Source organism: Chelmon rostratus, chromosome 12 (assembly GCF_017976325.1).
Source record: "Chelmon rostratus isolate fCheRos1 chromosome 12, fCheRos1.pri, whole genome shotgun sequence".
In the NCBI taxonomy this organism is placed as follows: domain Eukaryota; kingdom Metazoa; phylum Chordata; class Actinopteri; order Chaetodontiformes; family Chaetodontidae; genus Chelmon; species Chelmon rostratus.
The window spans coordinates 26,955,306-27,027,394 of record NC_055669.1 but is presented as its reverse complement, the minus strand read 5'-3'; the positions used below and the strand labels follow the sequence as shown (position 1 = coordinate 27,027,394).

Genomic DNA, 72,089 nt, shown 5'->3' with positions numbered 1-72,089 from the left:
CAGGTCTCTCTCCACAGGTACAGTCCTGTTTTAAGCATGCCATAGCTCAGCCACTCCTCAAGAAGTCTGATCTTGACCCAACTAGTCCACATGATTACAGGCCAATCTTGAAATTCTCCATCTTATCGAAGGTTTTATAAAAGGCTCCTTTTAATCAGATTCTGTCTTTGTTAAACCAACACAATATTCTTGAGAAATTCCGGTCAGGGTTCCATGAACGCCACAGCACAGAAGCAGCTCTCCTCAGAGTCATAAATGACCTCCTCTGTGCTGTGGATGCCAGTACATCTCAATTCTTCCAGATCTCAGTGCAGCTTCTGACACTGTCGACCACACGATTCTCCTTGATGACTTGACACCTCAGGTCGGCAGTTCTGGGTCCGCCCTTGATTGGTTCCATTCTTCCATTTCAAACAGAGGTGTCACTGTTTGCATTGGCAGCTCGTCCTCCACACCTGCAAAGAGTTCATGTGGGGTTCTGTAGGGTTCAGATCTAGGTCCACTTCTTCACTGTCTTAATATGCTCCCATGCAGAAGAATCATCCAAACTCATGACACAACACTCTTCAATGTGATGCAGATGATAGTCAGATCAACCAGCCCCTCAATCCCCAAAACCAGGGAAAATATTACAGACTGGTTGGTTCAGAATTTCCTCCAGTTAAATGAGGACTGCACAAAACCTCAATCACCTTTCTGCCTACATCAGACCAAATGTAAAGAACCTGATAGTTATATTTGATGTCAAGTAAGTTTGAACAGGCAGACAAATTCTGTTGTCAGGTCCAGTTTCATCCAACTCAGAACCATCTCCAGAATCAGGCATTTCCTGCCCCCGTTGGTTTCATTGTGAAGCACTTTGGTGCAAAAACCTGTTTGCTTTGTAAAGTGCGACATAAATGAAGAAAAAAAAATGAAACTTTAAACTTGTTGCTCTTGTTTTCAGCTGCAGGTTATTTCAGATGAAACTGTGGGTAACAATGAGACAAATTTTAAAATGGAGTCGAACTCGCTGTATGTGCAAACATACTTGGTCTATAAAGCTGATTCAGTTCAGCTCAGATCTTTATTGTCCCACAAGAACAAAGGATGTGACTGCTGCATTGTGGGAGTGTTTGCTGTATCATGGAACACTGATGCCTGAACACTCACGGTGGTAAACTGGTGCTAACCCTGCTAACGACGAGCTCTCAATAGAATATCCCATTTGGAGCCATCGACATGTCCAAGCAGGTTGTGAATAGGCTTCATATTGTACCTCATTATCTGCAGAAGCTCTGGACAGGCGGACCAACTGACAGTCTCTATAATATGACACTGACACCATATTAAACAACACAACAACTCATTGTTGAGTCCAACGACAGAGTGGAGGTTTTTCTGGTGAGTTACATTGAAACCAAGATGAAGTTACATAAAATCAGGAGGTGTAAATGTAACAATGATCACAGAAATATCAAAAGTTAGGACAGGATTCTTTGTTCAAATATTCACACACGACACAATACTCCACATCGTCCACTAGAGGGAGTCACACACTGTTCAACTTCAATGGGATGTGATGATGCAGTCTGGAACCACTGAAAGATGAAGAAATTAAACCACTGACAACTCATTCACTCACAATTACATTTAACAAGGTAACCATGGCAACATGTGACAAATTATTTTTTTCAAATCTTATTGACATGAAACATTTTCATCAGACCTGAAACAGGAAACATTGAGGAAGGATTTTAACTTTTAGATATAATAAAGCACAATGTTCTTTTGACCAAAATTCAGTTGTTCATGGAATTTATCTTTTGAAATGAAGATTAATTCACGTACTGACAGAATAACTGAAATAGAATATGAAAGAGGTGTCAGTTATCAGGAATCAATGGACAACACAGAGGACGGACGAGTCCATTAACGCCTGATGAAGGATTATCCTGCTTTGACCATGGTCACCTGCCCCTCAAAAATAAAACAAGAAGACCATTAATTTAGATTTTCATGAGTTCTCAAATCAAAATCTTCAGTTTTTCACAAGCCATAATTCCGTTTCCATGGTTTCCATTTCCATCTTTTTGATCCCATAATGTTCTTACACAATGGAAACAGAGATATTTGTAGTCCAATCAAGTATTCACCCATGTCCATGAACTGGTTGCATCTCAGACTCAGGCTTTGATTGATTTTGTTCTTTTCTGTATAAAAGAAGTTTCTCTGTAGTTTTCTCAGCCTGTGATGTTTTGTGGTGAACCACAGGGTTTAATCCTGGGTCCTCTCATGTTCAAATTACCCGTTTCTTTCATCATTGAAATTGTGTCAGTTGGTTTAATATATGTGAAATGTTGCTGTTCCAGACCTTCCTACAACTGACTGAGTCCAGAACTGAGATCATTTAAATTCAGTCAACCAGCTGAAATTAAATCTTGCTAAATTGTTTGCTAAATGTTTAGCGTACTGCTCATGATGTGGAAAAATATTTGACGCTGATCTTTTCTTTCATTATCAGCAGACTTCAGTTGTAGAGTGATGAAATAATGTTGTCTTCACTGTAGGAATAGAAAACAAGTCCATCTTTTCTTTGCCCTGAACCCTGAAAAAGTGATCCATCCTGTAAATCGATGCAGCTTCCTTTCTGTGACTCCTGTTATAAAGAAACCACACAAACAAAGAAAAACCTTCCCACCTCCAGCTGGTACAAAGTGCTGCCAGCAGTCTGTTAACCAGGAGGAAGAGTCACAGAGAGAAGTGAAAATACAGATCGAAGAGGAGACGGAGAGATTGAGGGAGGAGCTGAGCTGTTTCTCAACTATAGAAGAGAGAGAAACTTCCATATTCAGCAGAGTTCAACACACAGACCACAAACATTACCTTTATTCAACATGCTGTCACTGCATCACGGTGTGTTTTCTCTACTGTTTCTTTCCATTCTAACAGGTATGTTAGATCATGCAGCATGAAAAAGCTTCAGTCACATGTTTGTTGGATGTGATTCATTCAGTCACACTTTGACAACATGGTATAACAGAGTTATCTCTTTGTTTAGGTGTCAGCTGTGAAGACCTCAGTCCAGTCAACAATGAAGAGTCCAGTTTAGAAGACAGCACTGTTACTCTGTCCTACAAATACTCCAAACAAGCAACTGGAACTGATTATTTCTTCTGGTATCGACAATATCCAGGAAAACCACCAGAGTTCCTCATCTTTCACTGGGAACACAACGTGCAACAACTCCAGACTGACTGTGAAAGTGAGTGAGGATCAAACCCAAATGGATCTGCAGATCTCCTCTGCTGCAGTGACTGACTCTGCTCTGTACTACTGTGCTGTGAGGCCCACAGTGACAGCAAACCCACAGTCTCTGTACAAAAACACAAGCTGACACACTGACGAGCTGCTGGAAGCCTTTTTTCCACACTGTTCCACTCAACTTTTTACCTCCACTAGAGGGCCACATTATCAAGCAGGCGCTGCACTACTTCTGCACTGTGTTCAACCATCTGTCAATAATAACTGCTGCTGTGAAGAGAACCATTCTCACTCTGAATGCTGAACATCAGCTACTTTCTCCTCTTCATTTCAGCCTCGTTGTACACATGGAACATTGGCTGTGGATTATTCTTGCTGCTCTTTGCTTTGGTGAGAAATAAAACACATCATGTTTCCTTTGAAAACTCTTCAACATATTTCTGAGCTGCACATTCACACATTTTAATGTTCATTGTAGAAAAAGCAGAACAGATTGTTTCTGTCAGCACTTGTTACCTTGTAGAAATAACTGAAATGGTTCAATCTGATCATGGTCAGTGAACGTCACAACTATTCTACATGTCTGTGTGTCTGACTCTGACCAGGTAACTTTAATCAATCATCTTCATTGATTCATGTCTTCCTCTGCATGTTCTCTTCTTCCTCAGAGTGTAAAGGAGAAGACAGAGTGATCCAGCCAACAGCAGATGTCATTGCTACTGAAGGAGGCACAGTTACACTGGACTGTACATTTGAGACCAGTTCTACAACTCCCTATCTGTTCTGGTACAAACAGGATGGAAACAACAGCCCCAAATTCATACTGAGTCGCGTTAAACGGGATCAAGGGAACACAGCAGACGAGTCCAAGGAGAGATTTTCTTCCACACTGAATTCCACCTTAAAATCAGTTCCTCTGAAGATCCAGAAGCTTCAGCTGTCTGACTCTGCTGTGTACTACTGTGCTCTGCAGCCCACAGTGACAGGAAACAGCAAAACTCTGCACAAAAACCTCTGCAGCAAACACAACACAATACTCCACAACGTCCACTAGAGGGAGTCACACACTGTTCAACTTCAATGAGATGTGATGGTTGATGACATGATGAATAAAAGCCTAATGGCTTCACCTTTAATGCTGGAGACAGTCGTCCATCCGAAAGTCCCGTTCTCATCAACACCATAACTCCAGAACACCTTCAGGGATTTTCTTCACATTTGGCACAAACGTCCACTTGGACTCAAGGACGAACTTATTACAATTTGGTGGTGGAAGGTCAAAGGTCAAAGTCACCATGACCTCACAGAACATATTACTGCCCATTACATTACTACAAATGTCTCAGAGGATGAAATGATGAAGTGTTGATAGTTTATACCAAAAAGGTCAAAGGTCAACTTCACTGTGACATCATTATGTTCCACAAAAACACTTTTCTGGACATGACTCAACACCGTAACTCAGGAACAGAAGGGGAGATTGTGACCATATTTCACATTTGGTCAGATACTGAAATGGTGACACTAATCTTGGCTGTCCACCTTAAAACTGTGCTGATCGTACGAGGAACAGAGATCATATTTCTCTCTCTCTCTGCACTGGCTCCCAAAAAAATCCAGAATAGAATTTAAAATCAAAATTAAAAAAGCTTGAAATGGTCAAACACCATCTGATCTAAAAGAGCTCATGGCACCCTCCTACCCCACTACAACACCGTGTCCCAGAATGCAGGCTGACTTATGGTTCCAAAAGGGTTCAAAAACAGTATGAGAGCCAGAGCCTTCAGCTGTCAAGCTCCTCTCCTGTGGAACCATCTTCCAGTCTTGGTCCATTAGGCAGACACCCTCTCTGTGTTTTAGAGTTGGCTTAAAACTTTCCTCTTTGACAAAGGTTACAGTTAGGGCTGGCTCAGGCTTGCTTTGGACCAGCCTCTAGTTGTGCTGCTGTAGGCTTTGACTGCTGGGGGGCTTTCTATGATGCACTGAGCTCCTCTCTCCTCCTCTCTCTCTCTCAATCAGTCCACATTCATGACCCATCAATACATGTTTCAAACTTAGCTTCTTCCCTGGAGTCATTGTGCATTCTCATCTCACAGGTTAACATGGATCGTAGCTGCATGTGTGTTATGCATCATGCTTGAGCCGACTATCTTTGTCCTGCTTGACTGCAACTGTTATTATTATTACTCATTTTGCAAGTGTAATGACATATATATTATTGTTATTACGTAAATATAAATGTCTTTATATTATATTTATATATATATTATTTTATTTCATTATATTTTTATTATATTTTTAACTTGAAAACACAAACTTGTTTTTGAATCTGCGTGGTCTTTCGAGGTCAGTGTCATGTCTCGTCAAATCTGTTAAGAGTTTTTGTTCACTAGCGTCAGGTCTTGTCATACACTTCCTGTCTTATTGTGAAACCTAACTCTCCTCTCGTTTCAGGCCCTTGACTTCCCGGTGTGTTTCCCGCCTGTCTGATTGTCTACCCCGCCCTAATTGTCTCCACCTGTTCATTGTTACCTCGTGTATATATAGTCCGCGTCTCCCTTTGTCCTGTGCCAGATTGTCATGTGCTTTGTCCTGTACTCGCCTTGCTCCCTTGCGTCCTTGATCCTTGTCTGTGTAAGTCTAGTTATCGGTATTGCCTTGAGATCCTTTGTTTTTTACTTTGCATATAGTCTAGTTTTGTATCTTTGGTTTGCTACTTTGTATCCAGCCTTGAGATTAGTTCAGCCTTTCTCCATTTGTTGGTACTTTGTTATCGCATCAGCCTTTGAGCTTTGATAATTTGTTTTCTAGTTTGTCGAGTAATCCTTTGCGTTTTCTGTTGTACTTTGTGTCACCCTCAGTTTGCATTTCTACATTTACCCTGAGCGCTTTGTGTTAATAAATCTTTTATTTTTGAAACTCTGCTGAGCTGTCTGTGGTCTGCATTTTGAGTCCTCAAATCTTGTGCCTTCGGGCTTGTCAGTACAATCTGGCCTAGCCAGTTTAGAACAGCTCTTACAGCTCAGGGCAGCCTCCTCCACCAGCATGAGGATCAGCTGCGTAATATTCAGCAGGGAGTAAAGGATCTCACAGATAGACAGAGCGAGTTACAGAGATCAGCCATGGCACAAATTAATCTACTCACAGAACAATTCCACCGGATAAACATCCACCTCGCTAACGCTGCTTCACCTGCCGGAGAATCTCATGCTGAGCCGACCGCCATTCCGCCGGTCCGTGACCAGGTCTTGGCCGCTCCGCGCCTCGCTGCTCCGGAAAAATTCTCGGGAGACTCCGGTGGATGCAGATCTTTCCTGGTGCAATGTGATCTGCACTTCAAGCAGTATCCCGGTGCGTATCCGAATGAACAATCCAAAGTGGCATTCATGATCTCCCACCTGTCGGGGCGAGCTTCAGCCTGGGCCACGGCTGAATGGTCCAGAGAATCTATGATGTGCCAAGATGTTAAGACATTTTCCAACATGCTATCTAAAATCTTTGATCATGAGTCGCCAGCCCACGACGCCTCCCGGGCGCTGCTGCGCCTGAGGCAGGGTCAGCGAAGAGTTGTTGACTATGCCATAGACTTTCGCAGGCTAGCCGCCGACAGTGGGTGGAACAGCCCGGCATTAAACGATGCCTTCGTCCACGGCCTGTCCGACGCGCTGAAGGACCAGCTGGCTCCGCTGGACCTGCCCTCGGATCTGGAAGCCATCATATCGACGGCCGTCCGAATCGACTCTCGACTACGTGATCGGGAGAGGAATCGCCAGTGGGACAGCGCGTGCCGAGGAGACGGCTGGCGACAACCTCCGAGGGAGGAGAACCGCCGCTTCGGGCTGCAGTCAGCGCCTCCGCCGTTCACGCCCACACCGCCGCCTCCTGGAACAGAGGAGCCCATGCAGGTTGGGCATACCAGGTTGACGACGGAAGAGAGGAACCGCCGCCGTAGAGAAAACGCCTGCTTCTACTGCCGTGAGCAGGGCCACCTCTTAGCAACCTGCCAGGTAAAAGAGCAGGCTCACCAACTGAAGGGAGGTCGCTGGTGAGCCGTATGCCTGGACTGAATCCTCCTCGTGCTTTGACTAAGGTAACGTTGAAAATGAATCAGAAACTTTGTGACTTAGAGGCACTGATTGACTCTGGGGCTGACGATAATTTCTTGGACTGGCAATTAGCCCGGGATTTCCAGGTAGCCGTTAAAAAGTTATCGCAGCCCATAAATGCCAGCGCCTTGAACGGACGCTTCCTGTTTCAGATCACACACTGCACCGAGCCATGTGAGCTGACCATAGACAATGCACACCGAGAAACTGTCAGCTTCCACTTATTTGAATCAGCTCAACACTCTCTCATTCTGGGTTTGCCGTGGCTCCGCAAGAATAACCCCCACTTAGACTGGGAAACTGGGAAAGTCCTGGGGTGGGGAAGGGAATGCATGACAAACTCTCCATGCTTATCTGTCCACAGCACAGAAACCCAGAGCACTACAGCCCTCGACATCTCGACGGAGGAGAGTGAGCAGTATCCGGACTTGGCCCGGGTTCCGCGGTGTTACTGGGATCTCAAGGAGGTCTTTAACAAGAATAAAGCAACCTCGTTACCTCCTCACAGATCCTCAGTCTGCGCCATCGAGCTGCTCTCCGGAGCTCCCATCCCCAAGGGGAGACTCTATTCACCCTCGGTGCCTGAGCGTAAAGCGATGGATGATTACATCCAAGCCTCCCTTAGGTCCGGGATAATCCGACCCTCATCCTCCCCCGCGGGGGCAGGATTCTTTTTTGTTGGCAAAAAAGACGGGTCCCTCAGGCCATGCATAGACTATAGTCCGCTTAATGATATCACTGTCAAGAACCGCTACCCATTGCCATTAATGTCCACTGCTTTTGAGCTCCTTCAACAGGCCCAGTGGTTCACGAAGCTGGATCTTCGCAACGCCTATCACCTGATCCGCATCAGGGAAGGGGACGAATGGAAAACCGGGTTCAATACCCCCAGCGGACACTATGAATATTTGGTGATGCCTTTTGGACTAACAAATGCCCCAGCTGTGTTTCAAGGGTATGTGAATGACGTTTTGAGAGAATATCTGAATGACTTTGTTTTCGTATATTTGGATGATATCCTGATGTTCTCGCCGGACTTGGACTCTCATCAGCGTCATGTACGTTTAATACTCTCTCGCCTCCTTGAACACCATTTGTACGTAAAAGCTGAAAAATGTGAGTTTCACACTAACCAGGTCTCATTTTTAGGTTATGTGATAACTAAGAACCAGATAGAGATGGACCCCGAGAAAGTGAGCGCAGTGGCTAACTGGCCGGTTCCAACTAACCGCAAGAAATTACAACAGTTCTTGGGCTTTGCTAATTTCTATAGGAAATTCATCAGGAACTTTAGCTCTGTTGCCGCTCCTCTCCATGCTCTCACATCTTCAAAATCAGCATTTCAGTGGTCTTCCGGTGCTGAGACAGCCTTCCAGCGTCTGAAGACAGCCTTCATCTCCGCTCCTGTCCTCACGGTACCGGATCCGCAACGGCAGTTCGTGGTTGAGGTTGACGCATCCAACGAAGGGGTAGGAGCAGTTTTGTCTCAACGATCTGCTAAGGATAATAAGATTCACCCATGCGCTTATTTGTCACGCAAGCTAAACCAGGCAGAGAGAAAATATGATGTGGGCAACAGGGAACTTTTAGCAGTCAAGACCGCGCTTGAAGAGTGGCGGCACTGGCTGGAGGGAGCAGAACAGCCGTTCCTAGTGTGGACAGACCACAAAAATTTGGAATATATTAAAACTGCTAAAAGACTTAATGCCAGACAGGCCCGTTGGGCGCTGTTTTTCAGCCGGTTCCGGTTTACGTTGTCGTACAGGCCCGGGTCTCAGAATATCAAACCGGACGCCTTGTCACGACTGTATGAGCCGGAACCGGTCGCCAAGGAGCCCGAAACCATCCTACCACTGAACTGTGTGGTCGGAGGGGTCTCCTGGCAGATAGAAAAGGATGTGCAACAAGCTACTGAGGGTGATGAAACCCCGGCAGGCTGTCCCAGCGACCGGTTGTTTGTACCGGCTCGTCTGAGGTCACAGGTGATCCACTGGGCACACACATCCTTGCTTGCATGCCATCCGGGGGTAAAAAGGACAGGTTACGTGATCAGGCAAAGGTTCTGGTGGCCCACCATGAATAAAGACATTTTGGAATATGTGCAGGCTTGTGAAATCTGTTCCAGGAACAAGACTCTTCGTCAAAACCCGTCCGGACTCCTTCAACCCCTGCCTATCCCTCAGAGACCATGGACACACCTCGCTCTGGACTTTGTCACCGGACTGCCCACGTCGAGAGGTAACACAACTGTAATGATATGAACATGAGGGATGTTCTCAGTTAAGCTATTCCCTATGAGGTAGACAGATGGCGCATGCGCAGTAGGAAGCCTGAAGGTTGAGAGTTGAGTGAAATACACAGTTCCTCATGTACGTGTATAATAACAATGCAAGTTACAGATAAAGGCAATTCTCTTTAAGTACTACGGTGTGTTTATTGAAGAACCCATAACACAAACACAACATGGTGTCAGAAGATGGACTTGGAGAGAAAGTACGACCTTAAATGGAAATGGACCGAAAACTTTGGATGCTAGCGTGGTGAGCAACTAGCAAGTTAACGTTAACCCAGAGGACTGTTAGCCTGTTTCCTGAGGGAGGAAAAGAGAAAACGAAAACGTTCTTTTTTTTTTTAAACTACTTTATTTTCAGTTTTTTTATATGCAACATATAGAAACATACACAAACATGCCGATATACCAACAGTATACAGACATAACAAACAAGAGGGTAAAAGTACTCATCACCCCGCCAAAAATAAAAAATAAAAAATAAATAAATAAAAATGAAAGGTCAGTGTGTAAACTCAATACAAATTATTACATTAATTGTTTGGTGCAAGAAATATAATCTAAATATGGCTGCCAAATTTTCCAAAAGGTGGTATATTGTTTTCTGAGACAATATGTGATTTTTTCCAGGGGAATGCAACTATTCATCTCCAAAGACCACCTGTCTATGAAGAGAGGGGAATCAGATTTCCATGATACCGCAATGCACTTCTTGGCCACGCATAGAGCAATTTCCACAAATTTACGTTGTGCATTGTTTAGAGAACTGCGAACACTCATCAAGTTCCCCAACAAACATAGTCCAGGGTCTACTGGAACATTAACTCCTATGATCCTGGTCAAAGTGGAGCAAATATCATGCCAAAAGGGCCTCACTTTCGCACAGAGCCAGGTACAGTGTAGAAAGGAACCAACTTCAGTACCACACCTGAAGCACGTGTCTGGCAGGCTAGGTTTAAATGAGTGTAATTTTTCTGGGGTAAGGTATAATTGATGCAAAATATTATAGTTAATCAATCTATACCGGGCATTGATAATAGTTGACAAGCTGCCTTGGCATAAATCCGTCCAAAACTGTTCATCAATTGTAACATTAAGATCTGACTCCCATCTTCTTCTAGACTTATGCAAACCTGGTCTTGGGCCCTCATCCAACAACAGGCGATACATTTTAGAAATAAATTTGTGTGTGTTCCCCTCATAAAGAAATCTCTCAACATCATTCATGACAGGTAAAGTCATTTCAGGACCCAAATTAGCTCTCAGAAAGGATCTTAGTTGGAGATAACAGAAAAAGGTTTGATTGGACAAGTTATATTTCCTCTTTAAATGTTCAAATGACATGAAAAGTCCTTTATCGAAGCAGTCCTCCAAGTGTTGGATTCCTTTATGATGCCATGTATCCAGGATCTTATTGTCCAGAGTCATGGGAATAAGATCATTCTGTTTTAAAGGTGTTTTAGGTGACAGTCCCACCTTCAATCCGAGAGCTTTGTGAACCTCATACCAAATTTTAATCAGATGCCTCAGTATAGGGTTGTCCGTCTTGCTGTTTACAGTTCTAGAATTATGCTTATAAATGAAGTCACTCTGGGTCTTTTCTTTCAGGGGGTACAGTCCAATTTGTGTCCAGGAGGGGGCGTCACTACTCTCAAACAAAGATGAGATGAACCTCATTTGAGCTGCCAAGTAGTAGTTTTTGAAACTTGGTAGCCGAAGTCCTCCTGAACCATAGTCCCATGTTAACTTTCCCATGGATATCCGGGGTATTTTACAATTCCATAAAAATTGTCTGACACACCTATTGAGAGTTTTAAAAAAGGATTGAGGTAATGGAATGGGTAGGGATTGAAACAGATATTGCAGTCTTGGTTGTACATTCATTTTAATACAATTGACCCTGCCAATTAAGGTGAGAGGCAAACCCATCCACCTACGTAAATCCTCTTCAATCTTAGTGAGCAGTGGGATGTAATTCAATTTATATAGATTTTTGAGGTTGTTGTCAACAAATATCCCGAGATATTTTATACCGTCCATAGGCCATCTAAATGGACTGGTGCGTTGGAGTTTGGAATGCTCAAAGTTGGTCAATGGAATAATTTCACTTTTTTCCAAATTCACCTTATAACCTGAAATACTACCATAAGTATTTAATATAGTTTGTAATTTGGAAAGAGAATTATCAGGCTCTTTTAGGTACAAAATAACATCATCTGCCAGGAGATTAATTTTATGAACTGTCTGGCCCACCTGAAAGCCCTTCACATCAGGATCTTGTCTAATTGCTTCAGCTAAAGGCTCAATTGCCAAGACAAAAAGTGCTGGGGACAGAGGGCATCCCTGTCGACTCGATCTGCTTAAAGGAAATATAGATGACATCTGTCCATTGGTGCTGATTTTTGCCTGGGGTTTATTATAAAGAGTTTGAACCCAATTAATAAATACTGGGCCAAATCCAAACCTGGCCAACACTTTGAATAAATATGGCCATTCTAACCTATCGAAGGCTTTTTCAGCATCTAGAGACACAGCTATACTGGGTTCCATTTCAGATTTTGTTAAGTGTATAATATTAAAGAGCCTGCATAAGTTATTAGCTGATGAACGCTTTGAAATAAAGCCGCACTGGTCTGGATTAATTAATTGTGGCAGGTATTGGCCAAGTCTGTTAGCCAGGGCCTTGGAAATCAATTTATAGTCTGTATTCAACAATGAAATTGGCCGATATGAAGAACATTTCAGTGGATCTCTATTTTTTTTGTAAATTACAGTAATTATGGCTGTAGAGAATGATTCAGGAAGTGTTCGGGTCTTAGAAGCTAGGTTAATAACATTCATGAGAAGAGGGATGAGTAAATCCTTAAATTCCCTGTAAAATTCTGGAGGAAAACCATCTTCTCCTGGTGATTTGTTCGCTTGCAGTGAACCTAGAGCTTTTTCAATTTCTTTTTGTGTAAAGGGCAGATCAAGACTATTTTGGTCTTCCAGGCCAAGTTTGGGCAGTTCAATCCTGGACAAGAATTCATCAATATCACTCAGATTTTCTGGTGGTTCTGATGTGTATAAATTTGTGTAAAACTGTTTGAATGCGTCATTGATTTCTGTTGGGTTATATGATACAGAGCCTGTTTCGGTTTGAATTGAGTTAATAGTCCTAGAGCTTTCTTCTTTTCTTAGTTGCCAAGCCAGAATTTTATGCGCTTTCTCTCCCAATTCATAGTATCTTTGTTTGCTTCTCAGAATGTTTTTTTCAGTTTTATAAGTATGCAATGTATTGTATCGAAGCTTTTTATTCACCAATAAATGGTGCACTTCTTTAGACTTTGATTGTTGAAACTCCTTTTCCAATTTCAAAATATCTGCTTCCAATTCTTCGATTTCTGCCATGTATTTCTTTTTAATACCTTTGGTATAAGAGATTATTTGTCCCCTTAAATAAGCTTTTAGTGTGTCCCATAATATAAAGCTATTGGGAGAAGAAGCTGAATTTGTCTCGCAAAATAATCCAATCTGATCTCTTATGACTTGCAGAAATCTGGTTTTTGAAGGAGAGTAGGGTTCAGACGCCACCTATATCTATTATTAGCTTTTTCAGGCATATAAATGGATAGAGTCAAAGGTGAGTGATCTGATAGTGTTCTAGACAAATACTCAGATTCTACTGCTCTATGAATCAACTGTGTCGACAACAGGAAAAGATCAATCCAAGTAAAGGAGTTGTGGCGGCCAGAGTAAAAGGAATAATCTCGGGTTTGAGGGTGCATCTGTCTCCACACATCAGTTAAGTTTAATTCCTTCATGAATTCTATGGTGATTTTGGCTGCTTTAGATTTGGATATTGATAGAGCTGACTTATCCAGAAGAGGATCCAGGCAGAAATTGAAATCCCCTCCTATAAGAATGTTTTGCCGTCCTTCTGACACTTTCAAGAATATGTCTTGAACAAATGACTCATCATCATAATTCGGTGCATAAAAGTTTAAGAGGGTCCAAGGTTCTGAATAAATCTGACAATTCACTAAAACATATCTCCCCAGTGTATCAATAATGGTTTCTCCAATTGTTACAGGGGTGTTCTTATTTATTAAAATAGCCACTCCCCTTGCTTTAGAGCTGAAGGATGATGATATTACATGCCCTATCCAATCCCTCTTCAATTTTCTATGCTCCAGGGTTGTCAGATGGGTTTCCTGTATGAAGGCAATGTCTATTTTCAGCTTTTTCAAATGTGTTAGGACTCTTTTCCTTTTGACAGGACTGTTTAACCCATTCACATTAAAGCTCACAAATTTCACTACCCTCTCCATCAATGATAAACAATTTTAGAGAAGTACTGCCCTTCCATAAAACAAGTGTGTCTCTTACAACCAAGTAGCACAAAGTAAAACACTGACCATGATTTAAAAAAAGAAAAAAAGTAGACCAACAACGTCCCTTCCCACCCACCCCGCCTTGTGCCTGCCCGAACCTGGCACATAGCATCCCGTGTTCAACTCAGAAGGAGCTATTTGGCAGATAACTAGACTATCTAAGTTACCAATAGCCCCCTCCCCGCAACATAACAGTGGCATGAACTTTATGATACCGCGAAAGAAAGCTATTAAAGCAGATAAAATAAAATATAAACAGTATGAAGCTAAGTGAACATGGCAGCAGTACAAAAGGGCCATTGTAATAACAACTGTATATAAGGCAGTTTATGCAAAGAGGTCCCCCTGCTGCAGGTAGCTATTAAGCTGCTTTGAACAAATAGTTGTCTCACCTCGGTGCCAACATAAGTTAAGTGAAGAATGTCAGTGTGTGGGTCTACTCCCCTTCTCCTACATTATTCCTTCCCAGAGACTTTGCCGCTTCTCTCGGGTCCGCGAAGATCCTGGGCGCTCCACCGTCTCGGGGGTAAACATAAAGCTTGGCCGGGTAACGCAAAGTGTGTTTTATCCCTTCGGTGCGCAGAGCCTGTAGTATTTCTTTGAAGGCGCGGCGCTGAGCCATGACCTCGCTGGTGTAATCCGGGAAGATGAGAACTTTGCCTCCTTTATACTCCATCGACTGCTGTCTGCCCAGGCGAAGAATCAACTCCTTCTCCTGAAAGTGATGAATGCGCGCCAGGATAGTACGCGGCTTGGCGCCGATGGCCGGCTTTGGCTGGAGGGAGCTGTGCGCCCGGTCAATTTTGACTGGATGCGGGAAGTGTTCATCACCAAGCAGTTTGGGAATTAGCTTGGATACGAATTCAGTGGGTCTGCCTTCCTCCTCACCTTCTTGTATCCCCACGATTTTGATGTTGTGCCTCCGGGAGCGGGCCTCCAAATCCAGCACTTTGTTATGAAGTTGAGTGTTGTGTCCCACCAGCTCGGTGCATTTAGCTTCCAGCGCTAACATGCGGGTATCAAGATCATTAGCGGCTAGCTCCTGGTTAGCCACACGGGCTTGCAATTCGGCCTGAGAAGCTGCAAGTGACTGAAACTTAGCCTCAAAGGCATCGAAACGTTCATTAATGCAGCGCAGGACTGACTCCGACACCTCTTTGCATACTTCCTTACACATGTCATAAGTTTTATCCGGAGGCATGTCAGTCCCGGGAGGAGAGTCACCAGCAGGGCCAGCGCTGATGGTGGTGCAAGCCCTGGCTCCAGTAACATGGCCATCGGTGGATTTGACTTTGCTGGAGACGTTTGGCTTCGGCATGTTGGATTTTCAGCTTGATAGAGTTCTTAGGGAGATATATATACACACACTTGTGGTTTATGAGTAGAAAAGACGCGGTATAAAGGTGATTTTTTTAAGTCGCAGAGAGGAGCACTAACTAAACACGTCTACATACTTCGCCTGCTCCGCCGCTCCCCCTCAACGAAAACGTTCTTAACGAAGATGCAAGCGCTACAACCACCACCCACTCTGCAGCTGACAGGTAATGTGGCTGAGAATTGGAGAAAGTTTAAGCAACGTTTCGAGTTGTATTTATCAGCTATTGGAGCTGATGAAGAAAGTGCAAAGACGAAAGCATCAGTTTTCTTGCATGTTGTGGGCGAAGAAGCGCTAGAAGTTTATAACAACTTTCAGTTTCAAGCACGAGGTGATAACATGTCCTTGGAAAAAATACTGCAGAAGTTTGAGGAATACTGTATCCCGAAAAGAAACGTCACGTTTGAGAGGCACAAATTCTTCACATGTGTTCAGAAAATGGGAGAGACAGTTGATCAGTATGTGACAGAGTTGAGGAACAGAAGCAAAACGTGTGAATTTGAAGGACTGACAGACTCGTTGATAAAAGACAGACTTGTGTGCGGAATTCCGGATAATGGTCTACGTGAAAGGCTACTGAGAGAACAAGATTTGAATCTAGAAAAAGCGATTAACATGTGCAGAGCAGCGGAAACGGTGAAAACACAAGCAAAAGAGCTGATCAGCGAGAGTTGCAATATCGATGCAGTGAGAAGGGATGAAAGAGGTGCAGCTAGAAAGAAGAGCGCGGCTCCCGACGTCAAGAGTGACACGAAACCAGCGCAGAGAGACATGCAAGGAAAGGCGTGTGGTCGATGTGGCACACAGCATCCTCCCAGAAAATGTCCCGCGTATGGTAAGGTGTGTCATAATTGCAACAAAAAGAACCATTTTTCACGCAATTGCAAGAGCCAGGCACAACAGAGTAAAGTACATACATTAAATGAGAGTGACCCTGAGGAATTCTATGTGGATGTAGTAACAGAACAACATACAGACAAGAAAGACTGGATACTGGAATTGAAAGTGAATGATACAGATGTTGCAATGAAATTAGACACTGGAGCTCAAGCAAATGTGATTTCAGAGACTGTGTTTAACAAAATTAGACCCAGACCTAAATTGCATGCTACACATGTGAAAGTAAGTGGATATTCAGGAGCAGTAATACCTGTAAAAGGAAAATGCATGGTCAAAGTGTCCCACAAAGGAAGAGAGCATACACTGGCATTCATAGTGGTGCCTGGGAATGTGCAGACCATATTAGGCTTAGCTGTTTGTGAGAGACTGAATCTAGTAAAGAGAGTGCTAGTAGTGGAAAACGAAGATACAGATTATGATGAACTGATGAAAGAATACAAGGATCTGTTTCAAGGACGAGGCTGTCTTCCTGGAGAGCATACAATCCAAGTGGACAAGTCAGTGCCACCAGTCGTCAATCCATGTCGAAAAGTGCCGTTTGCTCTTCAAAAGCCCATGAAAGAAGAATTGGACAGGATGGAAAGACTAGGAGTGGTCGAGAGGATTGACGAGCCAACTGACTGGGTGAGTTCGCTAGTCATAGTGAATAAAAAGAATGGTCAGCCGAGAGTCTGTATGGATCCAAGAAATTTGAACAGAGCCATAAAGCGAGAACATTTCAAACTGCCTACTAGGGAAGAGATAATGTCACAGTTTGCCAATGCTAAGTACTTCAGCAAGCTAGATGCGTCATCTGGATTTTGGCAATTGAAGCTGGACAGTGCAAGTTCGAAATTGTGCACATTCAACAGCCCATTTGGAAGATACCGATTTTTGAGGTTACCATTTGGTATAGCCTCCGCACCTGAAGTGTATCACAAGACGATTCACATGATTTATGAGCATCTGGAAGGTGTAGACACATCCATGGACGACATAATCGTATGGGGAAGTACGAAAGTGGAGCACGACAAGAGACTGAAAAGTGTTCTAGAAGCGACAAGAAAAGCAAACTTAAAGCTAAACAAAGAGAAATGCCAGCTAGGCGTGAAAGAGCTGACATTTGTAGGGGACATCCTGAGCAGTGAGGGCATTAGGCCTGATCCGAGAAAAGTATCAGCAATTGAAAACATGCCAAGGCCCCAATGCAAGAAAGATGTACAGAGGTTTAATGGAATGATAAACTACATGGGAAAGTTTATACCCAATCTCTCTGAACGCATGGCACCGTTGAGACAACTAACAGAAAAGAAAACAGAATGGGAATGGAGTCATGAACATGAAAAAGCATGGAAAGATCTGAAAACACAGCTTACGTTTGAACCAGTACTGAGATTTTATGATCCAGCCAAGCCCATTACGATCTCATCTGATGCATCACAGAGTGGACTTGGGGCTGTGCTGTTACAGCAGTATGAAGAATGGCAACCAATCGCATATGCATCACGCTCAATGACTGATGCGGAGACGCGTTATGCGCAAATCGAAAAAGAGTTGTTGAGCATAACGTATGCATGTGAGAGGTTTCACCAGTTTGTGTCAGGACAGGAAATTAGTGTGGAGACTGATCATAAACCGTTGATTGCATTGTTTCAAAAGCCACTCAACGACTGTCCACTGAGAATTCAAAGAATGATGATTCGTCTGCAACGCTACTCCTTGACAGTGACGTATACACCAGGGAAACTGATGTACACAGCGGACACCTTGTCAAGAGCAGTTGACCCAAAAGAGCCGGTGAGCAGCAACATACATGATGATGTGAACGCTTATGTGGACATGATCACAAGTGCTCTACCTGTTGCTGATGTCAAGATGGAGCTGATCAAGACAGAGACAAGCAAAGATGGAACCATGATAAAGCTGCGTCAAATCATCACAGATGGATGGCCTACTACCAAGCAAGGTTGTTCACCCGATATCACAGAATATTGGAACTGCAGAGCCGAGTTGTCTGTTGTTGGCGATATCATCTACAAAGGCAGCAAGATAGTAATTCCAAAGAGTCTACGTAATGAAATGCTCAAGAAAATACATGCAGGGCATCTTGGAATTGAAAAATGCAGAAAAAGAGCTCGTGAGGTGATGTATTGGCCACGGATCAATCAAGACATTGCAAATGCAGTGTCTGATTGCGCAACATGCCTGAGATATCAGTCAAGCAACCCAGCTGAACCACTTCAGCCGCACTCAGCGCCCGACAGACCATATCAGAAAGTAGGTGCTGACCTGTTTGTGTGTGCTGGACATGATTACATAGTGGTAACAGGTTACTACTCACTTTATCCAGAGGTTAGTAGACTGAACACTACAACAGCAGAGGCAGTAATAACATCCATGAAAGCCATCTTTGCGAGACATGGAGTGCCAAGTGAGGTCTTCACAGATAACGGGCCGCAATTCTCCAGTGAGAGCTTTAGAAGCATTGCAGAGGAATGGAACTTTGTACACACAACATCTAGTCCTCATTACCCACAGTCGAACGGACTAGTGGAAAAATCTGTTCAGACAGTGAAGAGGCTGCTGTACAAAGCTAAGGACAGTGGAACTGACTTCTACCAAAGCCTGCTCGTGTATCGCACGACACCATTGGAGTGTGGAATGTCACCTGCCAGACTACTCATGGGACGTCGATTAAGATCAAACCTGCCCATCCAGGAAAAGCTGCTGAAGACAAAAGAGGGGGAAAAGGTACAGAGGTACAAGGAACAGCAAAAATCAAAGCAGAAGTTCTACTACGATCGAGGAACACAAAACTTACCTGAACTGCATACTGGCGACCAAGTGAGACTTAAAGACAAAACCAACACGTGGGCACAGAAAGCAACCGTCCTGAATGAAGTTCAGCCAAGATCATACAACATTCAGACCGAAGATGGCGCTGTGCTGAGAAGAAATCGCCGTGACATCTTGGGGCCAGCCAAAGCAGATCAGAGGTCTGATGAAGCTGCTGACCAACCTCAACAACCAGAGAATCAGTCATCTGAGGCACCCGTTCCTGTGCAAGAGCAACCACTCAAGAGATCCTCAAGGACTGTGAAACCACCAGAAAGACTGATTGAACAGGTTTAAAATAATAGTAGCATGATGTAGTTGTTGTAAGTATTTCTGACTATTTCTGAAATATAGTTAAATATTGTTTGAAGGATTTGAAGCTTAGAGTAAGTAAATGAGATTTGAGTTTCTGAAGTTAAAGTAAGGTTTAAATGTGCATGAGCTGTCATTATAAAAGTACAGTACTTTTACTTAAAGAAGGGAGATGTAATGATATGAACATGAGGGATGTTCTCAGTTAAACTATTCCCGATGAGGTAGACAGATGGCGCATGCGCAGTAGGAAGCCTGAAGGTTGAGAGTTGAGTGAAATACACAGTTCCTCATGTACGTGTATAATAACAATGCAAGTTACAGATAAAGGCAATTCTCTTTAAGTACTACGGTGTGTTTATTGAAGAACCCATAACACAAACGCAACAGAACCATCTTCCAGTCTGGGTCCACGAGGCAGACACTCTCTCTGTGTTGAAGAGTCGGCTTAAAACTTTCCTCTTTGATAAAGCTGACAGTTAGGGCTGGCTCAGGCTTGCCTTGGACCGTCCCCTGTTAATGCTGCTATAGGCTTTGATCACAAGACAACCACATGAGTCACAAACTGCAGCAACAACAAGCGTGTCCAAGCCGTGTTCAGCACTTTCAGAGTCCTCTGGAAACTCTTCTGCTGTCATTTTGTGGATCTGCAGCATGTTTTCTAAATGCTGCAAATGTGTTTCAAATCAATGATGTTTTCTTGATTTGAATGAGTTTTCTGAGGTTGCAGCACGTTGAGCTCTCTCAGACACCGTACTTCTTCCCTGATGGAAATGATGTGATTTAGTGAATAACAGCACCACAGCAGTGACAAACACACCATTTGTCAGAGTTGTGAGAGGAAGGAGGGAGGGATTCAGGGAGGAGCAAAACTGGGACTCAACAACAGAAGAGACACAAACTTTCACAGTGGTGTTTCATACAAAACACAGACAGATTCTCTTTATCTTTAAGATGCTGTCAGTCAACTTCAGTCTGTTTGTCACTTTGTTTCTGCTCACAATAAGAGGTAGGTGACATGATTAACATTAAAAGAGCTTCACTCATTCAAACCTTCACATCATAAAGTTACAGACTTGCTGTGCTGTGAGGCCCACAGTGACAGGAAACAGCAAAACTCTGCACAAAAACCTCTGCAGCAAACACAACAAATTACTCCACAACGTCCACTAGAGGGAGTCACACTAGCAGAAACTGATGAAATCAAGTGTTGTTGGATGGTAACTGTGTTGATGAGGTGTTTCCATCCATGAGACAGAATCACACAGCAAATCCTCTGACGACTGAGCTAGCTTTTAGCTCAGGTCCTCTCCTGCTTTACTAAGTCCTCAAATGTGACACAAATGGACAAATGGAAGAAGAACGGTGTGAAGGACTGAACCTGGACATCCAGAAAACATTTCTCTGAGGCAGAGCTGCTCTGGATCAACCAATCATCTCACTGGTTGAACTGAACTTTGGTCAGCAGAGAGGCTCGAAAAAGCTGCTCTCTGGCCCCGCCCACGGACATTCAACTCAACCAATGAGATGATTTCTGTCTCCAGAGCAGAAAGGTTTGAGGAACTAAAAGCACAGTCAGCTTGATGTTGAGGAGAAGGGCTGTGCAGCAGAGAGGCGCTTTAGTTTTTCATTCTCCTGCAGTGGAAGAACATTGCTGCTCTGCTGTCTCTTTGACTTTAACAACTCCAAAGACATGTTGCTTCACCTCTTTTTACTTTGCTCTCACTTTATAGGTGAGTGTTACAACACAGATCAAAGTCTCATTTAACCTGCTGTATTAACCAGATATGTGCTCTACATTTCACAACTACAGCTTTATCTGTGCAAGATAACAATTTCCATGATAGAAAAGACTTTTGCTTCATTGAATGCATCTGAAAAAGGTCAAAGATGACAGAAAAAGTCCAGAACCTCCTCTGAGTCTCTTCATGTGAGAATCTCTTGCAGACTAACTGACATGAATAAAACTCATTTTGCAGCCCTGAGTTCCATGAACAGCATAAAGCCAGAAAGGACTGAAGAACATGTTGCTGAGGGAAGAAACATCAACCTGGCCTGTAAATATGAGGGTGCTATCTACAGTATCCAGTGGTACCGACAATACCAGAGATCCAGACCAGAGTTCCTGCTCTCCATCACAGAAGGAGGATCGATCCATCCAACTGGTTCTGGTTTCTCAGCTCACATCAACAAAACAGAGAAACGTGTAGATGTGGAGATCATCTCAGCTAAAGTGACTGACTCTGCTGTGTACTACTGTGCTCTGCAGCCCACAGTGACAGGAAACAGCAAAACTCTGCACAAAAACCTCTGCAGCAAACACAACACAATACTCCACAACGTCCACTAGAGGGAGTCACACACTGTTCAACTTCAATGGGATGTGATGGTCGTGTCGATTCTTGCCAGTGAAGATAAAAACAACACAAAATGAAGCACTAAAGTTAAAACACACAGGGCCAGACTGACTAAGAAAATGTCTGTTTTCATTGAGTTTGCAGTCGTAATCTGTGTTTATTCAGCACCTCAGTTACTACGACAGCAACTCATTATGCAGTCAGGTCCTTGACTGAGCCTCAGACAACCCTCCAATTATGACAAAATTTCCAACAAATGTCTCAGAGGATAAAATGATGAAGTGTTGATAGTTTATATTCAAAAGGTCAAAGGTCAACTTCACTGCGGCACAATAACGTTCTGCAAAAACACTGTTTTCACCATTACTCAAGTAAAACTGTGCTCATTGTTTTGGTGATGACAGTTGTGGTTCTTTGAAGGGAGCTGGATCTTCTCACCCTGTTTGATGAACCCAAACTATGAACCTGTCTCTCAGACACCATCCCAACTAGGTTGTTCAAAGACGTTTTTGTCTTCTTTGCCACTTCTTTACTTGATATCATCAACCTGTTGTTGTCAACAGGCTACGGACCACAGTCCTTTAAAGTAGCTTTAATTACAAATGACCTCCTAATTACATCAGACGAAGGACTTGTCTTGTTCCAGTTTCGTTCTGCATTCCACACCACTGACCATCACATCTTATTACAGAGACTGGGACACTCGATTCCAGTTTGTAAATGTTAGCCATGATTAGCCATGATAGCTTCCTTGATGCAATATTTTCAGGAAACACTCCACAAACCTTCATTGCTATGCAGATGACACCCATATATATTTATCAACGAAGCCAAGCACTTAACGAAACTTCAAGCTTGTCTTTTTTTTTTTTAAACCTTTATTTTACCAGGAAAATTGGCCCATTGAGATTGTCAAGACTTTAGTTATTTGACCTTTATTTGTGAATCTAGCTCATTTATTTTAAGAGTTTGCACTCCCGCTTTTATTTTGAAATGGTCCGCATGATTTCCGGTATTATCGTTTACGGCAGTTGTGTCGGGTATTTTGGCAGAGGCACACGGCCCATTGGTGAGCTGCAGCTAAAGAAACAGACTACTAACAATGTGTAACGTAAAAATATATTGCTTGGTGTTCGTTTCATTGCTAGGCAGTCTTAGAGAGTGATATGAGTGTGAGATAAAGTTGTTGACTGCTCCCGATTAGCGTGCTAGCTCGCGGTTAGCATCGCCGGTTAGCATGTTAAGCTAACGCCGTTAGCCTTCTAAACTAGTGTTTAGCTGGCTGTTGTTAGCATTTGGCTTAACTGTTAGTTGCTAATGGTTATATTGTGATTAATCATTTGGGTCTGCTGTGTGTATTTTAGTTCATGGCTTTAATTCATAGGAGTATGTTTGATTGATAAATATTAAAAAGGCTATGTTTGTTGACATTAAAAAAGTTGCTATATGTAATATGTTATTTTGATTAACCATTCTAGGTTTATGACCTGTGTTGCCTGTGACAACTGTGTCGCCTGAGGTCCCTTTGTTATAAATAAAAAGAAGACAAAGGATAACACGAGTTGTACCCACTGTGTGCTTCCTGTCAAGCCTTTTCGGAGGGCTAAGAACTTAAAAGTCCAAACAGAGATTAAAAATCTCTTTTCCAAGGGCGTCATGGCCAAGTGGCAGCACAAGTTACAAAGTTAAAAATTTCAATTTGATTATAAAAACAATTCAATTAAAACAAGTACAAATCAAGGAGTCAATGGAATCAGTTCTGTTAGTTTCATGTCCTTTTGCAGCTTATTCCATGAGGTAGGAGCAGATAAAACAAAGGCCTTTTTTCCCTGCTCTGTGCGATAAGGCAGTACAGAGAGCAGCAGTTGGTCATTGGAGCGCAGATCATAAGAGTTAACGCTCCTTAGCATGATGAGGGTGCAGATGTAGGTTGGCAGTAGTCCAAGTATTGCTTTGTATATGAAGGTGTACCAGTGAATCAACCTCTGGAGTATAATTCACAGTGATGGGTTAGAGCCCTACAGTTAGTAATGAACCTCAGGGAAGCATGATAAACAGAATCAATCTTATTCAGACATTGAGCTGAAGCATTCATGTACAACAGATGTCCATAATCTAAAATGGGTACAAGAGTTGCAGACACAAGGCGCTTCTTGACATTAAAAGAAAAACAAAATTTATTTCTAAATAAGAAACCCAGTTTCAGTTTAAATTTCTTAACAATATTTTCAATGTGAGCTTTGAATGTAAGGGTGTCATCAAGCAGAATACCAAGATATTTATACAGATGTACCACCTCAATTTCATTTCCCTCAAGGGTAAATACTGTGGGGATGTTCATCAGCCCTTTTCTTGGTCTTTTGGACACAAAGACCTGCATGACCGTTAACTTTGTGCTACTCTAGATGGCATTGCTGAGGAGCACTGCAGGGAATCTGGGAGTTAAGTTTGATCAGAATATGTCCTTTAATTCCCACAGAAAACACATTTCAAGGACTGCCTTGTTTCACCTACACAACATTGTAAAAATCAGTGTTAGGGTTAGGGTCAGACAACATCGTATCTCAAAGAGCTCATAACACCCTATTACTCCACAACAACACCGTGTCCCAGAATGCAGGCTTACGAACAGCACAGGTCACCCCCGGCCCTCCGAGCGCTCCACTGGCTCCCGGTACGTTTCAGAGTGCTGATCCTCTTCAAGGCCATAAATGGACAGGCCCCTGCCTACATCAAAGAGCTGCTGGCTATTTATCAACCTGCCAGGACTCTCCGCTCATCAAACCACATCTCCTTGGTTGCCCCCAGGGCAAGATATAAAAAGTATGGAGACCGCTCTTTTGCCATTCACGGCCCTAAGCTCTGGAACTCTCTTCCACCGCAGCTGCAGACTGTCTCTGATCTTAATGCTTTTAAATGTCATCTTAAAATGCACTTGTACCGCCTGGCGTTTAATGCTTAGTCTGTTTCTGACTGTGTGTTTTTTTTAATTCTTTTTACTTGTTTTAATTTATTTTATTTATTTGTTGTTTTTATATTTTTTCCTTGTTAAGCGCCTTGTGCTCCTTTTGGATGTTGGAAGGCGCTATAGAAATAAAGTTTGATTGATTGATTGATTCAAGAGTCGGCTTAAAACTTTCCTCTTTGATAAAGCTGACAGTTAGGGCTGGCTCAGGCTTGCCTTGGACCGTCCCCTGACAAGACAACCACATGAGTCACAAACTGCAGCAACAACAAGCGTGTCCAAGCCGTGTTCAGCACTTTCAGAGTCCTCTGGAAACTCTTCTGCTGTCATTTTGTGGATCTGCAGCATGTTTTCTAAATGCTGCAAATGTGTTTCAAATCAATGATGTTTTCTTGATTTGAATGAGTTTTCTGAGGTTGCAGCACGTTGAGCTCTCTCAGCCACCGTACTTCTTCCCTGATGGAAATGATGTGATTTAGTGAATAACAGCACCACAGCACTGACAAACACACCATTTGTCAGAGTTGTGAGAGGAAGGAGGGAGGGATTCAGGGAGGAGCAAAACTGGGACTCAACAACAGAAGAGACACAAACTTTCACAGTGGTGTTTCATACAAAACACAGACAGATTCTCTTTATCTTTAAGATGCTGTCAGTCAACTTCAGTCTGTTTGTCACTTTGTTTCTGCTCACAATAAGAGGTAGGTGACATGATTAACATTAAAAGAGCTTCACTGATTCAAACCTTCACATCATAAAGTTACAGACTTATTTTTTCCTTTAGGTGTCAGCTGTGAAGACCTCAGTCCAGTCAACAATGAAGAGTCCAGTTTAGAAGACAGCACTGTTACTCTGTCCTACAAATACTCCAAACAAGCAACTGCTCAAGATTATTTCTACTGGTATCGACAGTATCCAGGAAAACCACCAGAGTTCCTCATCTCTCACTCAGGAACAGGAACAGTAATATCTAATCCAGTCTCCAGACTGACTGTGGAAGTGAGTGAGGATCAAACCCAAATGGATCTGCAGATCTCCTCTGCTGCAGTGACTGACTCTGCTCTGTACTACTGTGCTGTGAGGCCCACAGTGACAGCAAACCCACAGTCTCTGTACAAAAACACAAGCTGACACACTGACGAGCTGCTGGAAGCCTTTTTTCCACACTGTTCCACTCAACTTTTTACCTCCACTAGAGGGCCACATTATCAAGCAGGCGCTGCACTACTTCTGCACTGTGTTCAACCATCTGTCAATAATAACTGCTGCTGTGAAGAGAACCATTCTCACTCTGAATGCTGAACATCAGCTACTTTCTCCTCTTCATTTCAGCCTCGTTGTACACATGGAACATTGGCTGTGGATTATTCTTGCTGCTCTTTGCTTTGGTGAGAAATAAAACACATCATGTTTCCTTTGAAAACTCTTCAACATATTTCTGAGCTGCACATTCACACATTTTAATGTTCATTGTAGAAAAAGCAGAACAGATTGTTTCTGTCAGCACTTGTTACCTTGTAGAAATAACTCAAATGGTTCAATCTGATCACGGTCAGTGAACGTCACAACTATTCTACATGTCTGTGTGTCTGACTCTGACCAGGTAACTTTAATCAATCATCTTCATTGATTCATGTCTTCCTCTGCATGTTCTCTTCTTCCTCAGAGTGTAAAGGAGAAGACAGAGTGATCCAGCCAACAGCAGATGTCATTGCTACTGAAGGAGGCACAGTTATACTAGACTGTACATTTGAGACCAGTTCCAACACTCCATCCTTGTTCTGGTACAAACAGGATGGAAACAACAGCCCCAAATTCATACTGAGTCGCTTTCAACGGGATCAAGGGAACACACCAGACGAGTCCAAGGAGAGATTTTCTTCCACACTGAATTCCACCTTAAAATCAGTTCCTCTGAAGATCCAGAAGCTTCAGCTGTCTGACTCTGCTGTGTACTACTGTGCTGTGAGGCCCACAGTGACAGGAAACAGCAAAACTCTACACAAAAACCTCTGCAGCAAACACAACACAATACTCCACAACGTCCACTAGAGGGAGTCACACACTGCTCAATTTCAACAGGATGTGATGATACAGCCTGGAATCCCTGTCCTCTCAGACATGATTATGATGGATAGCTGAGTTGAGTTCAACAAATAACTCTGACCTTGAGCATTATCCTGCTTGTACCATGGTCACCTGCCCCCCAAAACAGAATCTATTAAGAATTTCTTGAGTTCTGCAATCAAAATCTAAAGTTTTTCACAAGCCATAAATCAGTTTACTTGGTAACACCTGATAGTCTCACTGATGCCTGGAACAATCTTAACAATCCCATGTCGTCTCACAGCTGCAGACACCGCATCCCCAGGCCCTCCTCCTCATCTCTGGAGATTTCAACCACACTTCCCTGTCTTCAACTCTCCCCACCTTCACCCAGTATGTCAAATGCCACACCAGAGACAATAAAAAACTGGACTTACTTCTGCAAACACGAAGGATGCTTACAGCTCCTTTCCCTTCCCATCAACCTCTGCATATCTGACTTCAGGTATAACATAGACAGCTGCCACATCCAAAAGTTCTCCAATGATACAGACATCAACGCAAGCAAGACCAGGGAGATAGTGATAGACTTCTGCAGGAAGGGGTCACAGGTGACCAGTGAGCATCCAGGTTTGGACATTGACATCGTGGGGGAGTACAAACACCTGGGTGTCCACCTCAACAATAAACTGGACTGGACTACCAACACAGATGCCCTGTACAGGAAGGGCCAAAGTCTTCTGCATCTGCTAAGAAAGGTCCTTTGGAGTTTGTAGGACACTGTTGAAACATTTTATGACTCTGTGGTTGCATCTGCAGTCTTTTACGCAGTGGTCTGCTTGGGCTGTGGAAGCTCTGATAGGGACAGAAAGAGACTTAACAAAGAGAGTCAGGAGAGCTGGATCTGTCCTGGACTGCCCTCTGGACACCAGTAGGTGGGAGGAGGATGTTATCCAAGCTGACATCCATCATTGACAACCCTTCCCACACCCTGTATGACACAGTGGTGGCCCTTAGCAGCTCCTTCAGCAACAGACTGCTGCATCCACCCTGTAAGAAGGAACACTACTGCAGGTCATTCATTCCAACAGCCATTAGGTTATTTAACTCAGGCATTGTATAATGTAGCACTGTGTTCACACATATACTGTTTTTCTTTGCACTACTGTAAACATCCTTTTACCTCATACATACTACAACCTGTGCAATATTATATTCCTTCTTCCTTAAATATTACACTAGGCATACATCGTTTTATTTCCCCTGTGACACACATATATATATTTGTAACTGAATTTGTCCATAACAACCACGTGCAAGTGTTGTTTCAATCCTTGTGCAATTTTTCAGTATTTATCGAGGTCTTTCCATTTGGCAATATAATTTATATAGTCTTTTGTATAAAATGTACATATAGTCAACTTCTTATTTTGTATTTTTTCTTTTCCATTGCCATTGCTGTTGCTCGTTTTATTGATGCTGCCTGGAACACCAAATTCCCTAGCAGGGGATTAATAAAGTTGATCTAATGACTCGGCAGCAGGAGATATTTGTAGTCCACTCAGCTCACAGAACCTTTGGCTCAGCTGCTAGCTTAAAAGCTAACATTATGCTGTCAAGATCCAAAGTCAATAACATTACGTACGGCTGACAAACAGTAAATATAATTTGACAGTATGTTTAAGAACAAGACTAGCCGGCTATCCGGCCTCGTCATGGTCCCCAAATCAATATCCAGACGCTGAGGAACAGCTGATGGGTCACGTGTCCGCCACAGTCTGAAGCAGCCAGTTGAACAGCGAATGAGATGTGAGATGATCGTTGATGTGATACAAAGGATCAGTTAGTTTAGGGGGCAGCGTACTTTATGGTTACTCAATATACATACAGGCTGAATAGAACAGTGAACAGACAGTGTCACTGGAACTACGTAGGTATAAGGTATCAACGGACACCCTGCCATGAACTGGTTGCATCTCAGACTCAGGCTTTGATTGATTTTGTTCTTTTCTGTATAAAAGAAATTTCTCTGTAGTTTTCTCAGCCTGTGATGTTTTGTGGTGAACCACAGGGTTCAATCCTGGGTCCTCTCATGTTCAAATTACTCGTTTCTTTCATCATTGAAATTGTGTCAGTTGGTTTAATATATGTGAAGTGTTGCTGTTCCAGACCTTCCTACAACTGACTGAGTCTAGAACTGAGATCATAACCAGGAGGAAGAGTGACAGAGAGAAGTGAAAATACAGATCGAAGAGGAGACGGAGAGATTGAGGGAGGAGCTGAGCTGTTTCTCAACTATAGAAGAGAGAGAAACTTCCATATTCGGCAGAGTTCAACACACAGACCACAAACATTACCTTTATTCAACATGCTGTCACTGCATCACGGTGTGTTTTCTCTACTGTTTCTTTCCATTCTAACAGGTATGTTAGATCACGCAGCATGAAAAAGCTTCAGTCACATGTTTGTTGGATGTGATTCATTCAGTCACACTTTGACAACATGGTATAACAGAGTTATCTCTTTGTTTAGGTGTCAGCTGTGAAGACCTCAGTCCAGTCAACAATGAAGAGCCCAGTTTAGAAGACAGCACTGTTACTCTGTCCTACAAATACTCCAAACAAGCAACTGGTAGTGATTCTTTCTTCTGGTATTGACAATATCCAGGAAAACCACCAGAGTTCCTCATCTCTCACTATGGAACAGGAAAAGTAATATCTAATCCAGTCTCCAGACTGACTGTGAAAGTGAGTGAGGATCAAACCCAAATGGATCTGCAGATCTCCTCTGCTGCAGTGACTGACTCTGCTCTGTACTACTGTGCTGTGAGGCCCACAGTGACAGCAAACCCACAGTCTCTGTACAAAAACACAAGCTGACACACTGACGAGCTGCTGGAAGCCTTTTTTCCACACTGTTCCACTCAACTTTTTACCTCCACTAGAGGGCCACATTATCAAGCAGGCGCTGCACTACTTCTGCACTGTGTTCAACCATCTGTCAATAATAACTGCTGCTGTGAAGAGAACCATTCTCACTCTGAATGCTGAACATCAGCTACTTTCTCCTCTTCATTTCAGCCTTGTTGTACACATGGAACATTGGCTGTGGATTATTCTTGCTGCTCTTTGCTTTGGTGAGAAATAAAACACATCATGTTTCCTTTGAAAACTCTTCAACATATTTCTGAGCTGCACATTCACACATTTTAATGTTCATTGTAGAAAAAGCAGAACAGATTGTTTCTGTCAGCACTTGTTACCTTGTCGAAGTAACTGAAATGGTTCAATCTGATCACGGTCAGTGAACGTCACAACTATTCTACATGTCTGTGTGTCTGACTCTGACCGGGTAATTTTCATCAATCATCTTCATTGATTCATGTCTTCCTCTGCATGTTCTCTTCTTCCTCAGAGTGTAAAGGAGAAGACAGAGTGATCCAGCCAACAGCAGATGTCATTGCTACTGAAGGAGACACAGTTACACTGGACTGTACATTTGAGACCAGTTACTCAGGTTCCACTTTGTTCTGGTACAAACAAGAAGAAAATGATTTCCCCAAACTTGTGCTTCGACGGTTCTCTGGAGGAACAAGTAAAAATGAAGAGCAAGAAAGAATTGATGCTACAGTCAACAAGACATCAGTTCCTCTGAAGATCCAGAAGCTTCAGCTGTCTGACTCTGCTGTGTACTACTGTGCTCTGCAGCCCACAGTGACAGGAAACAGCAAAACTCTGCACAAAAACCTCTGCAGCAAACACAACACAATACTCCACAACGTCCACTAGAGGGAGTCACACACTGCTCAATTTCAACAGGATGTGATGATACAGCCTGGAATCCCTGTCCTCTCAGACATGATTATGATGGATAGCTGAGTTGAGTTCAACAAATAAATCTGACCTTGAGCATTATCCTGCTTGTACCATGGTCACCTGCCCCCCAAAACAGAATCTATTTAGAATTTCTTGAGTTGAGTTTCACAAGCCATAAATCAGTTTCCTTGGTAACACCTGATGCCTGGAACAATCTTAACAATCCCATGTAGTCTCACAGCTGCAGACACCGCATCCCCAGGCCCTCCTCCTCATCTCTGGAGATTTCAACCACACTTCCCTGTCTTCAACTCTCCCCACCTTCACCCAGTATGTCAAATGCCACACCAGAGACAATAAAACACTGGACTACCTTATGCAAACACAAAGGATGCTTTCAGCTCCTTACCCTTCCCATCACCCTCTGCACATCTGACTTCAGATATAACATGGACAGCTGCCACATCCAAAAGTTCTCCAATGATACAGACATCAATGCAAGCAAGACCAGGGAGATAGTGATAGACTTCTACAGGAAGGGGTCACAGGTGACCAGTGAGCATCCAGGTTTGGACATTGACATCGTGGGGGAGTACAAACCCCTGGGTGTCCACCTCAACAATAAACTGGACTGGACTACCAATACAGATGCCCTGTACAGGAAGGGCCAAAGTCATCTGCATCTGCTAAGAAAGGTCTTTTGCAGTTTGTAGGACACTGTTGAAACATTTTTTGACTCTGTGGTTGCATCTGCAGTCTTTTACGCAGTGGTCTGCTGGGGCTGTGGAAGCTCGGATAGGGACAGAAAGAGACTTAACAAAGAGAGTCAGGAGAGCTGGATCTGTCCTGGACTGCCCTCTGGACACCAGTAGGTGGGAGGAGGATGTTATCCAAGCTGACATCCATCATTGACAACCCCTCCCACACCCTGTATGACACAGTGGTGGCCCTTAGCAGCTCCTTCAGCAACAGACTGCTGCATCCACCCTGTAAGAAGGAACACTACTGCAGGTCATTCATTCCAACAGCCATTAGGTTATTTAACTCAGGCATTGTATAATGTAGCACTGTGTTCACACATATACTGTTTTTCTTTGCACTACTGTAAACATCCTTTTACCTCATACATGCTACAACCTGTGCAATATTATATTCCTTCTTCCTTAAATATTACACTAGGCATACATCGTTTTATTTCCCCTGTGACACATATATATATATTTGTAACTGAATTTGTCCATAACAACCACGTGCAAGTGTTGTTTCAATCCTTGTGCAATTTTTCAGTATTTAACGAGGTCTTTCCATTTGGCAATATAATTTATATAGTCTTTTGTATAAAATGTACATATAGTCAACTTCTTATTTTGTATTTTTTCTTTTCCATTGCCATTGCTGTTGCTCGTTTTATTGATGCTGCCTGGAACACCAAATTCCCTAGCAGGGGATTAATAAAGTTGATCTAATGACTCGGCAGCAGGAGATATTTGTAGTCCACTCAGCTCACAGAACCTTTGGCTCAGCTGCTAGCTTAAAAGCTAACATTATGCTGTCAAGATCCAAAGTCAATAACATTGCGTACGGTTGACAAACAGTAAATATAATTTGACAGTATGTTTAAGAACAAGACTAGCCGGCTATCCGGCCTTATCATGGTCCCCAAATCAATATCCAGACGCTCAGGAACAGCTGATGGGTCACGTGTCCGCCACAGTCTGAAGCAGCCAGTTGAACAGCGAATGAGATGTGAGATGATTGTTAATGTGATACAAAGGATCAGTTAGTTTAGGGGGCAGCATACTTTATGGTTACTCGATATAGATACAGGCTGAATAGAACAGTGAACAGACAGTGTCACTGGAACTACGTAGGTATAAGGTATCAACGGACACCCTGCCATGAACTGGTTGCATCTCAGACTCAGGCTTTGATTGATTTTGTTCTTTTCTGAATAAAAAACGTTTCTCTGGTTGTTTTCTCTGCCTGTGATGTTTTGTGGTGAACCACAGGGTTCAATCCTGGGTCCTCTCATGTTCAAATTACTTGTTTCTTTCATCATTGAAATTGTGTCAGTTGGTTTATTATATGTGAAGTGTTGCTGTTCCAGACCTTCCTACAGCTGACTGAGTCTAGAACTGAGATCATTAAATTCAGCCAACCAGCTGACATTAAATCTTGCTAAATTGTTTGCTAAATGTTCAGCGTACTGCTCATAATGTGGAATAATATTTGACGCTGATCTTTTCTTTCATTATCAGCAGACTTCAGTTGTAGAGTGATGAAATAATGTTGTCTTCACTTTAAGAATAGAAAACAAGTCCATCTTTTCTTTGCCCTGAACCCTGAAAAAGTGATCCATCCTGTAAATCAATGCAGCTTCCTTTCTGTGACTCCTGTTATAAAGAAACCACACAAACAAAGAAAAACCTTCCCACCTCCAGCTGGTACAAAGTGCTGCTAGCAGTCTGTTAACCAGGAGGAAGAGTCACAGAGAGAAGTGAAAATACAGATCGAAGAGGAGACGGAGAGATTGAGGGAGGAGCTGAGCTGTTTCTCAACTATAGAAGAGAGAGAAACTTCCATATTCGGCAGAGTTCAACACACAGACCACAAACATTACCTTTATTCAACATGCTGTCACTGCATCACTGTGTGTTTTCTCTACTGTTTCTTTCCATTCTAACAGGTATGTTAGATCACGCAGCATGAAAAAGCTTCAGTCACATGTTTGTTGGATGTGATTCATTCAGTCACACTTTGACAACATGGTATAACAGAGTTATCTCTTTGTTTAGGTGTCAGCTGTGAAGACCTCAGTCCAGTCAACAATGAAGAGTCCAGTTTAGAAGACAGCACTGTTACTCTGTCCTACAAATACTCCAGAGCTGCTACTTACAGTGATTATTTCTTCTGGTATCGACAATATCCAGGAAACCCACCAGAGTTCCTCATCTTTCACGTGGGAACACAACGTGCAACAAACTCCAGACTGACTGTGAAAGTGAGTGAGGATCAAACCCAAATGGATCTGCAGATCTCCTCTGCTGCAGTGACTGACTCTGCTCTGTACTACTGTGCTGTGAGGCCCACAGTGACAGCAAACCCACAGTCTCTGTACAAAAACACAAGCTGACACACTGACGAGCTGCTGGAAGCCTTTTTTCCACACTGTTCCACTCAACTTTTTACCTCCACTAGAGGGCCACATTATCAAGCAGGCGCTGCACTACTTCTGCACTGTGTTCAACCATCTGTCAATAATAACTGCTGCTGTGAAGAGAACCATTCTCACTCTGAATGCTGAACATCAGCTACTTTCTCCTCTTCATTTCAGCCTCGTTGTACACATGGAACATTGGCTGTGGATTATTCTTGCTGCTCTTTGCTTTGGTGAGAAATAAAACACATCATGTTTCCTTTGAAAACTCTTCAACATATTTCTGAGCTGCACATTCACACATTTTAATGTTCATTGTAGAAAAAGCAGAACAGATTGTTTCTGTCAGCACTTGTTACCTTGTAGAAATAACTCAAATGGTTCAATCTGATCACGGTCAGTGAACGTCACAACTATTCTACATGTCTGTGTGTCTGACTCTGACCAGGTAACTTTAATCAATCATCTTCATTGATTCATGTCTTCCTCTGCATGTTCTCTTCGTCCTCAGAGTGTAAAGGAGAAGACAGAGTGATCCAGCCAACAGCAGATGTCATTGCTACTGAAGGAGGCACAGTTACACTGGACTGTACATTTGAGAGTTCCACCACTCCAACTTTGTTCTGGTACAAACAGGATGGAAACAACAGCCCCAAATTCATACTGAGTCGCTTTCAACGGGATCAAGGGAACACAGCAGACGAGTCCAAGGAGAGATTTTCTTCCACACTGAATTCCACCTTAAAATCAGTTCCTCTGAAGATCCAGAAGCTTCAGCTGTCTGACTCTGCTGTGTACTACTGTGCTCTGCAGCCCACAGTGACAGGAAACAGCAAAACTCTGCACAAAAACCTCTGCAGCAAACACAACACTATACTCCACAACGTCCACTAGAGGGAGTCACACACAATGAAGCCTTTTCGGTCTGAGCCAGCGTCACTGCACTGATGACAAATCCAACAAAGAAAAAAGAAGCAATACAGATTAGAGACAGAGCTACTGTGAACAGAGGAACAATTTATTGGTTGAGCTGAACTGACAAAATAACATCAAGAGGTGACTGGCCCCGCCCACTGAGCTTCAACTCAACCAATCACATGATTTCTTACTCATTCTCCTGCAGTGGAAGAACATTGCTGCTCTGCTGTCTGTTGGACTTTGACGACTCCAAAGACATGTTGCTTCACCTCTTTTTCCTCTTCTGTCACTTTATAGGTGAGTGTTACAACAGAACAGCAGCTGAAGTTTGCTTTCACCTGCTGCATTAACCACATACACACAACCTGTATTTCACAACGTTTCTCATTTCTTTGCTGGGACACAATGCACCTCACCTTTTCATCATCTTGGAACAATGAATGTTCATGGAACTGTAGCGTTTGTCTTTTACTGTCAGTGTCCATACAATCACACTGTACACTTGACATTTTCCACTGTCTTCTCCTCTCAGCCTCATGAACAATGTTCGTCTAATGGCTTCATTTTCTCCACTTTTTCCAGGACCAACAGCTGGAGACAAAATCTCTCCTGAACGAGATGAAGTCAGTGGAAGAGAAGGAGAATCTGTCACACTCACATGTCAATATGAGACAACTGAGACCTATATTTACCTTTACTGGTACAGACATCATTCTGACCTTCAGGCGCCTCAGTTTATACTCTGGAAAGGTGCAAGATCATGGAGTGGTCAGAAATATATTCCTGATGGTCGATATGACAGTCAAACATCAACAGACTCAACTGAACTGACCATAAGAAAGCTAACCCTGGCAGACACAGCTCTCTACTACTGTGCTCTGGAAACACAGTGATACAAAGTGTAGAAGAGGCTGCACAAAAAGCTGAACACACATATCTGACGACTCTTCAAAGAGGAGGGAAGTGGGATTCAAACCACAGCTTCAAATCAGATGGATTCTGCTAATTCCTGTTTGATCAGAGTCACTGTGGTTACAGCTGCTCATCAAACACTGTGGGAGGATTCACATGAGCAGCAAACCAATGACAAACCAGCTGGATGATGCTTCAAACTCAAGAAACTGTGACAACAAAAAGCAAATGAAGACAGAAATAACTGGGGATCAAACACACTGAGACATCAACTCTGGATTTTCTCACAATTTGTATTTTCAGGCATTAAAATCTGCAGTATACATCCAGCCCACAACGTCCACTAGAGGGAGTCACACACTGTTCAACTTCAATGGGATGTGATGGTCGTGTCGATTCTTGCCAGTGGTGATAAAAACAACACAAAATGAAGCACTAAAGTTAAAACACACAGGGCCAGACTGACTAAGAAAATGTGCTGCTGTTTTCATTGAGTTTGGAGTCGTAATCTGTGTTTATTCAGCATCTCAGTTACTCAGGCTGCAATTTCCAAACACCTTTGAAACTCTGTTGATATCAGTACTCTGGATGGCATTGCTGACTGGCCTCCAGCACCACTGTCAGGAATTTGGAAGTCATCTTTGATGAGGATATGTCCCTTAACTCCCACATCAAACAAATTTCAAGGACTGCCTTTTTTCACCTTGCATCCCAGAATGCAGGCTTTACTGGTGGTTCCAAAAGTCTCTAAAGCCATAAATAAATATATCACTTATGTATATGCTTTGCCATATGTACTTCATAGAGCTATAGCCACACCTGTCAGAGAGCTAACAGAGCTGTTTCCAGTCAGCCTCTCTACACATCCAAATGACAGGAGAATTATTCCCGTTGGATCTTTTGACATTCTGCGCAAGAAAACTGGCTCTGAGGTTCTGAATAAAGACTTGTGCCCACTGCTGGAGAAACTGATCGACTGTCAGTCAGAACATGTATTCATACCAGGCCCCATTCCAACCTCGGGGAAAGGAATGGACTCTTTCAGCAGACTCCCTGCTCTGGCTGAAAGCGGCATGCCTCATTCTGGGGTAAAGTTTACGGACAATCTCAACATCTTTTGGAACTGTAAAGACCACTTAAAGCCTGATGGGATACATCCAAACATCACAGCTCAAGTGATCTCTTGTTAATGTGAGATCCTTGGCTGACAAATCATTTTTGTCTAATGACCTGATCACTGTAAAGAATGAGCATTTAATGTTTTTAGCAGAGACCTGACTAAAGTGCACTGATGGAAAATTGTCCTCCAGTCAGTTTATCAGTCAGTCAAGTGGGATTTATTCTCCATCTTATACATTCAGTTTCTATCCCTGTTTTCATGTTCATTCTGTGTTTCTACGTGAAGCACTTGGTGCATGTCATTTCTTTGTTGGTAAGCTCTTTGAGGCTGCATTGGGTGAAAGGTGCTGTGCAAATAAAAGTTAATTATTATTATTGTTATCATTGTCATGACCGGGCTTCCTTAAACAATGAGTTGTGCATCGTCTGCATACCACTAAAAAGCGACACTGCAGTTGTGAATCATTTTGCCCCAGGGGTAACACACGAGGGGACCCAGAATCGACCCCTGGTGGACCCCACAAAAGAGAGGAGCACAAGAGGAGGAGGCCCCTCCAACCAGAACAGAGAAGGAGCTGTTGGACAGATAAGACATGAACCAATCCAAAGCCACATCACTGATGACAACATGGTCTTTCAGACGGCTGGTGGAGACGTTGTGGTTCACTATGTCAAAGGCTGCGCTGAGGTCAAGGACAGTTCAAATGGAGCACAGGTCTGTGCAGGCAGCAAGCAGGAAGTCGTCTCTGTGACCTCGACAAGAGCAGTCTCAGAGCTGAGTGGAGACAAAAAAAGAGAATTAATAAGAGAAATCACCTGAGGGGAGAAACTCTGATCTTAAATCTCAGGTAAAAATGGCAGCTCAGAGATGAGTCTAAATAAGTAAAACAGATGGATGACTTTCTCTATAAGAGGGAAAACAATGGTGTGTTTAAAACTGGAGGAGGAAATACCAGCAGAGAATGAGCAGTTAATAATGGCTGAAACACAACTTGAAAACCAAGTGGGAATGCAGTCTGAAGGGCAGCAAGCAGCTGAGGCGGTTTGACTTTTCACAAAGTTGTTTCTCTACAGATTCACTCAGCTGAATTTTCTGAAGATTCCTCCGTCAGTCCGACCCTCTTGATGATGATGATGATGATGATGATGACGACGATGACGGTGATGATGACTGCAGCATCACTGTCATTTCTAAAGCTTCCATCAGCCTGAATGGAAACAGACCAAAGCAAGAGGAGGAGCTGAAGAGCTGCTGTGTTCTGTCTGTTGTTCATTCACTACAAGAGAAAGTAATGCAGCTCTTCTTCGTTTGGATGATGATCTTCATGTTTCAGACTGGTAAGTGAACTATAACGAGATCGTCAGACATCATCAAAACCATTTCATGTTTCGTGAGTTCAAACGTTTTTCTACGACTAAACTGAATTTAAAGAAATACAAACGTCACAGTGAAATATATTTTTGTTCTTTTCAGGATCCTCAGAGGATTTACTGAAACCATTTAAAGATGTAATGCTGGCTTTGGAAGGAGACAATGTGACGCTCTCCTGTAACTATTCAGGCTCTCCTGATTACTTCTACTGGTATCAACAGAGGTCCAGTTCATCTCCAAAGTTTCTCCTCTCAGGATATTCAGGGAAAACAGCGAGGTTGTCTTTTAAACAAGACACAACAACAAAGGAGTTTCATCTGCAGATCTCCTCTGCTGCAGTGACTGACTCTGCTGTGTACTACTGTGCTGTGAGGCCCACAGTGACAGGAAACAGCAAAACTCTGCACAAAAACCTCTGCAGCAAACACAACACAATACTCCACAACGTCCACTAGAGGGAGTCACACACTGCTCAACTTCAATGGGATGTGATGGTCGTGTAGATTCTTGCCAGTGGTGATAAAAACAACACAAAATGAAGCACTAAAGTTAAAACACACAGGGCCAGACTGACTAAGAAAATGTCTTTGCACAAATGTGCTGCTGTTTTCATTGAGTTTGCAGTCGTAATCTGTGTTTATTCAGCACCTCAGTTACTAAGGCAGCAACTCATTATGCAGTCAGGTCCTGGACTGAGCCTCAGACAACCCTCCAATTATGACAATTTTTCCAACAAATGTCTCAGAGGATAAAATGATGAATTGTTGATAGTTTATATCCAAAGGGTCAAAGGTCAACTTCACTGCAGCACAATAATGTTCTGCAAAAACACTTTTCTGACCATTACTCAACACTGTAACTCAGGAACAGAAGGGGAGATTGTGACCATATTTCACATTTGGTCAGATACTGAAATGGTGACACTAATCTTGGCTGTCCACCTTAAAACTGTGCTGATTGTATCGGTGATGGCTGTTGTGGTTCTTGGAAGGGAGCTGGATCTTCTCACCCTGTTTGATGAACCCAAACCATTAACCTGTCTCTCAGACACCATCCCAACTAGGCTGTTCAAAGACGTTTTTGTCTTCTTTGGCACTTCTTTACTTGATATGATCAACCTGTTGTTGTCAACAGGCTATGGACCACACTCCTTTTGTCACACCGCGGTGAGGTTTGTCTTGTCATGGGTTTTGTCTTGTTATTTCCTGTTTTATTTTGAAGGCCTAACTCTCCTCTCGTTTCAGAGCACTTGCCCTTCCTCATGTGTCCCGTGTGTCCGCCCTGATTACCTATTGTCTCCACCTGTTCCTGATTACCCTCCACGTGTTAAATAGTCTGCGTCTCCCTTGTCTTGTGCCAGTGTGTCTTTGTTCGTCGAGCCAGTCACCCGAGCCTGTCATCTTCCCTGCCCTACCACAGCCACAGTTCTTGTTGATTCTCTCGTTCCTCTTCGTGAGTGTTTTGTGTTGTAGTTTTGATAACTTAGGTTTTGATTTATTTTTGTAAGATTCTAGTTAGCCGAATTGTTAACCTCCTTTGTAGAGTGATTTCTGTTGTGATAGTTTTGTATATTTGTTTCCTGTTCCTCCATTGTTTTCGGAGTAGATTTTGAGTTCTTTGTTTTCCCTGCCTAGTCTGGTTTAGCCCTAGCGTTTTGAGTTTCCTCCTTCGGGAGCGTTTTTGTTTCTAGTTTTCATAGTCTTAGAGTTCATTAGTTATTCCTCCTTATGAGTGTTTTTTGTTCTTTGTTATTTTCCTTATTATAGATAATTATTTTACATAGCTTTCTGCCTAGATAATTTTATAGCCATTTTATTTAACACTTCGCGAACTGATACCAGAGTGTTCAATAAAACTCCTGTGCGCACTGATCTCTGCGTCTGAGTCCTCTTCTGAGTTCCCGGCCTGACAGTACACACTGGCCAGCATGGACTCAGCAGAGACCAGCCAGCTCACCGCCGCAGTTCATGCCCAGGAATCTCGCCTTTCCCGTCAGGAAGAGTTCCAGGCAGCCATGGCGTCACAGTTAGGTCACTTGTCGTCTCAAGTCCAGGATCTGATTGATCACTTTCGTCAACCTACCAGAACCATGGCAGCACCACAGCCCTCCCCGACACCGGTTCCGAGTTTCTCCGGCACCGGAGTTGGACCCAAGCTCGCCCCACCGGAACGCTATTCCGGAGAACCGGGTCAGTGTAAGGCATTTATGATAGATTGTTCTATTCATTTCGAACACTCTCCCTATGCATTTCCCACAGAACGATCTAAGATCGCGTTCATGATCTCCCACCTGACCGGGCGAGCGAGGGCTTGGGCTACCGCAGAGTGGGATCGAGAATCACCATGCTGCTCCTCCCTTAAAGACTTTAAGGAGGCTTTAACACGGACTTTTGATCCGGTGACAACCAGCCGGGAGAAGGCTCGAGAGCTAAGCGGCCTCAAACAAGGCTACTGCTCGGTCAGCGACTACGCCATCCACTTCCGCACTCTGGCGGCGGAGAGTGGGTGGAACTCCACAGCCCTGTACGATGTGTTCCTGAAGGGGCTCTCCACCTCCATCCAGGAGATGCTGGTTCCCTTGGACCTCCCCACGGACCTCGACTCGCTGATAGCTCTGGCTATCCGGACCGAAAACAGAATCCACGAACTCAAGCAACACCGAGGCAGCCGGACACTGGAAGAAAGGGGTTCTCGTGCGCTTAATCCCACACGGCTGGAAGCCCGTCATCCGTCTCCAGACTCGTCTCAGCACTCGGGAGCCGAGGGAAGATCCGAATCCATGCAACTGGGTCGTACTCGGTTAACACCTGAGGAGCGTCGACGCAGACTAACCGAGGGACGGTGCTTCTACTGCGGTGAGATGGGCCACCTCATTGCCTCATGTCCAGTCAAAAGGAAAACCAAGCCGGTGAGTTCTACCCCCCTGGCGGTTGCTATACCGCGAATCGTCACGCCGATTCAGGTAAAACACAACACTAGCATCTCACACCTGAATGCACTCATAGACTCAGGGGCAGACGAAAGTCTCATGACATGGGATTTAGCAGCTAAGTTGGGACTCAAGACTGAGCCTCTGACGACCCCAGTGCAAGCTCGCGCTTTGGACGGTAAGGAGCTGTTCGTCATTACTCATACCACTGAGCCCCTGGAAACCTATGTTCAGGGTCATAAGGAAATAATGAACTTTTTCCTGTTTCACTCCCCCTCACAGACTTTGATCCTGGGTTATCCCTGGCTGCGGGAAAACAACCCTCTCATAAACTGGAAATCTGGAACTATTATGGGATGGGGGGGAGAATGTACTAAACACTGTAAGTCCCATCAGAATCAAGCTGAGATTGTGTCCACGATTAACCATGTCTCTCTTAATGTCACCGCAGACACCGAGACCAACCTGAACTCCGTGCCAGCTTGCTACCACCATCTCAAGGAGGTTTTTAGCAAAGACAAAGCCTTGTCTCTACCTCCTCACAGACCCTACGACTGTGCTATAGACCTGCTCCCGGGCTCCACCATTCCCAAGGGCCGGCTTTATTCGGTTTCGGGACCGGAGAGGAAGGCTATGACGGATTACATCCAAACCTCTCTCAAAGCCGGGCTGATACGCCCCTCCTCCTCTCCGGCCGGAGCAGGGTTCTTCTTCGTGGGTAAGAAAGACGGGTCGCTTCGCCCATGCATTGACTATAGTCCACTTAACGCAATAACTGTTAAGAACCGCTATCCCCTTCCCCTCATGTCGTCAGTATTTGACCAGCTCCAGCAGGCGCGAATCTTCACTAAACTCGACCTCAGAAACGCCTACCATCTGGTTAGAATTAGGGAAGGGGATGAGTGGAAGACAGGGTTTAACACCCCCAGTGGACATTACGAATACTTAGTCATGCCATTCGGACTCACTAACGCACCCGCGGTGTTCCAAGCCATGATTAATGACGTACTGAGAGAATTCATAGATCAATTTGTGTACGTCTACTTGGATGACATACTGATCTACTCTCACGACCTTGAGACACACCAGAGACACGTAACAGCAGTGCTTAAGCGACTATTGGATAATAGACTGTACGTCAAAGCAGAAAAAAGTGAGTTCCATGCCGAAACCATCTCCTTCCTGGGCTTCATCGTAGCCCCTGGAAGAGTGCAAATGGACCCGGCTAAAGTTAGCGCTGTGGCCGAATGGCCCACTCCCGATAACCGCCGCAAGGTTCAGCAATTCCTAGGTTTTGCTAACTTTTACAGACGGTTCATCAGAGGCTTCAGCGCAATAGCTTCTCCTTTGCATGCTCTTACCTCCTCTAAGGTCCACTTCTCCTGGCCACCCGAAGCTGAGAAGGCGTTTCAGAAACTCAAGGCCAGCTTCACCACAGCACCCATTCTCATCCTGCCCGATCCACAGCGACAATTTGTGGTGGAAGTAGACGCTTCCAATGAAGGTATCGGTGCCATCCTCTCCCAGTACGCTGAACGGGATGGCAAACTGCATCCGTGCGCCTTTCTGTCACGACGGCTGTCTAAGGCGGAACGAAACTATGACGTGGGTAACAGAGAACTTTTGGCAGTCAAGGTGGCTCTGGAGGAGTGGAGGCATTGGTTGGAGGGGGCTGAGCACCCATTCCTGGTTTGGACTGATCACAAGAATCTAGAATACATCCGTCATGCTAAAAGATTAAACTCACGCCAGGCCAGGTGGGCGCTATTTTTTTAACCGATTTTCATTCTCCCTCTCTTACAGGCCGGGGTCCAAGAACGGAAAGCCAGACGCCTTGTCCCGACTCTACGACCCCGAGCCTGTGGCCAAGGAACCAGAACCCATCCTTCCACGAACCTGTGTGGTCGGAGCGGTAACTTGGCATATAGAAAATGAGGTTAAGCGAGCTAATGGAGTAACCCTGCCACCTAGTGGGTGCCCTGAAAATCGTTTATTTGTCCCGGTTAATCTGCGCCCACAGGTGATCCACTGGGCTCACTCATCGCTGCTATCGTGTCATCCGGGGGTGAAACGAACTATGTTCGCCATCGCCCGGAGGTTCTGGTGGCCATCCATGGAGCCGGAGGTCCGGGAGTACGTAGAGGCTTGCTCAGTCTGCGCCCGAAACAAGCCGTCCTCTGGGTCACGCATGGGGTTGTTACAACCTCTGCCCATTCCCTCCAGACCGTGGTCCGACATATCTATGGACTTCGTCACGGGGCTCCCGGTCTCTCAAGGTAACACCACAGTCCTCACAGTGGTAGACAGATTTTCTAAAATGACTCGATTTATTGCCTTACCAAAGTTACCTTCTGCTAAAGAAACTGCAGAAATCATGATTGATCATGTATTTAAAATCCATGGATTTCCCAAAGATATAGTCTCAGACCGGGGGCCCCAATTTGTGTCACGATTCTGGGGGGAATTTTGCCGTCTCATTGGGGCCAAAGCTAGCCTGACTTCAGGCTATCATCCAGAGGCAAATGGCCAGACTGAGCGTCTCAACCAGCAGCTGGAAACCGGACTCCGGTGCCTGGTGTCCCAGAATCCCTCTACATGGAGCAAACACCTGGTCTGGGTCGAGTATGCTCACAACTCATTACCCACTTCAGCCACCGGTTTTTCACCTTTCAAGTGTGTTTATGGTTATGACCCTCCAGTCTTTCCAGATCAGGAGCCAGAGGTCTCAGTTCCCTCCGCCCACGCCGTGATCCGCAGGTGCCGACGCATCTGGGCTGCTGCCCGGCAGGTCCTCATCCGCCAAGGGGACCGGGTCAAAGTAGCTGCTGACCGCAAGCGTCGACCGGCACCAGCATACCAACCGGGCCAGAAGGTCTGGCTCTCGGCCAAGAATCTTCGACTTCGGGTGCCTTCCCAGAAATTGGCACAGAGATTTGTGGGACCGTTTCCAGTCACTAAAACCGTTGGTCCGGCTGCGGTCCGTCTCCGTCTTCCCCGCTCTCTTCGGGTCCACCCCACCTTCCACGTGAGCCAAGTCAAACCTGTCAAGGAAAGCGCCATGGTCCCTGCCCCCCCACCCCCTCCTCCTCCGGAGATGGTAGACGGGGGTCCGGTCTATAAAGTCAAGCGCTTATTGGCCGTGCGCAACAGAGGCAGGGGCAAGCAGTATTTGGTGGACTGGGTGGGTTACGGCCCAGAAGAGAGGCAGTGGATTCCCTCACGTTTTATCATCGACAAGTCCCTCATCAGAGACTTTAATCGGGACCATCCTGAGCAGCCAGGACCGTCTGGTAGCCGGTCCTAGAGGGGGGGGTAATGTCACACCGCGGTGAGGTTTGTCTTGTCATGGGTTTTGTCTTGTTATTTCCTGTTTTATTTTGAAGGCCTAACTCTCCTCTCGTTTCAGAGCACTTGCCCTTCCTCATGTGTCCCGTGTGTCCGCCCTGATTACCTATTGTCTCCACCTGTTCCTGATTACCCTCCACGTGTTAAATAGTCTGCGTCTCCCTTGTCTTGTGCCAGTGTGTCTTTGTTCGTCGAGCCAGTCACCCGAGCCTGTCATCTTCCCTGCCCTACCACAGCCACAGTTCTTGTTGATTCTCTCGTTCCTCTTCGTGAGTGTTTTGTGTTGTAGTTTTGATAACTTAGGTTTTGATTTATTTTTGTAAGATTCTAGTTAGCCGAATTGTTAACCTCCTTTGTAGAGTGATTTCTGTTGTGATAGTTTTGTATATTTGTTTCCTGTTCCTCCATTGTTTTCGGAGTAGATTTTGAGTTCTTTGTTTTCCCTGCCTAGTCTGGTTTAGCCCTAGCGTTTTGAGTTTCCTCCTTCGGGAGCGTTTTTGTTTCTAGTTTTCATAGTCTTAGAGTTCATTAGTTATTCCTCCTTATGAGTGTTTTTTGTTCTTTGTTATTTTCCTTATTATAGATAATTATTTTACATAGCTTTCTGCCTAGATAATTTTATAGCCATTTTATTTAACACTTCGCGAACTGATACCAGAGTGTTCAATAAAACTCCTGTGCGCACTGATCTCTGCGTCTGAGTCCTCTTCTGAGTTCCCGGCCTGACACCTTTAAAGTAGCTTTAATTACAAATGACCTCCTAATTACATCAGACGAAGGATTTGTCTTGTTCCAGTTTCGTTCTGCATTCCACACCACTGACCATGACATTATTACAGAGACTGGGACACTCGATTCCAGTTTGTACATGTTAGCCATGATTCCTCTGTGCATGCTAACGTTAGTTACAGAGTTCCTCAAGGTTCTGTGCTTGGACTGATTCTATTCATCCAATATAAGCTTCCTTGAGGCAATATTATCAGGAAACTGAAGTTTATCAGCCAGGTCCTGCTGAGTAGTGGTGTGATGATGGTGTAGGAAGAACTCTGCTGATACAAGCTTGAGTTGAAGAGACCTTTATTAACAAGCAGTATCAGATCAGATGCCGGCCATCCGAGAGAGCTTCGGGGTCAGATCAGAAGACTCTGCCCTTAACATACAGACAACACAATATATAGCATGCCTGTTTATCTAACTCCACCCATACCTTTCTCATCCTACAGACCAGATTATGCTCTGGGCATTGTCCCACTGAGGAATGTTCTCCTTTGTGACAATCTATGTCTACATCTAAAGTTAATAGTCCTAATAGCCCCCTAAACATTACTACCTCTGGTTTATCTATTCTTTATCTGACCCTTCGTAGCCTCACATACCACAACTAAAAGTGGTCTCCATTCCAGACATCAGTTTACCCCTGATCATGCTTGATCTGACCATATACCTCAAAACACAACAGAAGCCTTCATTGCTATGCAGATGACACCCACATATATTTATCAATGAAGCCAGATGAAGCCAAGCACTAAACAAAACTTCAAGCTTGTCTTATGGACACAAAGACCAAGATGAATGTTAACTTTGTGCTACTCTAAATGGCATTGCTGACTGGCCTCCAGGCCCACTGTAAGGAATCTGGGAGTTAAGTTTGATCAGAATATGTCCTTTAATTCCCACAGAAAACACATTTCAAGGACTGCCTTGTTTCACCTACACAACATTGTAAAAATCAGTGTTAGGGTTAGGGTCAGATAACATCGTATCTCAAAGAGCTCATAATACCCTATTACTCCAAAACAACACCATGTCCAAGAATGCAGGCTGACGAACTGTTCCTCAAAACTCCAAAAACTGAACTGGAGCCAGAGCCTTCAGCTATCTGGCTCCTCTCCTGTGGAACCATCTTCCAGTCTCGGTCCACGAGGCAGACACTCTGTCTGTGTTGAAGAGTCGGCTTAAAACTTTCCTCTTTGATAAAGCTGACAGTGAGGGCTGGCTCAGGCTTGCCTTGGACCGTCCCCTATTTATGCTGCTATAGGCTTTGATCACAAGACAACCACATAAGTCACAAACTGCAGCAAAAAGTGTGACCAAGCCGTGTTCAGCACTTTCAGAGTCCTCTGGAAACACTTCTGCTGTCATTTTGTGGATCTGCAGCATGTTTTCTAAATGCTGCAAATGTGTTTCAAATCAATGATGTTTTCTTGATTTGAATGAGTTTTCTGAGGTTGCAGCACGTTGAGCTCTCTCAGACACCGTACTTCTTCCCTGATGGAAATGATGTGATTTAGTGAATAACAGCACCACAGCACTGACAAACACACCATTTGTCAGAGTTGTGAGAGGAAGGAGGGAGGGATTCAGGGAGGAGCAAAACTGGGACTCAACAACAGAAGAGACACAAACTTTCACAGTGGTGTTTCATACAAAACACAGACAGATTCTCTTTATCTTTAAGATGCTGTCAGTCAACTTCAGTCTGTTTGTCACTTTGTTTCTGCTCACAATAAGAGGTAGGTGACATGATTAACATTAAAAGAGCTTCACTGATTCAAACCTTCACATCATGAAGTTACAGACTTATTTTTTCCTTTAGGTGTCAGCTGTGAAGACCTCAGTCCAGTCAACAATGAAGAGTCCAGTTTAGAAGACAGCACTGTTACTCTGTCCTACAAATACTCCAAACAAGCAACTGCTCAAGATTATTTCTTCTGGTATCGACAATATCCAGGAAAACCACCAGAGTTCCTCATCTCTCACTCTGCAACAGGAAAAATATCTAATCCAGTCCCCAGACTGACTGTGAAAGTGAGTGAGGATCAAACCCAAATGGATCTGCAGATCTCCTCTGCTGCAGTGACTGACTCTGCTCTGTACTACTGTGCTGTGAGGCCCACAGTGACAGCAAACCCACAGTCTCTGTACAAAAACACAAGCTGACACACTGACGAGCTGCTGGAAGCCTTTTTTCCACACTGTTCCACTCAACTTTTTACCTCCACTAGAGGGCCACATTATCAAGCAGGCGCTGCACTACTTCTGCACTGTGTTCAACCATCTGTCAATAACTGCTGCTGTGAAGAGAACCATTCTCACTCTGAATGCTGAACATCAGCTACTTTCTCCTCTTCATTTCAGCCTCGTTGTACACATGGAACATTGGCTGTGGATTATTCTTGCTGCTCTTTGCTTTGGTGAGAAATAAAACACATCATGTTTCCTTTGAAAACTCTTCAACATATTTCTGAGCTGCACATTCACACATTTTAATGTTCATTGTAGAAAAAGCAGAACAGATTGTTTCTGTCAGCACTTGTTACCTTGTAGAAATCACTGAAATGGTTCAATCTGATCACGGTCAGTGAACGTCACAACTATTCTACATGTCTGTGTGTCTGACTCTGACCAGGTCACTTTAATCAATCATCTTCATTGATTCATGTCTTCCTCTGCATGTTCTCTTCTTCCTCAGAGTGTAAAGGAGAAGACAGAGTGATCCAGCCAACAGCAGATGTCATTGCTACTGAAGGAGGCACAGTTACACTGGACTGTACATTTGAGACCAGTTCTACAACTCCCTATCTGTTCTGGTACAAACAGGATGGAAACAACAGCCCCAAATTCATACTGAGTCGCTTTCAACGGGATCAAGGGAACACAGCAGACGAGTCCAAGGAGAGATTTTCTTCCACACTGAATTCCACCTTAAAATCAGTTCCTCTGAAGATCCAGAAGCTTCAGCTGTCTGACTCTGCTGTGTACTACTGTGCTCTGCAGCCCACAGTGACAGGAAACAGCAAAACTCTGCACAAAAACCTCTGCAGCAAACACAACACAATACTCCACAACGTCCACTAGAGGGAGTCACACACTGCTCAACTTCAATGGGATGTGATGGTTGTGTTGATTCTTGCCAGTGGTGATAAAAACAACACAAAATGAAGCACTAAAGTTAAAACACACAGGGCCAGACTGACTAAGAAAATGTCTTTGCACAAATGTGCTGCTGTTTTCATTGAGTTTGCAGTCATAATCTGTGTTTATTCAGCACCTCAGTTACTAAGGCAGCAACTCATTATGCAGTCAGGTCCTCGACTGAACCTCAGACCACCCTCCAGGACGCACACTGCCAGTCAAGGAGAGCTCATACACACAGTTCATTGCTTTTATACGATCATTCAGCTCAGAAAAGAAACAATGATGTCATGATTTCAGAGTGCAGCAGGTGGAGGAGGAGGTGGTGTTGATGTCGATGTTATTACTGAGGTAAATCAAAGGTTTTTTCCAAAGGGCAACTGAACTTGTTTGAGGTTCTAGAAGATGTTTCGCCTCTCATCCAAAAGGCTTCTTTAGTTCTAACTGACTGGTGGGAAGTCTCAGGTATTATCCTCTTACAGAGTCATGAACACGTCTGGCTATCATGTGAGTCATTAAGGTCACATGGGCCAGGATGTCAATGGGTCAGTAGACTAACACAGGTGGGTCCTGTTGTGACGGGGTGGGGTTTTCCCGCCCGACCATCATGTGAGTCATCAAAGTCACCTGGCTCTTGGTGTGAATGGCTGTTGAGCTGCCTGGGGAGGGGTCTGAGTACAGCATTGCAAGTGGCTGATGGGTGGTGTCTTAGGCCACCCCCTCAGTTCAGTGATGATTTTTCCAGTTTGACATGGATGGCTTCTTTCACTTCTCTTTCAAACAATCTGTCTTTCGTGGCCAGAATACATTCATTATTGTCCTCTAAAGAGTGTCCCCAGTCTCTGCCTCAGGTTGTTATTGGGCTTGAAATGCACAGGGATGTGGTGTTCGTTGAAGATCCTCCTGAGTTGTACAATACTGTTCTGTTTGCGGTCCTTTTCGACTGTTTCTGTTCTGTGTCTTTTTGTGGTCTTGATGAAGGCCCAGTTAGGGTATCCACATGTTCTGAGTGCTTGCCTGATGTGTTCTTGTTCGTTTTCTTGCCTTCTGTCCTTGTGTTCTGAGTCCAGGGTTCTGACAACCCCCAGCTTATGTTCCAGTGCATGGTGAGAATCAAAGAGCAAGAGCAACCTGGCCCATGTGACCTTAATGACTCACATGATAGCCAGACGGGTTCACGACTCTGCAAGACAAATACCTGAGAACTGCACCAGTCAGTTAGAGCTGAAGAAGCGTTTTGGATGAGAGGCAAAACATCTTCTAGAACTGCAAACAAGTCCAGTTGCCCTTTGGAAAAACCTTGAGACAGTTAGAAATGACCTCTTAATTACATCAGACGAGGTCTTGTTCCAGCTTCGTGCTGCATTCCACACCACTGACCATCATATTTTATTACAGAGATTGGAACACTTTAACCCCTTGATGCTTGAATTTATTTAAAATTATATTACAAAATTAATTCTTTGTGTTTTTGCTTTCAAATTGATCCTAAATTAAGAGGAGTTTGTTAATTTAATTTTTCTGTAGCACATAAAATAGATATAAATTTAGGTATGATGCAAATTAGCGACAACAGGCGTTAATGCTTAAATGCAATAAAAATACTTTTTTTCAAAATTCATCAATGTGCATCATAAAAGCCATTCAAAATTCATTTATTTCATCAAAACAGCCACAACATTGGTAAGCCAATGTTGTGGCTGTTTTGATGAACCATTACATTGTAACACCAACACAGCGGATGTAGTTTTCACTTTGACTGATCCGACGAGAAACCAGTGCTCGCAAAAGGTTCTTAGGTGTGTGTTGAATATGCACAAATCAGCAATAGAGGAATGCATGCACGATTTGGCTGCAATGTGGATTACAGCGGTATGTTGCGAATTCACGACAATCGGTGTTAAGGGGTTAAAGGAACTGCAATGAGATGGTTGAAGCCCAACATTTCAAATCGATTCCAGTTTGTACATTTTAATGATGACTTCTCTGTGCACACAATCGTTTGTCACAGAGTTCCTCAAGGTCCTGTGCTTCTGTCCCTTACGTATGGTTCCTCAAACCTCCAAAAGCAGAACTGGAGCGAGAACAAGCTATCAAGCTCCTCTCCTGTGGAACCATCTTCCAGTCTTAGTCCACGGGGCAGACACTCTCTCTGTGTTGAAGAGTCAGCTTAAAACTTTCCTCTTTGATAAAGCTGACGGTTAGGGCTGGCTCAGGCTTGCCTTGGACCGTCCCCTATTTATGCGGCTATAGGCTTAGATCACAAGACAACCACATGAGTCACAAACTGTCTGTGACTCTCTGGCCAGGAAACTCTTTCTTTGTGTCTTCCATTAAACTCTTATTTTGAAATTTAACAACATCCATGTCCAAAATCTCATTCCGCTCTTATTCTGAAAAAAAAAACCACCCGGAAACTGCATACTGACGTCAGTCAACGCTGCAATACGTGCAGACTTTATTATTGTTGATATCTGTGCCGCTAAAGATTTAACCCCACCCACTGACGTTCAACTCAACCAATGAGATGATTTCTGTCTACAGAGCAGAAAGGTTTGAGGAACTAAAAGCACAGTCAGCTTGATGTTGAGGAGAAGGGCTGTGCAGCAGAGAGGCGCTTTAGTTTTTCATTCTCCTGCAGTGGAAGAACATTGCTGCTCTGCTGTCTCTTTGACTTTAACAACTCCAAAGACATGTTGCTTCACCTCTTTTTACTTTGCTCTCACTTTATAGGTGAGTGTTACAACACAGATCAAAGTCTCATTTAACCTGCTGTATTAACCAGATATTTGCTCTACATTTCACAACAACAGCTTTATCTGTGCAAGATAACAATTTCCATGATAGAAAAGACTTTTGCTTCATTGAATGCATCTGAAAAAGGTCAAAGATGACAGAAAAAGTCCAGAACCTCCTCTGAGTCTCTTCATGTGAGAATCTCTTGCAGACAAACTGTCATGAATAAAACTCATTTTGCAGCCCTGAGTTCCATGAACAGCATAAAGCCAGAAAGGACTGAAGAACATGTTGCAGAGGGAAGAAACATCAACCTGGCCTGTAAATACGAGGGTGTTATCTACAATATCCAGTGGTACCGACAATACCAGAGATCCAGACCAGAGTTCCTGCTCTACAGCACAGAGGGAGGATCGATCCATCCAACTGGTTCTGGTTTCTCAGCTCACATCAACAAAACAGAGAAACGTGTAGATGTGGAGATCATCTCAGCTAAAGTGACTGACTCTGCTGTGTACTACTGTGCTGTGAGGCCCACAGTGACAGGAAACAGCAAAACTCTGCACAAAAACCTCTGCAGCAAACACAACACAATACTCCACAACGTCCACTAGAGGGAGTCACACACTGTTCAACTTCAATGGGATGTGATGGTCGTGTTGATTCTTGCCAGTGGTGATAAAAACAACACAAAATGAAGCACTAAAGTTAAAACACACAGGGCCAGACTGACTAAGAAAATGTCTTTGCACAAATGTGCTGCTGTTTTCATTGAGTTTGCAGTCGTAATCTGTGTTTATTCAGCACCTCAGTTACTAAGGCAGCAACTCATTATGCAGTCAGATCCTGGACTGAGCCTCAGACAACCCTCCAATTATGACAAAATATCGGACAAATGTGTCAGAGGATCAAAAGTGTTGATAGTTTATATCCAAAAGGTCGAAGGTCAACTTCACTGCAGCACAACAATGTTCTGCAAAAATACTTTACATTTGGTCAGATACTGAAATGGTGACACTAATCTTGGCTGTCCACCTTAAAACTGTGCTCATTGTTTCGGTGATGGTAGTTGTGGTTCTTTGAAGGAAGCTGGATCTTCTGACCACTGCTTCACTGCTCCTCAAACCTCCAAAAGCAGAACTGGAGCCAGAGCCTTCAGCTATACAGCCCCTCTCCTGTGGAACCATCTTCCAGTCTCGGTCCACGAGGCAGACACTCTCTCTGTGTTGAAGAGGGACTTACCTTCGAAAAGCAGATCAGCTCAGTTGTGAGGGTGAGTTTTTTTCAACTAAGGCTCCTGAGTAGGGTGAAGCCATTCCTGTCCCGGGCAGATTTGGAAAAGGCGGTCCACGCTTTCATCAGCTCGAGGACTGACTACTGCAATGCCCTCTACGCTGGACCTAATCACTCACTCCTCCATAAACTGCAACTGGTTCAGAACGCAGCAGCACGTCTCATCTCCAACTCCTCAAAGCACGCACAGATCACCCCGGCCCTCCGAGCGCTCCACTGGCGTTTCAGAGTCCAGTACAAGATCCTGCTGATCCTCTTCAAGGCCATAAATGGACAGGCCCCTGCCTACATCAAAGAGCTGCTGGCTATTTATCAACCTGCCAGGACTCTCCGCTCATCAAACCACATCTCCTTGGTTGTCCCCAGGGCAAGATATAAAAAGTATGGAGACCGCTCTTTTGCCATTCACGGCCCTAAGCTCTGGAACTCTCTTCCACCACAGCTGCAGACTATCTCTGATCTTAATGCTTTTAAATGTCATCTTAAAATGCACTTGTACCACCTGGCGTTTAATGCTTAGTCTGTTTCTGACTGTGTGTTTTTTAAATTCTTTTTACTTGTTTTAATTTATTTTATTTATTTGTTGTTTTTATATTTTTTCCTTGTTAAGCACCTTGTGCTCCTTTTGGATGTTGGAAGGCGCCATAGAAATAAAGATTGATTGATTGATTGATTCAAGAGTCGGCTTAAAACTTTCCTCTTTGATAAAGCTGACAGTTAGGGCTGGCTCAGGCTCGCCTTGGACCGTCCCCTGTTAATGCTGCTATAGGCTTAGATCACAAGACAACCACATGAGCCACAAACTGCAGCAACAACAAGCGTGTCCAAGTCGTGTTCAGCACTTTCAGAGTCCTCTGGAAACACTTCTGCTGTCATTTTGTGGATCTGCAGCATGTTTTCTAAATGCTGCAAATGTCTTTCAAATCAATGATGTTTTCTTGATTTGAATGAGTTTTCTGAGGTTGCAGCACGTTGAGCTCTCTCAGCCACCGTACTTCTTCCCTGATGGAAATGATGTGATTTAGTGAATAACAGCACCACAGCAGTGACAAACACACCATTTGTCAGAGTTGTGAGAGGAAGGAGGGAGGGATTCAGGAGGAGCAAAACTGGGACTCAACAACAGAAGAGACACAAACTTTCACAGTGGTGTTTCATACAAAACACAGACAGATTCTCTTTATCTTTAAGATGCTGTCAGTCAACTTCAGTCTGTTTGTCACTTTGTTTCTGCTCACAATAAGAGGTAGGTGACATGATTAACATTAAAAGAGCTTCACTCATTCAAACCTTCACATCATAAAGTTACAGACTTATTTTTTCCTTTAGGTGTCAGCTGTGAAGACCTCAGTCCAGTCAACAATGAAGAGTCCAGTTTAGAAGACAGCACTGTTACTCTGTCCTACAAATACTCCAAACAAGCAACTGGTGGTGATTATTTCTTCTGGTATCGACAATATCCAGGAAAACCACCAGAGTTCCTCATCTCTCACTACGGAACAGGAACAGTAACATCTAATTCAGCCTCCAGACTGACTGTGAAAGTGAGTGAGGATCAAACCCAAATGGATCTGCAGATCTCCTCTGCTGCAGTGACTGACTCTGCTCTGTACTACTGTGCTGTGAGGCCCACAGTGACAGCAAACCCACAGTCTCTGTACAAAAACACAAGCTGACACACTGACGAGCTGCTGGAAGCCTTTTTTCCACACTGTTCCACTCAACTTTTTACCTCCACTAGAGGGCCACATTATCAAGCAGGCGCTGCACTACTTCTGCACTGTGTTCAACCATCTGTCAATAATAACTGCTGCTGTGAAGAGAACCATTCTCACTCTGAATGCTGAACATCAGCTACTTTCTCCTCTTCATTTCAGCCTCGTTGTACACATGGAACATTGGCTGTGGATTATTCTTGCTGCTCTTTGCTTTGGTGAGAAATAAAACACATCATGTTTCCTTTGAAAACTCTTCAACATATTTCTGAGCTGCACATTCACACATTTTAATGTTCATTGTAGAAAAAGCAGAACAGATTGTTTCTGTCAGCACTTGTTACCTTGTAGAAATCACTGAAATGGTTCAATCTGATCACGGTCAGTGAACGTCACAACTATTCTACATGTCTGTGTGTCTGACTCTGACCAGGTCACTTTAATCAATCATCTTCATTGATTCATGTCTTCCTCTGCATGTTCTCTTCTTCCTCAGAGTGTAAAGGAGAAGACAGAGTGATCCAGCCAACAGCAGATGTCATTGCTACTGAAGGAGACACAGTTACACTGGACTGTACATTTGAGACCAGTGACCGTAGTCCCTATCTGTTCTGGTACAAACAAGAAGAAAATGGTTTCCCAAAGTACATGCTGAGACGTTACTCAACAACAGCAGAAAATGCTGCAGAGTTCCAGAAAGACAGATTTAATGCTGCAATCAAGAATAAGTCAGTTCCTCTGAAGATCCAGAAGCTTCAGCTGTCTGACTCTGCTGTGTACTACTGTGCTCTGCAGCCCACAGTGACAGGAAACAGCAAAACTCTGCACAAAAACCTCTGCAGCAAACACAACACAATACTCCACAACGTCCACTAGGGGGAGTCACACACTGTTCAACTCCAATGGGATGTGATGGTCGTGTTGATTCTTGCCAGTGATGATAAAAACAACACAACATGAAGCACTAAAGTTAAAACACACAGGGCCAGACGGGCTAAGAAAATGTCTTTGCTGCCATCAGACGAAGGACTTGTCTTGTTCCAGCTTCATTCTGCATTCCACACCACTGACCATCACATCTTATTACAGAGACTGGGACACTCGATTCCAGTTTGTATATGTTAGCCATGATTCCTCTGTGCATGCTAACGTTAGTCACAGAGTTCCTCAAGGTTCTGTGCTTGGACTGATTCTATTCACCCAATATAAGCTTCCTTGAGGCAATATTATCAGGAAACACTCCAGAAAACTTAATTGCTATGCAGATGACACCCACATATATTTGTCAATGAAGCCAGATGAAGCCAAGCACTGAAGGAAACTTCAAGCTTGTCTTATGGACACAAACACCTGGATGACCGTTAACTTTGTGCTACTCTAGATGGCATTGCTGACTGGCCTCCAGGCCCACTATAAGGAATCTGGGAGTTAAGATTGATCAGAATATGTCCTTTAATTCCAACACTGTGTCCCAGAATGCAGGCTTATGAACTGTTCCTTAAACCTCCAAAAGCAGAACTGGAGCCAGAGCCTTGAGCTATCTAGCTCCTCTCCTGTGGAACCATCTTCCAGTCTCGGTCCACGAGGCAGACACTCTCTCTGTGTTGAAGAGTCGCTTAAAACTTTCCTCTTTGATAAAGCTGACAGTTAGGGCTGGCTCAGGCTTGCCTTGGACCGTCCCCTGTTAATGCTGCTATAGGCTTTGATCACAAGACAACCACATGAGTCACAAACTGCAGCAACAACAAGCGTGTCCAAGCCGTGTTCAGCACTTTCAGAGTCCTCTGGAAACTCTTCTGCTGTCATTTCGTGGATCTGCAGCATGTTTTCTAAATGCTGCAAATGTGTTTCAAATCAATAATGTTTTCTTGATTTGAATGAGTTTTCTGAGGTTGCAGCACGTTGAGCTCTCTCAGCCACCGTACTTCTTCCCTGATGGAAATGATGTGATTTAGTGAATAACAGCACCACAGCACTGACAAACACACCATTTGTCAGAGTTGTGAGAAGAAGGAGGGAGGGATTCAGGGAGGAGCAAAACTGGGACTCAACAACAGAAGAGACACAAACTTTCACAGTGGTGTTTCATACAAAACACAGACAGATTCTCTTTATCTTTAAGATGCTGTCAGTCAACTTCAGTCTGTTTGTCACTTTGTTTCTGCTCACAATAAGAGGTAGGTGACATGATTAACATTAAAAGAGCTTCACTCATTCAAACCTTCACATCATGAAGTTACAGACTTATTTTTTCCTTTAGGTGTCAGCTGTGAAGACCTCAGTCCAGTCAACAATGAAGAGTCCAGTTTAGAAGACAGCACTGTTACTCTGTCCTACAAATACTCCAAACAAGCAACTGCTCAAGATTATTTCTACTGGTATCGACAATATCCAGGAGAACCACCAGAGTTCCTCATCTCTCACTCGGCAACAGGAAAAGAAACATCAAATTCAATTTCCAGACTGACTGTGAAAGTGAGTGAGGATCAAACCCAAATGGATCTGCAGATCTCCTCTGCTGCAGTGACTGACTCTGCTGTGTACTACTGTGCTGTGAGGCCCACAGTGACAGGAAACAGCAAAACTCTGCACAAAAACCTCTGCAGCAAACACATCACAATACTCCACAACGCCCACTAGAGGGAGTCACACACCATGAAGCCTTTTCGGTCTGAGCCAGCGTCACTGCACTGATGACAAATCCAACAAAGAAAAAAGAAGCAATACAGATTAGAGACAGAGCTACTGTGAACAGAGGAACAATTTATTGGTTGAGGTGAACTGACAAAATAACATCAAGAGGTGACTGGCCCCGCCCACTGAGCTTCAACTCAACCAATCACATGATTTCTTACTCATTCTCCTGCAGTGGAAGAACATTGCTGCTCTGCTGTCTGTTGGACTTTGACCACTCCAAAGACATGTTGCTTCACCTCTTTTTCCTCTTCTGTCACTTTATAGGTGAGTGTTACAACAGAACAGCAGCTGAAGTTTGCTTTCACCTGCTGCATTAACCACATACACACAACCTGTATTTCACAACGTTTCTCATTTCTTTGCTGGGACACAATGCACCTCACCTTTTCATCATCTTGGAACAATGAATGTTCATGGAACTGTAGCGTTTGTCTTTTACTGTCAGTGTCCATACAATCACACTGTACACTTGACATTTTCCACTGTCTTCTCCTCTCAGCCTCATGAACAATGTTCGTCTAATGGCTTCATTTTCTCCACTTTTTCCAGGACCAACAGCTGGAGACAAAATCTCTCCTGAACGAGATGAAGTCAGTGGAAGAGAAGGAGAATCTGTCACACTCACATGTCGATATGAGACAACTTACAGCTATGTTGCGCTTTACTGGTACAGACATCATTCTGACCTTCAGGCGCCTCAGTTTATACTCTGGAAAGGTGCGAAAGGATACACATCGAAATATATTCCTGATGATCGATATGACAGTCGAACATCAACAGACTCAACTGAACTGACCATAAGAAAGCTAACCCTGGCAGACACAGCTCTCTACTACTGTGCTCTGGAAACACAGTGATACAAAGTGTAGAAGAGGCTGCACAAAAAGCTGAACACACATATCTGACGACTCTTCAAAGAGGAGGGAAGTGGGATTCAAACCACAGCTTCAAATCAGATGGATTCTGCTAATTCCTGTTTGATCAGAGTCACTGTGGTTACAGCTGCTCATCAAACACTGTGGGAGGATTCACATGAGCAGCAAATCAATGACAAACCAGCTGGATGATGCTTCAAACTCAAGAAACTGTGACAACAAAAAGCAAATGAAGACAGAAATAACTGGGGATCAAACACACTGAGACATCAACTCTGGATTTACTCACAATTTGTATTTTCAGGCAATAAAATTTACAGCATACGTCCAGCCCACAACGTCCACTAGAGGGAGTCACACACTGTTCAACTTCAATGGGATGTGATGGTCGTGTCGATTCTTGCCAGTGGTGATAAAAACAACACAAAATGAAGCACTAAAGTTGAAACACACAGGGCCAGACTGACTAAGAAAATGTCTTTGCACAAATGTGCTGCTGTTTTAATAATAATAATACATTTTATTTGTTAAAAGCGCCTTTCAGGACACTCAAGGACACTTTACATCACGAGAAATAACAAACAACAATACGATAAAACACAATAAAATAGAATAATCAAGTGATAAAACAAATAAGTGTAAAATCAGACTGACCATTTGACCTCATGTGGGATAAGCAAGTCTGAACAGGTGAGTTTTGAGTGTGGATTTAAAACGGGAAAATGAATCAATGTTTTTAATTTCGGGTGGTAATGAGTTCCAGAGCCGGGGAGCAGAGCGGCGAAGGCGATTAATGTTGCGTAGGTGGAAGTAAGTAGACCGGATAACATTATTGATGTGCGATTTGAAAGACAGGGAGCTGTCGAGGATGACACCCAGACTCTTAACCTGTGGGGAGGGGGAGATAGAGGAGTTGTCAATTTGAATAGAAAAGCTGTCTGTTCTGGATAGTGTTGATTTAGTGCCGATGAGGAGAACCTCAGTTTTGTCACTGTTTAATTGGAGGAAATTTGAGGTGAGCCAGGTTTTTATTTCAGTAATGCAGTCAGGAAGGGAGGAGGGTGGGAGAGTGGAAGAAGGTTTGCTTGAGAGGTAGAGCTGGGTGTCATCCGCGTAGCAGTGGAAATGAATGTTATGTTTTCGGAAGATATTGCCAAGGGGGAAGAGGTAGATAATGAAGAGCAGGGGCCCCAGTACAGAGCCCTGGGGCACACCTGTACTGACGGAGGAAAGGTTGGACTGGAAAGATTTCAGTTGAATAAACTGTGTGCGATCTGAGAGATAGGATGTGAACCAAATGCTGTGCTCAGGTCAAGGAGGATGAGAATAGTGAGGAGGCCAGAATCAGCTGCCAGTAGGATTTCATTGAGTTTGCAGTCGTAATCTGTGTTTATTCAGCACCTCAGTTACTAAGACAGCAACTCAATATGCAGTCAGGTCCTGGACTGAGCCTCAGACAACCCTCCAATTGTGACAAAATATCCGACAAATGTCTCAGAGGATAAAATGATGAAGTGATGATATTTTATATCCAAAAGGTCAAAGGGCAGCAGTATTCTCAGTATTACCATGTGTAATTCGTGTAAAACTTACAGTATATTTCTATGGCTATTTTTCCAAACTTTTCTTTTTATATAGTTGCTTGTATAATATGTTAATATATATCGTCAACTTTTATTTATTTTTTTATTTTTTTATTTCTCAATCTCTGTTGCTTTCTTTCTTTCCAACTGCTATTACACGCTGCTTCAATTCTCAAATTTCCCAGCTGGGGATTAATAAAGTTTTTGGAACCATCTTCCTCTTTGATAAAGCTGACAGTTAGGGCTGGCTCAGGCTTGGCTTGGACCGTCCCCTATTTATGCTGCTATAGGCTTAGATCACAAAACAACCACATACCCTACCCTGATTGTCTCCACCTGTTCCTTGTTCCCTCGTGTATATATTGTCTGTGTTTTGTCACATCTTGGTGAGGTTTGTATCGTCTTGGGTTTTCTGTCTTGTCATTTCCTGTTCTTATTTTGAAAGTCTAACTCTCCTCTTGTTTCAGAGCACTTGCCTTTCCTCATGTGTCACCATTGTGTCCGCCCTGATTACATATTGTCTTCACCTGTTCTCTATTACCCTCCATGTGTTTAAATAGTCTGTGTCTCCCTTGTCTTGTGCCAGAGTGTCTTTGTCCATTGGTCGAGTCCTCCAAGCCTGTCTTTGTCCATAGTCACAGAATTTATCCATGTAAGCCTTTTTCCTCTTTGAGAGTGATTTTTGTTTGTAAGTTTCGTAGTTAAGCTTTTGCCTTCTTGTTCTTTGCTTGTAGTTATGTCATAGTCCTCGATTAGAGTGTCTTTTGTTTCATAGCATTTGTTCTTTAATCTGTTGTAGATCCTCTTTTATTTGTTCAGAGTAAACTTAAGTTTGCTCTTTCTCCAGTCGGATTTCCTCCCTTTTGGAGTGTTTTGTGTTTGACAGCCTTTTGAGTTTTTTCTTCTCTCTGGAGTGATTTTGTTTGTTGTATTTTGTTGCTCTAGTAATCTTTTCCTTATCCTCCATTAGGAGCGTTTTTGTTATATTGTTTATTTCTTTGCTTCATAGTGAGTGTATTCTGTTAGTCACTTCCCTCGATAAAATAATCTCAGATTAATTCCATCGCCTGTTTGTTTGTCGCTCATCTGGAGGAGGTCTGGGTTTCATGATAATAAACTTGTGCTCTGTGAAATCTCTGTGAAATCTCTGCATCTGAGTCCTGAATTGAGTCCCGGCCTGACATGTTTCCCCTGTGCTTTGCCAGATAGTCTTGTGTACTTCGTGGTCCTTGTCAGTCCAGCCTTGCTACCTTGCTAAACCCAGTCCTTGTTACTCAGAGTCTTTTTGTAAATTTTTTGTAGGCATAGAATTTAACCAAAGCGCCTTTTGTTGTATTTTTGATCACTGTAACACCTTTTGTTGAATTTTTGTAATTGAGAGATTTTTGTTATTAAAACCGGTCTTGGGCCGAGTGTGAGTCGTGCATTTGAGTCCAGCAACTTTGTGCCTGAGCCATGTGATAGAACAGTCTGGACGACCATGGACTCAGCCGACTGTCTTGACAGCTCAGGGGAGCCTCCTCCACCAACATTAGGACCAGCTCCAGAGCATTCAACACGGTGTTGAAGATCTCTCAGACCGACAGCTGGAACTACAGAGAACGCTGATGACCAAAATTCACCAACTCACCAATCAATTCCAGCGCATGAACAACCACATGGCAAACACCACTCAGCCCAACGCAACAGGGTCTCCTACAGCTCCACTTGTCACATCGCCACTCCGGTTTAGCATCCTCCACGCCTCGCTTCGTGGCGAAATATTCGGGTGACTCTGGAGACTGCATATCCTTCTTGGTCCAGTGCGATCTTCATTTCAAACATTACCCTGGTGCGTATCAACAAACAAACAAAACAAAGCTTTAGGGCATTCAATCGTTTGCAACTGGACCTCGTCAGTTTGTCTTAGAAGACGTTTCGCCTCTCATCCGAGCAGGCTTTATCAGTTCATGCGCACCAGACTAACGAGGCAAACGACTGTCGTTGACACCTAAGGGTTGCACCCTACCCCGCCTTAATGGGATCGTTTGCCTCACAATAGAGTGATACCATCCTTGGTTTTGGGGGTTGGTCTCACTCAGAGGATGAATACTTGAACCTAACACCATTTCATTGGACTAGAGCTTTTCCTATCTAGTCTGGTGCGCATGAACTGATGAAGCTTGCTCGGGTGAGAGGCAAAACTTCTTCCAAGACAAACTGACGAGGTCCAGTTGCGAACGATTGAATGCCCTAAAGCTTACAATGACCTGGATGAATGAGAATATTCACAGGCAAACAAAACAAACAAAAGTTGCCTTCATGATTTCTCATTTTTCAGGACACAACATCTCTTGCCCATTCAGCGGCGTGGGCCACCGCTGAATGGGCAAGAGATTTTGTGATATGTCAAGACGCTAAGGTTTTCTCTAAGACTCTCACTAACATTTTTGACCATGAGTACCCAGCTCGAGAAGCTTCCCGGGCACTGCTGAGGTTAATTCAATTCAATTCAGTTTTATTTATATCGCGCCAAATCACAACCAAAGTTGTCTCAGGACACTTTACATTTAGACTAGGTGATTATGCTATTGATATGTCCTTTGTCCACGGCCTCTCAGAAGATCTCAAGGACCAGATGGCTCCCCTGGACCTGCCTCCAGATCTGGAAACCATCATCGCCACAGCGATCCGCATAGACTCAAGACTACGTGAGCGGGAGCAGAACTGCCGGAGGGAGAATTTTCGTTGGTCAGAGAATTGGAGATGCCCGTTATGTCCTGACGAGTCTGTTGAGGGTTTGTTCACTGGCTTCACGTTGTTGTCAAGCACTTCCCGGTTCATTGTGAAACCTAAACTTCCCTCTCGTTTCAGACCCTTGACTTCCTGGTGTGTTCCCGCCTGTCTGATTGTCTGCCCCGCCCTGATTGTCTCCACCTGTTCCTCGTTACCTTGTGTATATATAGTCTGCGTTTCCCCTGTCCTGTGCCAGTCTTGTGTACTTCATGGTCCTTGTCAGTCCAGCCTTGCCACCTTGCTAAACGTTGCCAGTCCTTGTTACTCAGAGTCTTTTGGTTCATTTTTTGTAGGCATAGAATTTAACCGTAGCGCCTTTTGTTGTATTTTTGATCACTGAACACCTTTTGTTATATTTTTGTAATTGAGGGATTTTTGTTATTGTGATTTTTGTTTTCTACGTTGGTGTATGAGTCGTGCATTTGAGTCCAGCCACTTTGTGCCTGAGTGCTGGTGCTACTTTCAGAGTCTTCTGCTGGGATTTTTTCTAAATGCTGCAAATGTGTTTCAAATCAATGATGTTTTCTTAACTTGATTTCATTTGTGTGAGCCGACTGTCAGAGTCCTCCTGGACTGCGACTGTTATTATTATTAATAATTTGTAATTATATACACATTATTGTTATAGTGCAAATGTAAACATCTTGAATAATCTTAATTTTTAACTGCAAAAATACTTCACAAACTTGTTCTTTGAATATGCGTGGTCCTGTGAGGTTGCAGATCACACAGAGCACAACAAAATAACAGAAAAACAGCAAACAGACGACACATAGAAACCACGTCAGTAACTTCATGAGTCACAAACTGCAGCAACAACAAGTGTGTCCAAGCCGTGCTCATTGTAAAAAAAAAAAGAAAAACAGGGTTAGGGTTAGGGTCAGACTGGATCTTCCAGTCTTGGTCCACGAGGCAGACACTCTCTCTGTGTTGAAGAGTCGGCTTAAAACTTTCCTCTTTGATAAAGCTGACAGTTAGGGCTGGCTCAGGCTTGCCTTGGACCGTCCCCTATTCATGCTGCTATAGCCTTCGATCACAAGACAACCACATGAGTCACAAACTGCAGCAACAACAAGCGTGTCCAAACCGTGTTCAGCATTGTCAGAGTCCTCTGGAAACACTTCTGCTGTCATTTTGTGGATCTGCAGCATGTTTTCTAAATGCTGCAAATGTGTTTCAAATCAATGATGTTTTCTTGATTTGAATGAGTTTTCTGAGGTTGCAGCACGTTGAGCTCTCTCAGCCACCGTACTTCTTCCCTGATGGAAATGATGTGATTTAGTGAATAACAGCACCACAGCACTGACAAACACACCATTTGTCAGAGTTGTGAGAGGAAGGAGGGAGGGATTCAGGGAGGAGCAAAACTGGGACTCAACAACAGAAGAGACACAAACTTTCACAGTGGTGTTTCATACAAAACACAGACAGATTCTCTTTATCTTTAAGATGCTGTCAGTCAACTTCAGTCTGTTTGTCACTTTGTTTCTGCTCACAATAAGAGGTAGGTGACATGATTAACATTAAAAGAGCTTCACTGATTCAAACCTTCACATCATAAAGTTACAGACTTATTTTTTCCTTTAGGTGTCAGCTGTGAAGACCTCAGTCCAGTCAACAATGAAGAGTCCAGTTTAGAAGACAGCACTGTTACTCTGTCCTACAAATACTCCAAACAAGCAACTGTTAGTGATTCTTTCTTCTGGTATCGACAATATCCAGGAAAACCACCAGAGTTCCTCATCTCTCACTCAGGAACAGGAACAGTAATATCTAATCCAGTCTCCAGACTAACTGTGAAAGTGAGTGAGGATCAAACCCAAATGGATCTGCAGACCTCCTCTGCTGCAGTGACTGACTCTGCTCTGTACTACTGTGCTGTGAGGCCCACAGTGACAGCAAACCCACAGTCTCTGTACAAAAACACAAGCTGACACACTGACGAGCTGCTGGAAGCCTTTTTTCCACACTGTTCCACTCAACTTTTTACCTCCACTAGAGGGCCACATTATCAAGCAGGCGCTGCACTACTTCTGCACTGTGTTCAACCATCTGTCAATAATAACTGCTGCTGTGAAGAGAACCATTCTCACTCTGAATGCTGAACATCAGCTACTTTCTCCTCTTCATTTCAGCCTCGTTGTACACATGGAACATTGGCTGTGGATTATTCTTGCTGCTCTTTGCTTTGGTGAGAAATAAAACACATCATGTTTCCTTTGAAAACTCTTCAACATATTTCTGAGCTGCACATTCACACATTTTAATGTTCATTGTAGAAAAAGCAGAACAGATTGTTTCTGTCAGCACTTGTTACCTTGTAGAAATCACTGAAATGGTTCAATCTGATCACGGTCAGTGAACGTCACAACTATTCTACATGTCTGTGTGTCTGGCTCTGACCAGGTAACTTTAATCAATCATCTTGATTGATTCATGTCTTCCTCTGCATGTTCTCTTCTTCCTCAGAGTGTAAAGGAGAAGACAGAGTGATCCAGCCAACAGCAGATGTCATTGCTACTGAAGGAGGCACAGTTACACTGGACTGTACATTTGAGACCAGTGACTCAGGTCCATCTTTGTTCTGGTACAAACAGGATGGAAACAACAGCCCCAAATTCATACTGAGTCGCGTTAAACGGGATCAAGGGAACACACCAGACGAGTCCAAGGAGAGATTTTCTTCCACACTGAATTCCACCTTAAAATCAGTTCCTCTGAAGATCCAGAAGCTTCAGCTGTCTGACTCTGCTGTGTACTACTGTGCTCTGCAGCCCACAGTGACAGGAAACAGCAAAACTCTGCACAAAAACCTCTGCAGCAAACACAACACAATACTCCACAACGTCCACTAGAGGGAGTCACACACTGTTCAACGTCAATGGGATGTGATGATCCAGTGTTGAATCTTTTCACTCATGAGACACAGCTGTGATGATGAGCTTCACAAATGAAGACCAGTCTCCTCCTACTGACTGCAGAAGTGTTTCATGAGAACTGTTTGTTTCCAGCTGTGAACATCAGACCAACAACTCACAGAACTCATTCAGACTGAACGTTCACTGACAACTTTTCACCTCTGCAAAGATGGAAACACTCACTGCAATTTTGTTCTTCTCAACTCTCATAGGTTTGTATGTTTTTGACTAAAAACCAGAAATATAAAGATATTTTAAAGCAATAAAGATCCTGAATGAATAAGTTCACAATTTAACAATTAGAATTCCAGATGTGACGACTTCATCACTAATAACTGATCACTAAACTGTTAACAGCTTCATTTGTTTTCACTGAACAACGTTGATGTGTGATGTTTTTCAAATGATGGATTTCTCACTTTGGGACAGAACTCTCAATATAACATGTCGTTTCCCTCAGTAGGTTCCACCATGGAAGATGACATCACTGCCAGCAGAGCTGAAGAGTTTTCATCAGAGGGCCGGAGTGTTACTCTGTCCTGTAACTATTCAATTCAAGCCAATAATCTCCAGTGGTATCGACAACATCCTGGATCAGCTCCTCAGTTTCTTCTCCTGATCACTGATACAAAAGAGCCGTCAGTGGTGAAAGCAACACCTCCAAACCCTCGACTGACTGCTCAACTGAATGAGGAGAGAAATCGAGTCGATCTGCAGATCTCCTCTGCTGCAGTGACTGACTCTGCTGTGTACTACTGTGCTCTGCAGCCCACAGTGACAGGAAACAGTAAAACTCTGCACAAAAACCTCTGCAGCAAACACAACACAATACTCCACAACGTCCTGTAGAGGGAGCCACACACTGTTCAACTTCAATGGGATGTGATGGTCGTGTAGATTCTTGCCAGTGGTGATAAAAACAACACAAAATGAAGCACTAAAGTTAAAACACACAGGGCCAGAGTGACTAAGAAAATGTCTTTGCACAAATGTGCTGCTGTTTTCATTGAGTTTGCAGTCGTAATCTGTGTTAATTCAGCACCTCAGTTACTAAGGCAGCAATTCATTATGCAATCAGGTCCTGGACTGAGCCTCAGACAACCCTCCAATTATGACAAAATTTCCAACAAATGTTTCAGAGGATAAAATGATGAAGTGATGATAGTTTATACCAAAAAGGTCAAAGGTCAACTTCACTGTGACATCATTATGTTCCACAAAAACACTTTTCTGGACATGACTCAACACCGTAACTCAGGAACAGAAGGGGAGATTGTGACCATATTTCACATTTGGTCAGATACTGAAATGGTGACACTAATCTTGGCTGTCCACCTTAAAACTGTGCTGATTGTTTCGGTGATGACAGTTGTGGTTCTTGGAAGGGAGCTGGATCTTCTGACCCTGTTTGATGAACCCAAACCATTAACCTGTCTCTCAGACACCATCCCCAATAGGCTGTTCAAAGACGTTTTTGTCTTCTTTGGCATTTCTTTACTTGATATGATCAACCTGTTGTTGTCAACAGGCTACGGACCACAGTCCTTTAAAGCAGCTTTCATTACAAATGACCTCATAATTACATCAGACGAAGGACTTGTCTTGTTCCAGCTTCGTTCTGCATTCCACACCACTGACCATCACATCTTATTACAGAGACTGGGACACTCGATTCCAGTTTGTACATGTTAGCCATGATTCCTCTGTGCATGCTAACGTTAGTCACAGAGTTCCTCAAGGTTCTGTGCTTGGACTGATTCTATTCACCCAACATAAGCTTCCTTGAGGCAATTTTGTCAGGAAACACTTCAGAAACCTTCATTGCTATGCAGATGACACCCACATATATTTATCAATGAAGCCAGATGAAGCCAAGCACTAAACAAAACTTCAAGCTTGTCTTATGGACACAAAGACCTGGATGACCGTTAACTTTGTGCTACTCTAGATGGCATTGCTGACTGGCCTCCAGGCCCACTGTAAGGAATCTGTGAGTTAAGTTTGATCAGAATATGTCCTTTAATTCCCACAGAAAACACATTTCAAGGACTGCCTTGTTTCACCTACACAACATTGTAAAAATCAGTGTTAGGGTTAGGGTCAGACACCATCACATCTCAAAGAGCTCAAAATACCCTATTACCCCACGACAACACTGTGTCCCAAAATGCAGGCTTGCGAACTGTTCATCAAACCTCCAAAAGCAGAACTGGAGCAAGAGACTTCAGCTATACAGCTCCTCTCCAGTGGAACCATCTTCCAGTCTCGGTCCACGAGGCAGACACCCTCTCTGTGTTGAAGAGTCGGCTTAAAACTTTCCTCTTTGATAAAGCTGACAGTGAGGGCTGGCTCAGGCTTGCCTTGGACCGTCCCCTGTTAATGCTGCTATAGGCTTTGATCACAAGACCACCACATGAGTCACAAACTGCAGCAACAACAAGCGTGTCCAAGCCGTGTTCAGCACTTTCAGAGTCCTCTGGAAACACTTCTGCTGTCATTTTGTGGATCTGCAGCATGTTCTAAATGCTGCAAATGTGTTTCAAATCAATGATGTTTTCTTGATTTGAATGAGTTTTCTGAGGTTGCAGCACGTTGAGCTCTCTCAGCCACCGTACTTCTTCTCTGATGGAAATGATGTGATTTAGTGAATAACAGCACCACAGCACTGACAAACACACCATTTGTCAGAGTTGTGAGAGGAAGGAGGGAGGGATTCAGGGAGGAGCAAACTGGGACTCAACAACAGAAGAGACACAAACTTTCACAGTGGTGTTTCATACAAAACACAGACAGATTCTCTTTATCTTTAAGATGCTGTCAGTCAACTTCAGTCTGTTTGTCACTTTGTTTCTGCTCACAATAAGAGGTAGGTGACATGATTAACATTAAAAGAGCTTCACTGATTCAAACCTTCACATCATAAAGTTACAGACTTATTTTTTTCCTTTAGGTGTCAGCTGTGAAGACCTCAGTCCAGTCAACAATGAAGAGTCCAGTTTAGAAGACAGCACTGTTACTCTGTCCTACAAATACTCCAAACAAGCAACAAGTGGTGATTATTTCTACTGGTATCGACAATATCCAGGAAACCCACCAGAGTTTCTCATCTCTCACTCGGCAACAGGAAAAGTATCTAATCCGGTCTCCAGACTGACTGTGAAAGTGAGTGAGGATCAAACCCAAATGGATCTGCAGATCTCCTCATCTGCACTGACTGACTCTGCTGTGTACTACTGTGCTCTGCAGCCCACAGTGACAGGAAACAGCAAAACTCTGCACAAAAACCTCTGCAGCAAACACAACTCAATACTCCACAACGTCCACTAGAGGGAGTCACACACTGCTCAACTTCAATGAGATGTGATGGTTGATGATATGATGAATGATGAATAAAAGCCTAATGGCTTCACCTTTAATGCTGGAGACAGTCGTCCATCCGAAAGTCCCATTCTCATCAACACCATAACTCAAGAACACCTTCAGGGATTTTCCTCACATTTGGCACAAAATGCCACTTGGACTCAAGGACGAACTTATTACAATTTGGTGGTGGAAGGTCAAAGGTCAAAGTCACCATGACCTCACAGAACATATTACTGCCCATTGCATTACTACAAATGTCTCAGAGGATGAAATGATGAAGTGTTGATAGTTTATACCAAAAAGGTCAAAGGTCAACTTCACTGTGACATCATTATGTTCCACAAAAACACTTTTCTGGACATGACTCAACACCGTAACTCAGGAACAGAAGGGGAGAATGAGACCATATTTTCACATTTGGTCAGACATTAAAATGGTGATACTAATCTTGGCTGTCCACCTTAAAACTGTGCTGATCGTACGAGGAACAGAGATCATATTTCTCTCATATCAGCCTCTCTGCAGTGGCTCCCAAAAAAATCCAGAATAGAATTTAAAATCAAAATTCAAAAAGCTTGAAATGGTCAAACACCATCTGATCTAAAAGAGCTCATCGCACCCTCCTACCCCACTACAACACCGTGTCCCAGAATGCAGGCTGACTTATGGTTCCAAAAGGGTTCAAAAACAGTACGAGAGCCAGAGCCTTCAGCTGTCAAGCTTCTCTCCTGTGGAACCATCTTCCAGTCTTGGTCCACAAGGCAGACACCCTCTCTGTGTTTTACAGTTGGCTTAAAACTTTCCTCTTTGACAAAGGTTACACTCAGGGCTGGCTCAGGCTTGCTTTGGACCAGCCTCTAGTTGTGCTGCTGTAGGCTTTGACTGCTGGGGGGCGTTCTATGATGCACTGAGCTCCTCTCTCCTCCTCTCTCTCTCTCTCAATCAGTCCACATTCATGACCTATCAATACATGTTTCAAACTTAGCTTCTTCCCTGGAGTCGTTGTGCATTCTCATCTCACAGGTTAACATGGATCGTAGCTGCATGTGTGTTATGCATCATGCTTGAGCCAACTATCTTTGTCCTGCTTGACTGCAACTGTTATTATTATTACTCATTTTACAAGTGTAATGACATATATATTATTGTTATTACGTAAATATAAATGTCTTTATATTATATTTATATATATATATTATTTTATTTCATTATATTTTATTGTATTTTTTAACTTGAAAACACAAACTTGTTTTTGAATCTGCGTGGTCTTTCGAGGTCAGTGTCATGTCTCGTCAAATCTGTTAAGTGTTTTGTTCACTAGCGTCAGGTCTTGTCATACACTTCCTGTCTTATTGTGAAACCTAACTCTCCTCTCATTTCAGGCCCTTGACTTCCCGGTGTGTTTCCTGCCTGGCTGATTGTCTACCCCGCCCTAATTGTCTCCACCTGTTCATTGTTACCTCGTGTATATATAGTCCGCGTCTCCCTTTGTCCTGTGCCAGATTGTCATGTGCTTTGTCCTGTACTCGCCTTGCTCCCTAGCGTCCTTGATCCTTGTCTGTGTAAGTCTAGTTATCAGTATTGCCTTGAGATCCTTTGTTTTTTACTTTGCATATAGTCTAGTTTTGTATCTTTGGTTTGCTACTTTGTATCCAGCCTTGAGATTAGTTCAGCCTTTCTCCATTTGTTGGTACTTTGTTATCGCATCAGCCTTTGAGCTTTGATAATTTGTTTTCTAGTTTGTCGAGTAATCCTTAGCGTTTTCTGTTGTACTTTGTGTCACCCTCAGTTTGCATTTCTACATTTACCCTGAGCGCTTTGTGTTAATAAATCTTTTATTTTTGAAACTCTGCTGAGCTGTCTGTGGTCTGCATTTTGAGTCCTCAAATCTTGTGCCTTCGGGCTTGTCAGTCAGTGAACGCTGCAGATCACACTGAGCACAACAAAATAACATAAAAACAGTGAACAGATGACACATAGAAACCATGTCAGTAACTTCATGAGTCACAAACTGCAGCAACAACAAACGTGTCCAAGCCTGATTCATTGTAAAAAAAAAAAAAAAAAAAAACAGGGTTCGGATTAGGGTCAGACTGGATCTTCCAGTCTTGGTCCATGAGGCAGACACTCTCTCTGTGTTGAAGAGTCGGCTTAAAACTTTCCTCTTTGATAAAGCTGACAGTTAGGGCTGGCTCAGGCTTGCCTTGGACCGTCCCCTGACAAGACAACCACATGAGTCACAAACTGCAGCAACAACAAGCGTGTCCAAGCCGTGTTCAGCACTTTCAGAGTCCTCTGGAAACTCTTCTGCTGTCATTTTGTGGATCTGCAGCATGTTTTCTAAATGCTGCAAATGTGTTTCAAATCAATGATGTTTTCTTGATTTGAATGAGTTTTCTGAGGTTGCAGCACGTTGAGCTCTCTCAGCCACCGTACTTCTTCCCTGCTGGAAATGATGTGATTTAGTGAATAACAGCACCACAGCACTGACAAACACACCATTTGTCAGAGTTGTGAGAGGAAGGAGGGAGGGATTCAGGGAGGAGCAAAACTGGGACTCAACAACAGAAGAGACACAAATTTTCACAGTGGTGTTTCATACAAAACACAGACAGATTCTCTTTATCTTTAAGATGCTGTCAGTCAACTTCAGTCTGTTTGTCACTTTGTTTCTGCTCACAATAAGAGGTAGGTGACATGATTAACATTAAAAGAGCTTCACTCATTCAAACCTTCACATCATAAAGTTACAGACTTATTTTTTCCTTTAGGTGTCAGCTGTGAAGACCTCAGTCCAGTCAACAATGAAGAGTCCAGTTTAGAAGACAGCACTGTTACTCTGTCCTACAAATACTCCAAACAAGCAGCTGTTGGTGATTATTTCTTCTGGTATCGACAATATCCAGGAAAACCACCAGAGTTCCTCATCTCTCACTTGGGAACACAACGTGCAACAAACTCCAGACTGACTGTGGAAGTGAGTGAGGATCAAACCCAAATGGATCTGCAGATCTCCTCTGCTGCAGTGACTGACTCTGCTCTGTACTACTGTGCTGTGAGGCCCACAGTGACAGCAAACCCACAGTCTCTGTACAAAAACACAAGCTGACACACTGACGAGCTGCTGGAAGCCTTTTTTCCACACTGTTCCACTCAACTTTTTACCTCCACTAGAGGGCCACATTATCAAGCAGGCGCTGCACTACTTCTGCACTGTGTTCAACCATCTGTCAATAATAACTGCTGCTGTGAAGAGAACCATTCTCACTCTGAATGCTGAACATCAGCTACTTTCTCCTCTTCATTTCAGCCTCGTTGTACACATGGAACATTGGCTGTGGATTATTCTTGCTGCTCTTTGCTTTGGAGAGAAATAAAACACATCATGTTTCCTTTGAAAACCCTTCAACATATTTCTGAGCTGCACATTCACACATTTTAATGTTCATTGTAGAAAAAGCAGAACAGATTGTTTCTGTCAGCACTTGTTACCTTGTAGAAATAACTCAAATGGTTCAATCTGATCGTGGTCAGTGAACGTCACAACTATTCTACATGTCTGTGTGTCTGACTCTGACCAGGTAACTTTAATCAATCATCTTCATTGATTCATGTCTTCCTCTGCATGTTCTCTTCTTCCTCAGAGTGTAAAGGAGAAGACAGAGTGATCCAGCCAACAGCAGATGTCATTGCTACTGAAGGAGGCACAGTTATACTAGACTGTACATTTGAGAGCACTTACACCACCACACCAACTTTGTTCTGGTACAAACAAGAAGAAAATGGTTTCCCAAAGTACATGTTGAAATGTTTCTCAACAACAGCAGAAAATGCTGCAGAGTTCCAGAAAGAAAGATTTAATGCTGCAATC

At 43.5% G+C, this 72,089-nt stretch overlaps 2 protein-coding genes and 8 gene segments (V, D, J or C); all 10 read left to right on the top strand.

Moving 5' to 3' along the window:
* Positions 1–3,336: 3,336 nt before the first annotated feature.
* On the top strand, positions 3,337–4,291 carry LOC121614628 (the record flags this gene model as incomplete). The annotated part of the segment is given in 2 exon segments: positions 3,337–3,633; positions 3,912–4,291. Coding segments are annotated over 2 exon segments (423 nt in total), but the record flags the coding sequence as incomplete, so codon positions are not given.
* Positions 4,292–20,982: 16,691 nt separating this feature from the next.
* LOC121615606 lies at positions 20,983–25,882 on the top strand. The gene is made up of 5 exons (XM_041949989.1): positions 20,983–21,146; positions 21,393–21,748; positions 24,391–24,579; positions 25,406–25,436; positions 25,520–25,882. Exons 1-5 carry the CDS (start codon positions 21,107–21,109, stop codon positions 25,864–25,866), a joined length of 963 nt encoding a protein of 320 aa, XP_041805923.1. The 5' UTR covers positions 20,983–21,106; the 3' UTR covers positions 25,867–25,882.
* Positions 25,883–26,041: 159 nt separating this feature from the next.
* On the top strand, positions 26,042–30,607 carry LOC121614457. The segment is given in 2 exon segments: positions 26,042–26,123; positions 30,196–30,607. Coding segments are annotated over 2 exon segments (417 nt in total).
* A 3,137-nt stretch (positions 30,608–33,744) lies between these two features.
* LOC121615605 lies at positions 33,745–34,701 on the top strand. The segment is given in 3 exon segments: positions 33,745–33,986; positions 34,265–34,600; positions 34,688–34,701. Coding segments are annotated over 3 exon segments (393 nt in total).
* Positions 34,702–47,417: 12,716 nt separating this feature from the next.
* On the top strand, positions 47,418–48,410 carry LOC121614456. The segment is given in 2 exon segments: positions 47,418–47,542; positions 47,821–48,410. Coding segments are annotated over 2 exon segments (429 nt in total).
* Positions 48,411–50,832: 2,422 nt separating this feature from the next.
* On the top strand, positions 50,833–52,080 carry LOC121614458. The segment is given in 2 exon segments: positions 50,833–50,996; positions 51,243–52,080. Coding segments are annotated over 2 exon segments (411 nt in total).
* A 27-nt stretch (positions 52,081–52,107) lies between these two features.
* LOC121615604 lies at positions 52,108–52,812 on the top strand (the record flags this gene model as incomplete). The annotated part of the gene is made up of 1 exon (XM_041949988.1): positions 52,108–52,812. A coding segment is annotated over one exon (705 nt), but the record flags the coding sequence as incomplete, so codon positions are not given.
* A 583-nt stretch (positions 52,813–53,395) lies between these two features.
* Positions 53,396–53,984, top strand: LOC121614459. The segment is given in 2 exon segments: positions 53,396–53,538; positions 53,622–53,984. Coding segments are annotated over 2 exon segments (402 nt in total).
* Positions 53,985–54,013: 29 nt separating this feature from the next.
* On the top strand, positions 54,014–55,423 carry LOC121615603. The segment is given in 3 exon segments: positions 54,014–54,225; positions 54,504–54,848; positions 55,389–55,423. Coding segments are annotated over 3 exon segments (423 nt in total).
* Positions 55,424–63,886: 8,463 nt separating this feature from the next.
* On the top strand, positions 63,887–64,962 carry LOC121614675. The segment is given in 2 exon segments: positions 63,887–64,128; positions 64,407–64,962. Coding segments are annotated over 2 exon segments (429 nt in total).
* Positions 64,963–72,089: the final 7,127 nt, after the last annotated feature.

Coding starts and splice junctions, on each gene's coding strand:
- LOC121615606 (XM_041949989.1), top strand. CDS start 21,107: ATGTTGCTTCACCTCTTTTTACTTTGCTCTCACTTTATAG. Junction 21,147..21,392: donor ACTTTGCTCTCACTTTATAG/GTGAGTGTTACA, acceptor CTCATTTTGCAG/CCCTGAGTTCCATGAACAGC. Junction 25,437..25,519: donor GTTTCTGCTCACAATAAGAG/GTAGGTGACATG, acceptor TTTTTCCTTTAG/GTGTCAGCTGTGAAGACCTC.